This window comes from Acanthochromis polyacanthus, chromosome 3, assembly GCF_021347895.1.
Source record: "Acanthochromis polyacanthus isolate Apoly-LR-REF ecotype Palm Island chromosome 3, KAUST_Apoly_ChrSc, whole genome shotgun sequence".
Taxonomy (NCBI): Eukaryota; Metazoa; Chordata; class Actinopteri; family Pomacentridae; genus Acanthochromis; species Acanthochromis polyacanthus.
The window spans coordinates 41,712,662-41,784,750 of NC_067115.1; the positions used below are offsets into that span (position 1 = coordinate 41,712,662).

Consider the following 72,089-nt stretch of genomic DNA (forward strand, 5'->3'; position numbering starts at 1 on the left):
TTGAAAAATGGCCTAGACGCCATTTTGTTTCCAAAAATTTGAACATCAAATTCTAGAAAAAATCTGTGTCCTCAAACCAAAATAACATTTTTTTCGAACCACTACACCTTTATTAACACATTCCACACATTTCCCACAACTTTCCATACAAAACAAACCCATAAATACTGAGTTTACTCCACGAAAACGTCCATGTCACCCAAACTGGTTGTCAAACATTCTGCTACTTAGCAAACTTTAAATTCAACAACTTATTCTTTTATACTATTTATTATTTTCCTCTGAAATTGAGTCCAAAGTGTTTCTAGAGGTCAGACAAGGAGTCATGCTCTGCAGAAACATGACTTTTATTGTCTTATCTGTGTGCTGACTGTCCAGGTCCGTCAGGCCTCCAAACAGCAGCTGCTCTTCTGTCTGATCCGTTTGTCCAGCGGGTTGGTTTTCTTCTTCTTCTGTCAGTAATCCACTGAGTTTGTTCTTCAACAAGGTCCATTCCTCAGATGCTTTCCAACGTTTCAAATCTCCAGAGTTCAGCTTTCCGGGGCTCAGTTCCTCCTGCAGGTCAGCTCCAAGTCCAAGCGCAAAATGACAGTCTAGAAGAGACCCACATCACTCCACGGCGAGACGACAGATGAATCGCGCATGCGCAAAGTCGCTGCAGACTGTCTTGGCTTACAGAATGGGATATAAATGAAAATGTTTCTTCACTGTCACTAAAATAAATCCCTGCATTTAGCCTCTAGTTCAAAAACATATTTTGGATGTTTTATACTCACTTTTTGTCTCTCCCACAATGTTATTCCTCTCTTCTATAACATTGATTAGGAGTACATGCAAACTGACATCATTTAGCGACTTCTACGACAGCCAATAGCTACTTTTCTTACTGAGGAGTTGGCAACACTGGGGCAGTGTGGCCAGTGTGAAGACACGCTGATGGTGCTAAGTCCTGCTGATGTTGACCCTTTATAATAATGCCAAAATGAACGGGCAGTGGAACATCCCCTCACCAAGCCAAAGTAAAAAAGAAATACGAAATCTCTTTTAAGATGGAATGGCTGTCGGAGTTAGGGTTGCCACCCATCTCTTAAAATACGGAATCGTCCTTTTATTTGATAATTAATTGTTGCGTCCTGTATTGAGTCAATACGTGACGTTAATTGTTCCGTATTTTCATAAATGTCCGTCTGCCACACACTCATCAAAACTGTAAAATGAAAAAAATAAAACTCAGGAAATATTAAGGGCAGCCAGTTTCATCTTCATAGGACCTATGTAGTGAGGACATGATGCCAGGTCCAGCAGACAGACTGCTCTGCGTGTCCGGTCCTACCCGGTCCTGTTGCAGATTGCCTATTTATAGACGCTGCTGTCTACACTCAAAACGCCACCACGTCCAAAGAAGCAAAAATGTTTGCAAATGTTCAGACATGAGTGGGAAGACTGGAACCCCTGGCAATAGGTATAAGGCAAACTGTGTTTTCTGTTGCTCATGGACTGGCTGAAGTAAGGCAGCATCAGGAGACCAACATGTAAGAAACATGAGAACAGAGAGGAGCCAACCAGCAGGTCACAGTTTATCATCATATAATCATCTCCTGATGCTGAAGTAAGGTAGCATCAGGAGACCAACATGTAAGAAACATGGGAACAGAGAGAACCCAACCAGCAGGTCACTTTATCATCATCTAATCATCCCCTGAAGTCCATATGGTAAGGGACATCATGATATAATCAGCTAGATTTCCTACAATATATGGTTATGAATTTACCAGAGGATGCTTATAACCATGCTGATGTGGCTGTAGACTCTACAGTATTTTAGTGACTCAATAAATGCCTATGTTTTTTTTTAAATAGCTTTTTAGTTTTTAACAAGCATTTATTTAATAGCCTATATGTGATCAATAAATGATCTTTGCCTATCTAAAGAAAAATTCACTCAGAACTCTGATATGTTAATAGTACTACTACATAAATCTATAAATACATGCATACACACATAAATAAGTTAATACATTAACTGTGTTAAGATAAGATTTAGATTTAGATGAAAAAAATGTATGTAGAATTTCTTTGTACAGTATTCTACATTCGGTTGTTTATGTTTTTGCAGAATCCAGTATTGCACAGTTTGGTCATTACATTTTATTAGTCTGGTTTCACTGTTTAAAATGATACCACTTCTTTTCAGACAGAACCTGTGATCATAAAACAAGACAAAGTTTTTAGTTCTGTGTTAATAAAGTGCTTAAAACTTTAAGTATGGCTAGATGCTTTTGTCAAGATTAAATATACCACTCCTTGGGTGGTTGTGGCCCCAAGTTCAGTAAAGTTGGAAAGATATTCACAGATTCAGACTTCCAGCATCAATAACTCATTAGATATAGGTTGTCAAAACATAAACAATGCCTCTTTCTCATCATTGTAAGGCAGACAATGTGCTACAAGCCCAGTTTTATCAAAGTAACCGTCTACCAAGCTGCAGAAATAACATTGGTGTCTATGGAGGGAACAGTGACTGTCTGCAAATTGCAAAACTGCTGCAACTGCAAAGAGAAAGACAAATATTCAATAACCTCACTCTTATACATTATAGTGTCACCAAAATCACTGCAGCCTTCAACTGGCTCCTGTTGACAAAGTGTTTTTATGGAAATGTAAATGCTGTAATTTGGTTCTTTTAATAAACCGTGTAACCTGGATAGATGCGATGCTGGCATGACCACAGTGCACACGTTTAATGTTGCTCACAGGGGTCAAAGGGATCGCTCAGGGAGTTTGTGTGTTTGCTCAGACTCATGAAAAATAAGGGGAAACATTGAATACAAACAATAATGTAAATTAAAGCTGCAAGCAGCGATGGACGGGTCCTCGCATCCACGCTGGTCGTGAATCCACGCACGTCCACCAGGTGGCGCTGTGACTGAGAGTGTATGTCGGCCTCTGAATCGCATCTGGACCAGAGTCCAATCATACATTTAAAATTTCAGCCAGACTGTAGCATGTTCAGAGCAGTTATAGAGCATTTCCTGTCTATCCACCAGGTGGCGCTGTAACTCAGAGTGTATTTCACACAGTGGATGTGATGAGGGTTGGACTCTGATCACTCATGAAAAGTTTCAGGCTGATTTGATCATGTAGAGGCCAGTTATACAGCATTTACTGTCCCTCCATCAGGTGGCGCTGCGACTGAGAGTGTCTGTTGGCCTGTAGATGTGATCAGGATTGGATTGTGATCACACATGGAAAGTTTGAGGCAGATTGGAGCATGCAGAGGAGAGTTATACAGCAGTTGATGTTTCATGGCGAAGCATCAAAACGCTGATGGTCGCCATGGCCACGCCATTTGGCTTCTGGTTAAACTTTTGATAACTTTTCCAAACCAAGTCCTGCTGTGTGGACTGACAAAATTTCAGGTCTCCTGGAATTATCCCCTAGGAGGTATTAACTCTCAAAAATGAGAAAAATCATCAAAAATCTCACAATTAATCCAAGATGGCCGACTTCCTGTTGGGTTTAGGACATGGCTCCAAGAGGCTTTTTTGTGCGTCCTGATGTGCTCTATAAGCCTCCCAAATTTCATGGATGTAGGTGAAACGTGCTGGGGGGGCTGTTTGTTAAAAATACTGTAGGGGGCGCTATAGCATGTGCAGTGCCGAGATGCATACAGTGTTGTTCCTTGGGTCAATGGTGATGTGTGTGGTAATTTTTGTGAGCATTGGAGTATTCCTAACCTGTCAGAAAGGGCTTTGTTTTTCATGGCGATATTTGGTTGCTACGGCAACAGCGTTACATGAAATGTCCCACCCTTCACAGTGTGTGATTGTCAAGAGGTGAAGACTCGACTGACCAATTTCCAGCATGATATCACCAAGTTTGGGGCCATTGTACCTGAAAATATAAGGCCTTAAACTTACTATTACCAACAGGTGGCGCTATGACTTTTTCAAAATTTATGAGTGTGGATGTGTTCAGACTGGACCTGGTATCCAGCATGTGAAGTCTGAGGCAGATAGGATGTTGTTCAGCTGAGATATGAATCGTTAAATTTTCATGGCGAAACATCGAAATTGGTTTGGCCGCCACAGACACGCCCTTTGATGACAAGTCACCATTTTCACTGGGATGCATCATCAATGTGTTTAGGCTGTTGTCACTGCATTTGAAGTGAATATGATCAACCGGGTAACAATAGGGCATGAAAGTGTAAAAGATGTCTATTTCCTGAAACCACAAGGTGGCGCTATGACTGTCAATGAATATCCCTATGTGGATGACATCAGGACAGGACTGTCATCATACATGTAAAGTTTCAGGCAGATTGGAGCATGTTGAGAAGAATTAGACACCACTTCCTGTTTCATGGCGAAGGATCAGTTGTTTGAGGCTCCGCCATGGCCACACCTTTTGGCTTCTGGTTGAGTTTTTGATAACTTTTCATCAGAAAGGTCTGGTGCATGTACTGGCCAAATTTCAGTTCTCTCAGACTTATCCACTAGGAGCTATAAATTTTGACAAATGTACAGCAAATTCAAGATGGCCGACTTCCTGTTGGGTTTAGGGTGTGGCTGTGATTGACTTTTTGGTGTGTCCTGATGTGGTGCATATGCCCACCAAATATTGTAGCTGTAAATAAAACATTGTGGAAGTTGGCCTAATGACCACTGTTTCAATTTTGCAGGTGGCGCTATAGAGCCATTTTTTCACACATATGCGCAACTCCCATAAAATATCAAATTTTTCGCCAGTCCTGATGTGCACGCCAAATTTCACGCGTTTTGGTTCATGATAAGGCCGCCAAAAAGGCAAGTCATTTCCCGAGGAGCGATTAAGTTTGAAAAATTTACAGCAAATTGAAGGTGGCCGACTTCCTGTTGGGTTTAGGGCGTGGCTGTAATTGACTTTTTGGTGTGTCCAGATGTTCTGCATATGCCCACCAAATATTGTAGCTGTACATGAAACATTGTGGCAGTTGGCCTAATGACTACTTTTTCAAGTTTGCAGGTGGCGCTATAGAGCCATTTTGCCATGCACATGCGCAACTCCCATAAAATATCAAATTTTTCGCCAGTCCTGATGTGCATGCCAAATTTCACGCGTTTTGGAGTATGATAAGGCCGCCAAAAAGCCAATTTACTTTACGGGAGAAAAAAAAAAAAAAAAAAATAATAATAATAATAATAATAATAATAATAATAAACCCTAGGGTTTCAATAGGGTCCTTGGCACCGCTGGTGCCTTGGACAGTCGGTGCCCTGGCACCGCCTGTCCTTCGCACCCTCGGTGCTCGGACCCTAATTACTATTCAGAACCAAAATGACAAAAATGGTATAAAAACTTACTGATTCTTATACAGGTAATTTTTGATCCACTTCTGGAAGAGTGTGGGGTCCTTCAGCTCTTCCTTGTTGTAGGGGTCTCTGTCTTTATTGTGGGGGCTGCTGCTCAGTCAGTGAGATTTGCAGTTTGACTTGGCCAGCCAAGGAAAGGCCAAAGAGCTTTTTCTACCTGGCTAACCTTTTGGCTGCTTTCATTTTCCTGCTGACTGATGAAATGTCAGATGAGCTTTAGCTAAATGTGTGTGTACAGAAGATGCATGCTTAATACTGATTTAGTCAAACTAATGACAGCACTTCTGATATCTTGAATACATTTTTGCCTTTTTTAAATAACCTTACTGTTAACTTCTTCAGTTGCATGATCACCTCTTTACTCCTCATACGGACAGAAAATCTGAGTCACATGCGAGGCCTTTTTTGCATGAATTAAAGAAATATGTAGTAGGCAAGTGTCCAGTCACTTTTGAACTCTTACAAATAAATCTCTGTGGCTGTAAGGCTGCTATGAAGGCTGTATCTCCCAGGTAGTTCTATTTAATCTGTTCCCACTTCAAATTTAAGCTAAAATTGGCACACCTAATGTTGCTTGCATTGCTTTAATTCAGTCTGAATGTGGTGAAGCACACAGCCATGAGAACAAAAATATGTAGGCTGTACTTTATATCTGCATCTTTGTTGTTTTATGTTTGAACAAGTTAGCTTTTAAAACTTAATCTATACATTTTCGGCTTTTTATTTTGCTTGATAGAAGAAAACAGGGGGTAAAGAAAGACATGTTTTACTATAATCAAGTTAATAAGTATGAAAAAAGAAACATTCACACAAGCACCTGCAATTTCAAGAATGAAGAATTTAATGGAAGAGGTCCAACACAGGATGACTGGAAGAAGTTACAGTACAAGTTCATAGGTATATAAGAGTCATTAGGCTTTAGAAAAGCTTAAAAATGTCAAGAAGACAAAAAAGTGTGTCAAAATAGTGGCGTGATACAGCAACAAACTCAAACTGAGATGTCAACCATTTACTATAATTTATTTGAAAGATGTTGTGGAGGATTCAGTGTTCTTTAGGAGACTGGAAGTGCTCTTCAGCCTACAAAGACAAACAAAAGTTGAAATGTGTCCCTATTACACAAATATTAACATCATATAAAAGATTAAGATGATATAATAAGAGTAAAGATTCATGGTGCCGCCATCCCTGTTAGTTTTACCGGAGTACTGAAACACAGCCGGACAATGACTTGGTAGAATAGGTGAGACTCAGATTGCTGGTTTTTAGATTGTGTCACTATAGTCTGGTGCTTTATTTTAGCTCAATGAAGTTAGGTAAGTGCTGCAACCAGTGGATGAATGTTATTCTGGAAGCCTGATGAGAGGGTAATTATTTGTCCTCTGATTTCATTGCCTAGTCCAGAGATCAGTATTGGGGACACCAGTAGAGAAACTTAAACTAAGAACTCACATGTGGGTGATCCGTTCTAGCTGGTCCTTGAGGTCCTCCTGGACAAAGAAACAGAACCAAAAAGAATATAGATTAAAAACAACTCCGAAAACAAATGTTGTGCATTTTTTAGTGAAGAAATATTTACTGCTGCACTGTAAGACCTGAAAGCACTGGACAAGCATGTCAGTGGGTAGAATGCTGCTTACATATTGCTTTGATACTGTCGTCAAATTCTGAAGACGTAATTATTAAAAAACAAGACGACATGGTCATCAATATCCCCCGCCACATGTGATGTCTATGAGTCTATATCCAAAATAGTGATCAAGGGCCAAAACTCTGTTAAATATTATCGCACAGGTCTCATTTTCGAACTTGATCAAGGTGTCCATGGTGTGAAGCTACACTCTAAATTTCGTAATCCTAGCTGTAATAGTTTCCGAGAAAAGCTGTCCCCTTCATCTCGGATGGACGGACGGACGCACGGACGGACAGACGGACAGACGGACGGACGGACGGGCAGACGGAGGCCAAACCTATATCCCCCTTTTCCACTTCGTGGAGGCGGGGGATAAAAATAGTGTGTAATTCAGTCAGAAGAGTGTTCAAACTATCTTGACTGCCCTCTTGTGGCTGGTTGCAGTATAGCTCATAAATCTAATCGCCTCCAGTTTGCAGATCTCATATACAATGTTCCCAAATAAGACTTATTTCATATTAAAAATTTCTTAAATTGATTTTTGTTCATTTTTATGATCAGTTTGCCTTTCATTAGTTGTTCGATGCGATAAAAGACTGTATGCTGTCATGACTGATAGCTGCTTTAAAAAAAGTAGTTGTAAGTATGCTGAGAAACAATATGTACATTACACTTGTACGCATGAGATTGGGCAGCACATAAAGTGATATTAAATGCATAATAATATCATCAAAAACTAAAGATTTATAAAATTGTCCAAATAACTAAGAGCCTAATTTATTTATGATTTTCTAAATGCTGAAAATTCTGTTTGTGTGTGATGAAAATTTAACTACTATCTTACCAAAAGTAACATAAAAATATCCCGACAGCTGTGACGCAGCTCAGGACCCAACCACCAGGTAACAACTAATTTAACTGCAGTTTTGCTGTAGGTTTTATAAACTAAAAGAAATAACAAACTTTATCTCCTGTTAACCTTGAATCAAAGCCTGAATTACATTTACTATTGGTAAACCGCATTAATCTGAGCTGTTCTGTCATCTTTGCAGTAAAGTTTTAATTCCCCTGATGTTTCAGTTTGTAGCAGATGTAAAAGTGTAGTGCGAAGTAAAGGAGAAAGGTTTTGTTTAAGGGCAAATATTGGTGCTGAAATGCAAGAAAAGTTTTCCCTTTCCCTTTCACGTGTGTGTACTTATACATGAAGCAGGCATGTTCAGGTAATGTTTTCTGAAAGTGACTTTAGTGTTACGCACAAAACAAACTTATTTATAGAGGAAAAAAAAATCACATTTCATTAGAAGCTAGTGTTTTGCTGTCATGACAAGCCAGATTTTAGTGGAGCATTAACTAGCTAACTTATAGCCAAAGTTTTTTCTGGCACGAAAGCTACCTAAACAAAGTGGACAAGATAGCACTGTCAACTGCCAACACTCTTTAATGCAACAGACATTAAAGATTTTTGTATGACTTTCTATGAATTGGACTGTTCACCTTGTAAATATTCTGACTCTCATTTAAATACTACACAGAGCATAACAAAATAATAAATAACCCTGCCTACACAATGATATCAATAGCAAAATAATGACAAATCATTGAGAAGTGGGACACTGTATGAGTTTTATCAACTCATTTGGGGTATGAAGTGTCAAAAAGATTATGAAAATATGCCCATTACAATTTTAAAATGTTTGTTTTGTCTGACCAACGTCGCAAAACTAGTTCAATCCTATTAAGTGGACTATTCTACATAATTGAGAGGAACCAAGCCATCGGACGTCTGCAAGCTGGAGAGTCTGTCCGCTTCGGGGAAGGTCATCAGTGCTCTGTGTGGTGTTGTATCGACGCTGGAGACGGTAAATGGTGGTGATGTTGACATTAAAGTGACGGGCAATGTCTCGGACAGACTCTCCAGCTTGCAGACGTCCGATGGCTTGGTTCCTCTCAATTTGGTTTAAGCGTGGCATAGTTAAACAGCAAGTGAAATGCCTATGATCTTGAATGAAATTTATACCCACTGAAGGTGTCGATAAATCGTGCATATTCAATTGCATGTGCAAAGTGTGAATCATGTCCACATCATCAATGCATTGGTGTATTGCGACGATTCGTTTTCCGTTTTCGGTTTTCACACCAACCTTACAAAACGCACAGAAAATGTTAAGAACACACCATGCACCACAAAGTACCAAATGCATTTCTGTTTTGGGAAACCAATTTAATTTTTCATCGGGTAAAAGAAACTTGCGTTTCTTTTGCGTGAGTATATTAGTATTCTGCGGCTGCTTGAGTGCCTGGGGAAGATGGGTGGTATTCACGTTATGTCTCAGCCACCCCTAAACAGAGTGTAACAATGACTTAAATACAACAGAAGATTCTGCTGTTTGAGAAGCTGGTTTTTCTATTGACTAATGGATTCACATTTTCTGCTCTATTTAGGTTGTTTTGCCATAGTGTCAATGAGGTAGGCAGATCTCACCTTTGAGCATCAGACATGGAGCTGGAGGAATAGGAGGTAATGACTGGCACTGCAGTGGGACACTCATCTAGAAACAGGTGAAAAGCAGGAAGCAACAGAAATTGTCATTTAATGTTAAAATGTGCTTACTCAAAGAAGTCAGAAACTGCCTATTGCTCACTTCAAGTTAAACACCCCTTTGTTTTAAACCATCTCTGACTGTCATCAGAAACTGTGTAAATTCTTAAAGGAATTTAAACAGAATTGTCTTCAAGGAAATGCAGTAACATTCTCTCATGATTTCCCTGTTCTTAACTTAGGATAAATTTAAGCATGAGAGTAAAACGCTTCATTTCCTACTCTATTCAGATACCAACCTTCTTCTGTGGATGTGAGCTTTGTGTAGTAACAGAAAGAGAGATGACAGAGTGCAAAAATCCTTCTAGGCTCACTCTGAAAACTTACAGTAGATGTGCTCTTCCTTTATTTTATTTATCCTTTAACTGAAAGCATCAATCAAGCATCTGAGCTGATGGCTCCTAGCCACTACTTTTACAGTAACTCAACACCAATTACTGAAAGGTAGCAATACAATATAGTCCCTTCATTATACAACTAATCTTAGTCCTCTAGTTATTGTTTATCAACAGGATAGTCCACTCCATTCCCATCATCGATACGTCCATTTTAATCCTCACTATCAACAGGGCGTAGGGGAAGGGAGTCTATCCCAGGCTGGCTTAGGGTGAAGGCACTGGACCACTTGGACAGGTGCACCAGACTGTCACAGGCTACATATTACAGACAAACAAGTGACACTGTGCATTCACACCTACATACCCAATTTAAGAGCTAAAATTAACCTCAGCATATTTTTGCGGGACTATGGGCAGGAAGCCGGAAGTACCCAGAGAAAAACCCACAGCTATCGGCACAGGGAGAACATGCAACTCCATGCAGAAAGTTCCCAGGCCAAGATGCCAAACCAATCCAGGGAAGGTCTTCAGCTGCATGCAACCCGTGGCCTAACCACTACACCACTGTGCAGCCCCACACAGAAGTCATTTCCCTTTTTATCAGAAAAAAAAAGCAGATGTTGTTTTCAGTAAGAATCTGTGTAAAGAATACTTTCTGCTCCCGCAAATAAACATCTCACTCACTCTTCACCTTCATCCTAGACAGTTAGCACAGGTATGGAGTATGAAGACTGGCAGGTGTGCAAATGAGAATAGGAGTGGAATTACTTATGCCTGTAAGCTGTGTTCAACAGTGCCTGTGTGTTTTGCACTCATTGTAGAACTCTTTCAGATCCCCTGTTCTTTCACACTACACTGCCCTCTGTTTAAGCCTCTATAACCAAACACTGAGCTAGGTCAAATGGCTTCAAGTATTTGTCTTGACTGTCAGGGAACATTTGGGATTAACAGGTCCAGTAAACCGTAACATGAACAGTCGCAGCATATGCCCACCTGCTGCAGTTTACAGGCTGCTGTTTGCAGATATCAGAAGAAGTCTTATTAGCCAAAACAAAAACAGGAACAGATAAAGTTACTAGCAGGAGTTTTGCTCTATCTTTGGTGAGTATTATATCTACGATTACATTTTAGTCTTCTTGCAATTTGCAGAAAGTATTAAAATTTCTAAATTGCTCCAGAGTTCATAAAAAAAGAGAGGATCAACAATAGAGGACAAATACAACAGGAAAAAATACACACAGTGGACAAAATGTTGTACCCTCAGTTAAAGAAGGAAAAACCCACAAATTCTCACTGAAATCACTTGAAACTCACAAAAGTAACATAAATAAAAATTTATTGAAAATTAAATAATCAAAATCAGCCATCACTTTTGAATTGTTGATTAACATAATTATTTAAAAAAACAAACTAATGAAATAGGGCTGGACAAAAATGATGGTACCCATAACTTAATATTTTGTTGCACAACCTTTTGAGGCAATCACTGCAATTAAACGATTTCTGTATTTGTCAATGAGCGTTCTGCAAGCTGTCAACAGGTATTTTGGCCCACTCCTCATGAGCAAACAGCTCCAGTTGTCTCAGGTTTGATGGGTGTCTTCTCCAAATGGCATGTTTCAGCTCCTTCCACATATGTTCAATGGGATTCAGATCTGGGCTCATAGAAGGCCACTTTAGAATAGTCCAACGCTTTTCTCTCAGCCATTCTTGGGTGTTTTTGGCTGTGTGTTTTGGATCGTTGTCCTGTTGGAAGACCCATGACCTGCGACTGAGACCAAGCTTTCTGACACTAGGCAGCACATTTCTCTCCAGAATGCTTGATAGTCTTCAGATTTCATCGTACCTTGCCACTTTCAAGACACCCTGTGCCAGATGCAGCAAAGCAGCCCCAAAACATTACTGAGCCTCCTCCATGTTTCACCGTAGGGACAGTGTTCTTTTCTTCGTATGCTTGGTTTTTGAGTCTATGAACATAGAGTTGATGTTGCCTTACCAAAAAGCTCCAGTTTGGTCTCATCTGTCCAAAGGACATTCTCCCAGAAGCTTTGTGGCTTGTCAACATGCATTTTTGCAAATTCCAGTCCTGGCTTTTTTATGAGTTTTTTCAAGCAGTGTGTCCTCCTTGGTCGTCTCCCATGAAGTCCACTTTGGCCTCAAACAACGACGAATGGTGCGATCTGACACTGATGTACCTTGCCTTGGAGTTCACCTTTAATTTCTTTGGAGGTTGCTCTGGGCTCTTTGATACAATTCGAACGATCCGTCTCTTCAATTTGTCATCAATTTTCCTCTTGCGGCCACGTCCAGGGAGGTTGGCTACTGTCCCCGTGGGTCTTGAACTTCTGATAATATGAGCCACTGTTGTCAGCAGGAACTTCAAGCTGTTTAGAGATGTCTGTATAGCCTTTACCTTTAAGATGTTTGTCTATCATTTTTTTTCGGATGTCCTGGGACAATTCTCCCTTCGCTTTCTGTTGTCCATGTTCAGTGTGGTACACACCTTTTCACCAAACAGCAGGGTGACTACTTGTCTCCCTTTAAATAGGCAGACTGACTGATTATGAGTTTGGAAACACCTGTGATGTCAATTAAATGACACACCTGAGTTAATCATGTCACTCTGGTCAAATAGTTTTCAATCTTTATAGAGGTACCATCATTTTGTCCAGGCCTGTTTCATTAGAACTCCGCCACCGGCAGGTACCGGCAGGATGTCCTGCCGATGCCGGTCCCAAGCCCGGATAAAAGGAGGAGGGTTGGGGGGCTTAGCCCCCGTAAAACTTAATGACCCGTATGGCAGTTAAAAACATAAGGACCGTGACGCCGCCCGGTATGGCGCAGCCGGGGCCCCACCCTGGAGCCAGGCCTGGGGTTGGGGCTCGTATGCAAGCGCCTGGTGGTCGGGTCTCCGCCCACGGGACCCGGCCGGGCTTAGCCCGAAAGGACGACGTGGGTCCGCCCTCCTGTGGGCTCACCACTTCACAGAGGGTTCCGTAGGGTCGGGTGCAAAGTGGACAGGGCGGCGGTCGAGGCGGGGTGCCTCGGCGGCCCGGCCCGCGTTCACGACCACTTACTGTGGGGACGTGGAACGTCACCAAACTGGCGGGGAAGGAGCCTGAGCTGGTGCGGGAGGTTGAGCGCTACCGACTAGATATAGTCGGCCTCACCTCCACGCACGGCTTGGGCTCTGGAACCGCCCCTCTGGAAAGGGGTTGGGCGCTGCCATTATTCTGGAGTTCCCCGCGGGGTGAGGCGGCAGGCTGGGGTGGCACTGCTCATTGCCCCCCAGCTTAGTCGCCTCGTGTTGGAGTTCACCCCGGTGGACGAGAGGGTCGCGTCCCTACGCCTTCGGGTTGGGGACAGGCTCCTCACCGTAGTCGTGGCCTACGGCCCGAACACTAGTGGGGGTATGCGGCTTCTTGGAGTCCCTGGGAAAGGTGCTGGATAGTGCTCCGACCGGGGGACTCCATTGTCCTGCTGGGGGACTTCAACGCCACGTGGGCAACGACAGTGAGACCTGGAGGGGGGTGATTGGTAAGAACGGCCCCCCCGATCTGAACCCGAGTGGTGCTCAATTGTTGGACTTCTGTGCGAGTCACAGTTGTCCATCATGAACACCATGTTCGAGCACAGGGGTGTCCATAAGTGCACGTGGCACCAGGACACCCTACCTAGGCCGGAGGTCGATGATCGACTTTGTAGTCGTGTCTTCTGACCTCCGGTCGCGTGTCTCGGACACTCGGGTGAAGAGAGGGGCGGAGCTGGTCGACCGATCACTACCTGGTGGTGAGCTGGATCCGCCTACAGGGGAAGAAGCTGGTTAGACCTGGCAGGCCCAAGCGTATCGTGAGGGTCTGTTGGGAACGGCTGGCGGAACCCTCTGTTAGGAGTGACTTTAACTCCCACCTCCGGGAGAGCTTCTCACAGATCCCGAGGGAGGTGGGAGATATAGAGTCTGAGTGGACTTTGTTTCTCCTACTCCATTGTCCGATGCGGCCGCTCGGAGCTGTGGCCGCAAGGTCTCTGGTGCCTGCGTGGCGGCAATCCCCGAACCCGGTGGTGGACATCGGAGGTATAGGGATGCCGTCAAGCTGAAAGAAGGAAATCCTACGGGGCCATGTTGGCTGCAGGACTCCTGAGGCAACCTGAGGGGTACCGGCAGGGCTAAGCGTCGCTGGCAGCCCGGGCGGTCGCAGAGGCAAAAACTCGGGTCTGGGAGGAGTTCGGAGAGGCCATGGAGGAGGGCGTATCGGTCGGCTCAGAGAAAATTCTGGCAAACCGTCCGCGCCTCAGGAGGGGGAAGCAGTACCTCACCAGTACTGTTTACAGTGCGGGTGGGGAGCTGTTGACCTCGGACTGGGGACGTTGTTGACGGTGGAAGGAATACTCAGGATCTCCTCAATCCCGCCGTCACGTCTTCCGGAGAGGAAGCAGAGACTGATGATGCCGCGGGAGACTCGCCATCACCAGGCTGAAGTCCTGAGGTGGTTCACAAGCTACCCGGTGGCAGGCTCCGGGGGTGGATGAGATCCGTCCTGAGTATCTGAAGTCTCTGGATGTTGTGGGACTGTCCTGGTTGACACGTCTCTGCAGCATCGCGTGGCGTCGGGGACGGTACCTCTGGACTGGCAGACCGGGCGGTGGTCCCTCTGTATAAGAAGGGGACCGGAGGGTGTGTTCCAACTATAGGGGAATCACACTTCTCAGCCTCCCTGGTAAAGTCTATTCCAGGTACTGAGAGGAGAATCGGCCGATAGTCGAACCTCGGGATCCAGGAGGAGCAGTGTGGGTTTCGTCCTGGTCGCGGAACACTGGACCAGCTCTATTACCCTCCAGCAGATCCTCGAGGGTTCATGGGAGTTCGCCCAACCAGTCCACATGTGTTTGTGGACTTGGAGAAGGCGTTGACCGTGTCCCTCGGGGTGTCTTGTGGAGGGTTCTGGGGGAATATGGGGTTCGGGGCCCTTTGTTAAGGGCGGTCCGATCCCTGTATGACACAGTAGGAGTTTGGGTCCGTATAGCCGGCAGTAAGTCGGACCTGTTCCCGGTGCGCGTCGGTCTCCGCCAGGGCTGCCCTTTGTCTCCGGTTCTGTTCGTTATCTTTATGGACAGAATTTCTAGGCGCAGTCAGGGGCCGGAAGGAGTCCGGTTCGGGAACCACAGGATCTCGTCTCTGCTGTTTGCAGATGACGTTGTCCTGTTGGCTTCATCGAATCAGGACCTTCAGTGCGCACTGGGGCGGTTCGCAGCCGAGTGTGAAGCGGCCGGGATGGGGATCAGCTCCTCCAAATCCGAGGCCATGGTTCTCGACCGGAAAAAGGTACTTTGCCCCCTTCAGGTCGGTGGGGTGTCCCTCCCCCAAGTGGAGGAGTTCAGGTATCTCGGGGTCTTGTTCACGAGTGGGGGCGGATGGAGCGAGAGATTGACAGACGGATCGGTGCAGCGTCTGCAGTGATGCGGGCGTTGTATCGGACTGTTGTGGGGAAGAAGGAGCTGAGTCAGAAGGCAAAGCTCTCGATTTACCGGTCGATCTACGTTCCCACCCTCACCTATGGTCATGAAAACTGGATCATGACCGAAAGGACAAGATCGCGGATACAAGCGGCCGAAATGAGTTTCCTCCGCAGGGTGGCTGGGCGCTCCCTTAGAGATAGGGTGAGGAGCTCGGTCACCCGGGAGGAGCTCGGAGTAGACCCGCTGCTCCTCCGCATTGAGAGGAGCCAGCTTAGGTGGCTTGGGCATCTGTTTCGGATGCCCCCTGGACGCCTCCCTCGGGAGGTGTTCCAGGCACGTCCCACTGGGAGGAGACCCCGGGGAAGACCTAGGACACGCTGGAGGGACTATGTCTCTCGGCTGGCCTGGGAACGCCTCGGGATACCCCCAGACAGTTTGGAGGAGGTGTGCGTGGATCGGGAGGTCTGGACATCACTGCTGAGAGAGCTGCCCCCGCGACCCGACCTCGGATGAAGCGGAAGAAGATGGATGGATGGATGGATGTTTCATTAGTTTGTTTTTTTAAATAATTATGTTAATCAACAATTCAAAGTAATGGCTGTTTTTGATTATTTAATTTTCAATAAATTTTATTTATTGTTACTTTTGTGAGTTTCAAGTGATTTCAGTGAGAATTGTGGGTTTTTCCTTCTTTAACTGAGGGGTACCAACAATTTTGTCCACGTGTGTAAATGTCACAGCATGCACATCTGCCCTACCTGTGTGTTGCTGAGTTCTACTTTAGTTTCCAGCAATAAGACTCTACTCATCAAGTTTTCCCAGCTCTCTCTGGATATAGTGATGACTTGTCCTTCGTTCTGTCATAGAACATGGTAAATGCAAAATGCAGCAGTCATTGAAATATTGTCATTTCTTGTTTTCCTAAATTTACAATGTTTTGAATTCAGTACAGAAAAAAATACTAAATAAATCAGATGGAATATTAAAGAAATAGAGAATATCTTATCAACCTTGTCTGTGCTTCTTTGCCTCTCCAATTCCTCCAGGCGTTTCTCCAAAATACTGAGCCGGTCAAGCCCAGGCAGAAGACTCTGGATTTGAGCTTCCAATGCTGAGAGCCTTCCTTCCACCTCTGATGCCTAAAGCACAGACACACCAGTTGTATAACATTTTATATATAGGTATCTGTTCAACCTGGCCTGAAAAAGATGAGGGATGGATCCACTATATCCTCAGAACTTCTGGACAGTACATGATTCAATATAGCACTAAGCCTCATCTCTAAATATTACCAACGGTAGCAATAACAATAATAGTACTGATCAACTGCAACAAAGAAATAAGTCTCCACTGTGGAAAAAATCAAAAATGACCACAGCCCAACTTTGTTTACATCTTACTGGCTCCATTTTGTCCATTTTGGCAAATGTGTCTTAACTGTTTATACACTGAATACTACTAATAAATGTGTATGATTGGCTTTTACTTAATTATGAGTTATTAAATGCTTACGTGAATAAAGTCATTTTTGTCCTCCTCTACTCCTGGCAGCTCTGAGATGCCATTTCCGGGATATTTGGAGGAGGCTACTTCATTCTGAGAGCCACAGGTTACATTATGGGAGCAGAACGCCTCCACATAGGAGGAGACCGCGGGAAAAGCGGAAGGATTTTCTGTGTGATTCACAACAAATGGCCTCTTTGCCACCTGAAACATAAGAACACAATGGTATTCACCAAAAGAGAAATATGAATTCACATTTCAAAGCATTCACCTGTCTGACTCATCACATCTTCCCAGTAATATGATATATATGATCCTTAAAATTATGCCTTCAGGTAACAAACAGTCTATACTGAGTAAATAGCTGTACACCACTGACTGTATTATGTAGATGACTGACTGGAGTGCAATACTACATCATACTCTGAGTTTAGTGATGGTATACAACTTTGCACTTGACTTACAGTGTCTGCTGCATCGGTGACTGTTAAAAGAGCCTCTCCTCTGCCATCCTGATGTGATGCAGGACATCTGACTCTGTGCTACAAGACACACGCACGCACACACATAGTACAGTTTAGTTATTTCAGGTAAATGATCTACACTTTTCCTTAGTGGTACTCAAAGCACAATGTTTCCCATCGTGTGCACACGTCACTGGTTGCAGAGTTGTCATGCAAAGTGCTCAGGTCATCAGGGAACACTTCAGGTTTAATGTCATAAGATTTATTTTAGCTATAGTGCATGTAATTACTGCTAAAACCCACGTGCTAGCTATCAAATGGTCCTACATTCAGCTTGAAAATCTCTCGTAGAGTCTCCCCTTTAGAACCCCTGACAGATATTAATTTGTATTGGTAGACTTTGACAATGGCCACATACAGTCTATCATAATATGACCACAAGGCTATTCAGGCAAATGATACAAAGGTGTCCCCGTGGTTTTACTGCTTGATAAACATGGTCTGATGCTACTGGTCGTACCAGTAATACTTCTGCAAGCACATAACCTGAGCAAATCTCCTGAGTCTCCTTAGCAGAAGTTGCAACTTTTAAATCATATTCTTTCTTCTGGTTCTCCACAGGGACTTTCTAACTAGCGGTATCTCTTCAAATGACTGCTAATGCCTCGAGTCAGCATCTTAGACTTGAAAGTCATTATCTATGTCTCCATATCAATCTCCACAACAGATTATTGTCCTGGGACCAAGAAACCTTTTGATGGAATAAAACACACAAACAAAATAAATTCAGACATGATTCAGAAGGAGAAAATCGACACGTTGCAGTATCTGTCAACTGGCTGGTGGCTACACCCACTGAGAAAATTGAACAGTCTCCAAACAAAAGAAACTTTTGTAAGTATGATGCCACCACACAGCAGCACTTAAGCTCTCTAGAAACCTTTGGGACACCTTGTGTCTATTTAGGATGCACATAGACACATATGTAAATGAGAATAAGCCATTGAAAGGCTCTGTACCTTCTTTAGTTGGCTGTGTTTCTGTATTACCAAGTTAATGATATCACAGATGACAGAGATCTTCCTTTGAGAGAAACCCCATTGAAGGAACTGCTGCTTGGACAGTATGGGTTTATAGTGGAAGATATCTCGTAGTGCCTAGACAGACAAAAAAAAAATCACATTTACAGTTGAATGGATCCCTAGAGGCTGGTAGAAAAAGAAAAATGTGAATTTGTCAACATCCACACTTCAACCTAAAAGATAAATTTGACATCTGGAGGTGTTTGCAAATATGAGGAGGTGTGGGGAATAGAGTTAAGCAGTTGCCTGGGGAAGGTATGCTTCGATAAGTGCTTATGCAACATATGGCAACTACGAGAACCTCAGGCACACATGGCAGAAGGATTTAAATGTTAACATTGACAAGGACTCAGGCAAAGATCATTTCTTGCGGAGACTGGTTTACAAGAAAAGCTCAGATAAAATATACACACTGATACTATTTTACACCTGTCCATGTCCAGGAATTGGGTTTATTGGAAAATAATTTGTGTTAGAAATGTAAAAGGCATGAATCCTCCTTCATGCAATGTGGGCCTGCTCTCTGTTTCTGCCCTTGTAGAGAGATAATCAAACCAACAGAGGGATGGTTAGGTATACAGGTGCCTGAAGCAATTCAGCGTTGCCTCTGAGGGACAGATCATGTTTATTCAAGCTTTCTAGATCAGCATTTACTTTATCCTTAACAGACATTTTTCTCAGCTGGTATAGGCATACTCAAAACCAGAGAAGTCGAGTTAGACCTAAACACAGAAGCTTGGTTAAATTAATGACAGAGAATGTGCCATATGAGGTAATGATCGCAATATGTGTAAAAACAAAGAATCGCATTTGCTTGTCTGGAATTAGTTTTTGTCTTTCATAAAAGTAGAAAATATGTCATACCATATGCTGCATGCACCAGTGAAAACACAACACCGTAAATGAGTGTGTGTGTTACCTTGTATAGAGCATCTGTGAATCGGAGGTCAGTTTTGCCAGTCAGCTCTAGTCCAGCCACCATTAGCTCCTCAGCAAAAAGCGGAGAGAAGGACGTGAGGGTGAAGCTCACTATTGGTAGAAAAGCTGAAGGATCTCCTTTGGAAAGGCTGGTGGAGAAATAAACAGCAACATGCAAGACTGAAAAAAAACCCTGCGACTTAGGAAGCAATCTAACATAATGTGTACAGACCTTTTTTCCATAATAATTTAAGTAGGTTTAAATCATTACTGAACAAAGACAAATATTGCCCCTTCGATGTAGTAGCAGGTTTGATGTGAAATAAAACTTAATGTATGGAAGCACAGGAAGAACAATAAAAGCACTCAGAATGCAGTATTCCGCCAAGGCTGCTCAGTCTTTGCATCATTTCTGACAGATGAAATCTTTAATAAAAAATGACCTTGCACTGAGCACATGTGTGTGATATGGATGTGTATGTTATGTACGGATACTGAATCACATGACCTAAATATGCAACGGCCACCGTTCATTCAGTTCAATTCAATATACTTTATTGTCCCACTTGGGGAAATTTATCTTAAGCTGTGCCATCAAAGCCATCTTGACAACTACAAGCAGTATTGCACATATCCCAAAGGTCACGCATAACACAAACATACACCATAGTAAAAACACTATCTATCTATCTATATATATATATATATATATATATACACACAAGCACACATATATAAATAGATATATATATATAGATATAGATATATAGATATAGATATATATATAAAATAAAATAAAATATAAATAAATAAAACTGACCGGACTTGGAAACACCCCCACAATTTAATCAACTGTGCCTTGTATCATTTCCTACAGCTGAGTCACGGTCAATTTCTGGTAGGGTTATTCATTACTTTTTTCAAAAAATATTATTACTTTTTATTACTCCGTCATCTTCCTTGGCGGTAATTGACAGTAATAAATGTCTGTCAAAATAGTTACATTCTAGACTGTACAAGTTCCTCTCCTAGTGTTGATTAAACCCCCAAAAAGTTGTCTCTATTCATAAAAGTGACATTTAGACACTACAAACTACTCTTCTACACAATGGCAAGTTGCAATATTGCAGTAATTGTGGTACTGGGACAATAGCAATATCTTGTGGTCAAGAGGCAGCATTGCAACAGGCAGTCCACCCAAACCCATATCACGTTTCAGTCAGTTAATTACAGTTAAATCAGCTGAAATGCTCCACTCAAAAATAGGCAATTTTGATATGTAATTTAAGCATATTTTTTCATAAATTCTTCATCCCTTCTTTTGATGATGTTATGTTAACTTAAATTAGCTGCCTTACCTACATTCACTAGTCACAACTGCTACTAGGGAACAATGAGGATGTTTTAAAAAGTCTTGCTTTGTTCATACATTGTTAAGTTGTTTCACAATGTTACTATTGCAGTATAGTATATTTTAATGGGTCCAGTGTTTGTGTTCTCTTGCTTGGTATCGGTTTGTTCTGATGGAGGTCTCTTCCTGTTAAGATGGCGTTCTTCCTCTCTATTGCTACCAGTATGCTGCTTAGAGAGAATAATTGATTTGTCGGGTTTTCCATGTATATTTTGTAGGAGCTTTGCGACATGGAGCATTATCCTGCTGGAAGAAGCCATCAGAGGATGGTCCACTGTGGTCAGAAAGGGATGGCCATGGGGAGGAACAATATTCAGGTAGGCTGTGGAGTTTAAATGATGCTCAGTTGGTACTAAGGGGCCCAAAGTGTGCCAAAAAATATCCCGCACACCATTATACCACCACCAGCAGCCTAAAGTGCTGATACAAGGCAGGATGGATCTATGTTTTCATGTTGTTTAGGCCAAATTTTTACCCTATCATCTGAATGTTGCGGCTGAAATTGAGACTCATCAGACCAGGCAACATTGTGCCACCTATAGTCTCAATTTCCTGTTCTTGCTGACAGAAGTGGCAGCTGGTGTGGTCTTCTGCTGCTGTAAAACATCTTCTTCAAGGTTGAACGTGTCATGCATTCAGATATGGTATTCTGCATTCCTTGGTTGTAAAAAGTGGTTATTTGAGTGACTGTTACCTTTCGGTTTGAACTTCAGCAAATTGTCTTGACTAGTCTGGATGCTTGAACACATTGAGTTGCGGCCATGTGATGGGCTGATTAGCTATTTGTGTTAACAAACAAATGAACAGGCATACCTAATAAAGTGGCCGGTGAGAATATACATATATATGGGGTGTCCCAAAAAATGTATACACACTTTAAATAATTGTAAACTAGGTGTTTATTATAATTTGTTTAATTTTCAACATGTAAAAGAATTTACAAACATCATTCTATTGTTTTGTCACCGCCTGTTCTCAAACTGATGTCCGTTCTGGTCCAGACACTGCCGACAACGCGGAGTGATGGAATAGCACACATCATGAAACAATTCCCTTGGTATTAGCGTGCATTCACGTTCAATGGTTGCTCTCAATTCAGTGACTGTTGCAGGTCTCATTGTGTAGACTTTGTCTTTTAGGTATACCCATAAAAAGAAGTCTAGTGGTGTGAGGTCTGGGGAACGTAGAGGGTATTCAACAAAACCCTGTTGGGCAAGATCTCATCAAGGGAGGATCTAACATCGCAATGGTAGTGTGGAGGTGCCCCATCTTGCTGTAAATAAAACTCCTCTTCTTCAAAGTTTTCTCTAACGTTTGGCATGACAGACTGTTGCAGCAAGTGAGTGACAATTGAGTTATCAGCTGTATACATTTCTTTGAGACACCCTGTACATATGTATGTATGTATATATATAATTATTGGCATGTGTTAAAAACCTTGAAATAAATTCAATTTTTATTACAGAAGCATACTCTCACACTGAAAATTGTTGAAAATGTATTACAGGAGAAGATTAGGTGCCGTTTTGTTGGCAAAAGTTGCACAAAGTATTAACATTAGTCGTGCTAATAATTTTGGCACACGTAATTTGATGTAAAAGAATTATTCCTTAATGTGTGATTATTTTCCTGACTGAATAAATGCACTTGAATTAAAGGTTGGATTTTCCTCGTTTTTCATTGTGGTCCTATATTATTTAGAAAAGAAATTGAATTTATTAGAAGCTAAAGAATACATCTTAACCATGGGTGGCAATAATTATGGAGGGCGCTGTATATATGGATAATCACTCAGCTGGATGTATATAATTTATATTATTGCTAACTACAACCTACCACTTAAATTAACTAATATTAATTTTTAAACTTGTTAAGTTAATTCGTCTTCATTTTGTATTGGAAACGATTGTTGTTTTAAATGCACTGTGTCCTTGTGGCTTACCCATCGTAGTCAACATATCCAGGGTACTTAATCACACGAAGGAGAGCTTCGAGTTTCCGAAGACAGCCTTGGACATCACCCGCAGACAGCATTTGATCTGTAAACACTGAATATCAACATCTGCTCTCATTGGTACTGTACTATTCCCTCACGGCTATCCGCTCGGTTGTGCAAACACAAGTGAGATAGCCGCGAAACTGGCTACAATCCAAAACACTTCGCTAAAAAGGTCAATGCTATGTTATATATTAATAACAAATCACTCACCCTGTCACAGGTATGGCAATAACTCAAAAAAGTTTTATTTGTGGTTAACGCTAGCCGGTATTCCCCCAACGATGACTTTTCTATTTGCCGTGGCAAATTTTGTTTCTACCGGGTGACCAACAACACAAATAGTAATTGGCTGATATATCTAATACGTCAATGCGTGCCTTCGACGTAATGTAACGAGTTGACGCCAACGACGTAGCCTAAATACGCGCTGCTCTTTGTTTTTCTTTTAATGTTAGTAATCAATTTTTAGGGAAAAAACGTGCATTAGCATAAGAAATCAATACATTTTACAACTGATTGATGGAATAATCTAAGTTTCTACATTTTCTTTTCACTTCAGTAATGTGTACAGAGGGAAAGGGGGAGGGCCAACGGAGACGGGAGGAGGAGGCTGAAAACAGATGACTGTGTTAGTAACAGAGCACGGTATGGAAGAAACCTCCTGAACCAAAGGAGCAACTACCCTGTTTGTGTCTGCGCTTGGTTTAATGAAATGACATCAGGACACGTTTAATAGCAGAGAACCGGCATTTCCAGCTGTCCTTGTGTGCAGGTCAGGTTGTCAGAGGAATCACAAAGTCAGGTTGGTTGCTCGGGTGATGAAGCTGTGTCGTAGTTATTCAGAAATTCTGCACCATGCTTACAAAAGAAACAAGACATATATTCTTCTATATGACCAAAAATCCATCCAGTTTGGGTCGTCACTGCCTTCGTCAACTTAAACTAGCTTGGTAAGCTAACTCGGGGATTTGTAGCAACAGATGAGTGAAAGTCAACTGAACCTATGGCCTTCCAGTTTGAACGCTGCTAAGATATGTGTGTCCAATGGTGTTGTAGGGAAGGCGGGGCTACAGGTCAACCTACCTTGCTTTTGGTGGAACTTCCAACGTTGATGTTTACAACAGTGTAATGGATTTGTTTATGCAACACAGCTGACGTGAGGCAGGCTGACACGGGATAGCATTAAAAAGGCTGACCTCTGTGTTACTGCTTTGTTTACTGGCACAGACTTACAAGTCGACTTTCGGACGAAGCTCATCTTGAAGTTCTTTAGCACAGAGTTCTGTCAATTCTTTGAGTGCAGACTGCATTAATGTGTCAGCTTGGAGGTATGCATAATGTATGTCAGTGGTTAGCATAGAACACAGGTGAGCAAAAACTTTTTATTTTTTCAATACTTTGCTTGTTCACCTTTATTTTTGATGACAAACTAAATTCTCCACAGCATAGATGATATCAAATTTCAGAAGAGATGCTCTGCAATTCTTTATAAACAGTGTTATAGTCTATTTGCTGAACGAGTTGTGTTGCTCTCTCTCTCTTTCTCTCTCTTAAGTCTTTCCGAGGGGCCTGTTTTTTATTGTTCATAAGAAAGGTGTTTAAAAAAGGTGGTACAATTTTGAAAGACACTTGTGACACAGCACGAGTGTGCTCTCTTCTGTTGCATACTGTATAATCTCAAGCACAATCATCAGGTTTTCGGTTCCACTACACTGCTGTCTGCCATGTAACTGTAAAGACTGTCCAGTCTTGTTTAATACAGGAAAAGAGACATGATAAACTTTAACATTTCCCACATGTAATTTTCTTGCAAGGTGGACTTAAGTCATACAGATTCAGGGAAAAATCACAAATCTGTAGCCAGAACAAAAAATCTATATAAAGTATAACCATCATTAAGTTTTACATTTAATAATATAACACATCTAAAATATTTTGGTATGGTTGCCAGTAGCGGAAGATCATAGCAACAAGTGAATATCAGGGAATCGTGTGCTGAGTTATACAATTTGTCAGCACTATATACTTGTTTTACTGCACTACTGCTAATACACTGACAAGTGTGAACCAATTACTGTATGTAAACATACAGTATGAGCAGTACTTTTGGTGTGAAATATGCTTGAGAAAAAGATAACAGGTAGAGGCTACCTCTTAATTAGACTCTTATCTAGTCTAACTTATTATTGTGCATATGGTGCAGTGGATATGCAGCGTATTGCCACACTGAATATCATGTATGTGACTTTCTTAAACTGTGTCCTGCTGTGTACAGATGGGTCAGGTACTGTGGAGGCTGCCTCCCAGACAACAGCAGCAGCTACAGGAAGAGCTAGCCGACCACCTAGGAGGAGGAAGACGAGAGCAAGGTACCAAATGTATTAATATCACTTTTTGCGTTTTTAGATTTTGTCATTTGTTGGTCGCTACATTTCATTTCAGGTATGAGTTAATCAAAATCTAATATAGGCAACAAAAAGGGACAAAAATGGTTTGGGACTTCAGTTCTTATAAGTAATCTGTCAAGTGAAATCAACACCACTGGGGCCAGCTACAATCATTAACCACGCCTGACGTATGTCAGCGGGGTTGCTGCATTCGCTTCGGTATCTGGCTGGGTAAGTATGTATGTGGTTGGGTGGCGGTGTGGGTGTGTGTGTGTATGTCCGGTCAGATATCTCTGCAAGTGCTGAAGTCAGGATAATCAAACTTGGCACTGAAGATCAGTCTAAGGTCCACTGCTCAGTTGTGGAGTCAGAGGTCAGCAGATCAAGTAGAAAGGGATATATGTAGGATGATCAAAATTGAAAGCTGCATGTGTGACGGTAGGGGCTGCACAGTGGCAGCCAGTAGATGGCGTGGTTCTGCCATCTACTGAGGGCTTGTCTAGTTCTACTTGAATCTGTACGATTTTTTTTTCCTGTTCATGTTTGAGTGAATATTATGCACCTTTGATGTGAAAAAAATACATTTAAATGCTGGAGTAGTCTTCATCATGAAAGTGGGTTTCAGTTGTGAAAATCACTCTCAGTATGTACTTTGAACGTATCCAGTACAGGTTACCTGGACCTCAGTTTACTGCCAAAAGTGAGAATATTCAGATTGCTAAAGTGAGAAAAGAGCACTTTACGAGGAACACTAAACTTCCCAGTCACAGCAATAAAACCACTGAGAGGTGAAGCACTTGGGTCCTGACATTCATGTGGCTATTGCTTTAACTTGTTCTCAGCCACGTACGTCTCCAGGTCCCAGTGAAATGGACCATCTTAAGGGTTTGCAAAAACAGGCTTTATCCACATAGGCTCCACTCCACAACCCAGAGGAGCCAAAGTATCTGCAGCCAACATCCCTGTGCCAGATACCACATGACACCCCCAGAGATCCTTTGTGCAGGACCCTGTTGGTCAGAGCTGTTTTGAGAGCTTGGTTTTAATGTTGTGGCTGAGTGATGTATGCCAGTATTTGGCATGGGCTCACTTTGCTCAGTTTTTTGGTGTCATGAAATCCACAAGATGTTGAAAACATTCCAGGGATTCTGCTCTGACATGACTCATCACAGCATTTCTGCAGCTTGGTCAGGTGCACATTCATGCTGCCAGTGTCTGTTCTGCCACATTCCAAAGGTGTACTACTTATTCAGGTTTGGTGACCGGGAAAGCCAGTGGTGTCATGTTTATGAAACCAGCTTTAGACAACTTTTGCTCTGTGACATGGTGCGTTATCCAGCTGAAAGAAGCCATGAGAACGAGGTCAACTTTTACCATAAAATAATGTGCGTGGTTGATTTGAATTTGATTTGATTTGATTTATTTTGCACAACTATAACATACACAAAAATAAATAATAACAAATTATATGAAGTGCAGGGGGAGGCAAAAAGCCCAAAGGGCTTATTTGAAGTCTCCACCTATAGAATAGTAAAGTTACTTAATAATATATGAACATTTAAGATACAAAAATACCCAGGCAAACTGTGATATTCAAACCACAGTTGTCTGGTATTAAGGGATCCAAAGTGTGTCACCATTTCACCAGCACAGCAGCTGCCTGGACTGTTGACACAAGACATTTTGGCTCTATGGATTCATGCTGTTGATTCTGACTCATCATCTGCAGCCTCAGCTGAAGTGGAGATTCATCAGACCAAGCGAGGTTGTTGCATCTTCAGCTTCTGCTCACCACAACTGTAAAGAGTGGTTATCTAAATGTCCATTACTGTCTTTAAAATCACTTTTTTTCTTCTGATGTTTGAAGTTAGCATAGACTGAAGGTCCTGGCCTCAATCTGCCAGAGAACACATCTTGTACTGCTGCCACATCATTGACTGATTGAATAATTGTCGCATAGCTGTTAACATGACTGTGCAGTTCAGCAAGTGTTCCTAATAAAAGGCTTGGTTTAAACTTATTAAAATGTTCAGGTTTTACAATTTACAAATAGCCTAAAAGTGAATTCTCTACGTGGAGAATGTAAACACCAGTAAAACCATAATCTATGAAACATACAGTGCCCTCCATAGTTATTGGCACTCCTGGTTAAGATGTGTTGAAAGCCTTAAAATAAATTCAGTTTTTATTGCAGAAGCATACTCTCACACTGAAAATTGTACAAAAATGTATTATAGGAGAAGATTAGGCGCTGTTTTGTTGGCAAAAGGGGGTTGTACAAAGTATTAACATCAGGGGTGCTAATAATTGTGCCGCACATGATGTGATGTAAAAGAATTATTCCTCAATGTGTGATTTTTTTTTTTTTCCTGACTGAATAAATGCACTTTAATTAAAGGTTGGATTTTCCTCTATTTTTCATTGTGGTCCTATATTATTTAGGGGGAAAAAAATGAATTTACCAGAAGCTAAAGAACACATCTTCACCAGGGGTTCCAATAATTATGGAGTGCACTGTATGTCAACAACACTGTGAAAATAAGTAAGAGCACAAGATTATAATACATCTTTGCGATACATTTAATAATTAGTTGAATGATAGCAACTGTGCCTGGTCAGTCATTAGCCACAAACTTCCAACCTAATACCAAGCTAAATAATAGTAAAAGTGATATATAGTGAATGATAAAGAACTGGGGGAAAAAAAATTCATTTCCGTTTGCAGGGAGAGATGGCGGTCCCCAGAGAAGAGCTCCACAGCACTGCTATGGCCCCGACATCTACCATCTGCTGAGAACACGCAGGGGAGGTATGAACACACACTACACATGCATATCTACTGATCAATAATTGCAAATGGCATTTCTTACTTGCAAAATAATCATTCACTACTAACTGATTCACCCACAGGATAATGAACCTCAGCACAGATAGATTTTATGATCCAACATGCTGTGGTGGCTTTTTTGGGCTTGATTTCATTCTAGTGAGTTAAATGATTTTATGCCAGTTTGAACATTTGGATTTTGATGAACAGGTGCTACAGGGATCTGAGTCTCACAGAAACCAAAGTAGTGCAAGTAATAGATTTCCTTTTGCAGAGACTGATGCCCCAGATTATATTTCAACCTAGTTTGACACACTAAGTGGACAGCTGTAAGTGGCCAAAAATCACCTGTAGCTTGTGTTTTTTATCTGTCTATACACTGGATAGGAACTTAGGGGCATCCAGTGAAAAGCAGAGCTGTTTCACTGGTTGTTCAGTTTAGTAAATCAGTGAGGAGTTTTCTTCTGATCTTTCTCATTTCCATATTTTCTTCCTTCACAAGCAAGAACCCCATGGACTGGTAGCAAAGCAAGCCAAGCAAAGCTGTGGAACCCATTATGTAGTTTTAACAGACAAATCAATGCTCTCTGGAGCAGTGGTCCCCAACCACCGGGCCGTGTGGAGAGAGTAAAACCGATTTATTTTATATTCTATTTCAGACGGAGTCTACAGGGTGTTTTATTTTAAAAAATGAATAGATCGTCTTCCCATTGCTTCCATCTGTACTTTTTTCCCCACACTTGATGTTAAATGAACCTATCAATCTGCCAACATTAGTAACAAACAAACATCTCTCGAGACCTTTTTTTCAAGATGGAGAGACTTGATGCTGCCACAGAAGATAAAGTAAATGAATATTGAGCAATAATAAATCATTTTATTTGTTTAGTTCTCGATAAAAATAGATCATTATTACTCTGTCAAGGAATCCGGTGGAGTTATGTGGCGATGGGCCTGCATTTGTCTGTCTGTCTGTTAGCAGCATTACTCAAAAACAGACAAACGGATGCGTATGAAAGTTTCAGGGAAGGTCAGAAATGATACAAGGACCAAATGATTAGATGTTGACAGTGTTGCAGCTTATAGTCTGGATCCACAGATTTGTTAAGGATTTCCATATCATAGTGAGATAACAGCATGACGTCACTGTAACTATAACAGGTGAACACTACATCAGCTGCCTGCTGATGATCACGATTGCGATCCTGCTACAAATTGACTGTTGTGGACTTATCGGGACTTATCCGTCGGAAATGATACAAGGAACAATTGATTAAATTGTGGAGGTGTTTCCAAGTCCCATCAATTCCTGTCGCCCTCTACATATTTAGGGCACGCGATTTGACATCCGTACATAATGTACACATGCAAAAGACACGCCTGTGCTCAACGCAAGGTCTTTTTTTTTTTTTTTTTTTTTAAAGATTTCTTCCATTGGAAATGATGCAACAATTGTGCAGCCTCGGCGGAGTACTTCACTCTCTGAGGGCTTTTCTTGTTTGTTATGTGCGCAATGACCGGTCTGTAGAAAGTTGTCTTACTTGAATCCAGTCTGTGGTGTAAAACAATTGGAGATGCTGCTCTCGAGCACACACACAATGCGCATGGATGTCAGGATCTAGCTAGCTATTTGCTGTGGTCTTTGCAGCGAAGGAATTTGTCAACAGAGCAGTTATTCTTTTGAATATCTAGCTGTTTGAATTCAGGTCATTAATATTTGCTTTGTCAACATACAGATGATTTCTAATCTACAGCCCAGCTCTACATTGTTTGCTACTTCACAGCTGTGTCACCTCAAGCCAAGATATCAATGGCATGTTCCCCATGTGTCAGCATTTCTTTCCTCCTGCCGGGCAAGACTATGATGTTCTTCTGTCACATGTCTGTTGACCCTAGCATCAACACTGCCTTCCACCCAGTGTCTGCTGGGGACTGGGAGGCAATTCTTTCTCTTGCATACAAATTATGATGCCACTGAACCTTTGCCTACAATGAGCAGGTCTTTAGGATATATGTAGCAATCAAATACCTTTTTCTTCTCTTTGTGAGACTTTTATTTTTTTGCTGGAAGTTCTTCACAGTTTATACAAAGGCTTCTCTAATCTGCTCTTTGAAAGGTCTTTCCTTTTTACTAAGGAAAGCTCCCTGTTGTCAGTCATAAATGAATGATCAAGATTTGATGTAGTGCACTATGGGAAGTGGTGACTAGAGAAAGTGAGGAAGAAAGCAACAGAAGGCTTCAAAAGCAAAAGTACAATGTGCAGATTTTACACCTTGTCCCAAAAGTTAATTCTCCCCAAAATTACAGAGTTCAAAGGCTGAATTTGCAATATAATCAATTAATTCAATCACCAGTATTTCCCCCTTTCACTTTGATCTCGGCTTTCAGTCTTTCAGGCATTGATTGTATGAGGTTCTTGAGTGTGGAGGGTTCTGTCTTTCCCCACTCCTGCACAGCCCTAGATTTGAGTTGTTTCACGGTGGTTGGTGGTAGACTGGTAAAGATGCGACTGTTCAGGATTCCCCAACAGTTCTCCATTGGATTGAGGTCAGGGGAGTTTGGTGGCTATTCCTCCTTATGCAGAAAGCCAGGTAGAAGCTCAGAACACCGTTGCTGAGTCATATGAGCAGTGTGAACAGGGCCACCATCTTGCATAAATACCAATTCCGAATGTCTGTGAAACATTTTCCGTTCAGTCACAAGCCCTGATTTTTTTCCTCCTGGCCAAAACTGGAAGTAGTACCTTTTCTACAATGTTGTTGGTATAATATTGTGCATTACCAGTAGTACCTTGAGGCACAATGTGCAGCTCTGAGAAACCTGAAGCAGACCTAGCCCCCAAACAGTACTTTGAGCACTGAATTTCTCTTGCTCAGAAGATGGTGCTTTTTCACGATTATCTGTATAGGTACGGTCGTTTTGGCTGCTGAGTGTCAGAAATAACCAGAGAGGACATTCATCAGAGAAAATCCAGTTCTCCCAGTCCTTTGAAGTCAGAGTTATATACTTCTTTGTGAAATGTAGTCTCTTCTCCTTTTGCAGTTTGGTGAGTGGCGAGGTACATTGACTTTTGTAAGATTTCAGCCCCAATGTGTCTGTTAAATAGCGATGCACAGTGCTCTTAGAAACATCTTCTCTGACATTTTTCAGCCTCTGACTGAGTCACCGACATGACTGATGTCTTTTGCCCTCCGCCTTTCTCATCAGATCCTTGGCTCTTTTAGTTAGGCCAAATGGACTTCCTGAGTGAAGCAAGTCAAAGATCCTCGTTTGTTGTACCTTTTCCACCACTTCTGCACCCAGTGGATACTTCCGCCAAGGTCTTCTTCTACCTGCTGACAAGTTTTTCTTGCATTTCAAAGAGTAATGGCCTGTGCATGAATCTCAGGCTCTGAAAGAGTAGCTTTTCCACCCTTACTCTTGGCCATGATAGCAACGCTAACAAAATTTGGTCATGAGTGTAATGCATTTTGGTCAACCAACACATTTATACACTGGGACCTGACAGTTTGACGAGACCAACAACCAAACAGATGATCGATGAGGTGTAACCCATTTTGGTGACAAACAATCAAACACATTGTCCAGTGGGGAGAATGAACTTTTGGGGCACGGTGTAGTAATAAGACATCAGACATCGTATGGTATACTGAATTTAGGACTGCATCCTGTTTCAGTTTTGCTAATCAAAGCAATATACAAAATCAAAAGCTTTGATTTCTGTGTTTGTATCTCCCTCTTTTTGGTGGCTGTAGGTAAAGAACAACATGGTTTTATAGATTTGGAGATGCTGCCACCTGAATTAGGTATCACCATACTGTCGTACCTGAATGCTACTGATCTGTGCCTGGCCGGCTGTGTGTGGCAGGACCTGGGAAATGATGAATATTTATGGCAAGGGTAAGTTCTTTTGTTCTAGTGACCTTTTGGGATGATTAGAATCCATTTTATCATCATGAGTACACACTTAAGTTGTGTTGTGGTCTTTTTTAAAAAAATTTGCTTCGGTTCTATAACCAGTGTGTGTTAATCCATCAGATTGTGCAAGTCCACATGGGGACACTGCTCCATCTATAACAGAAGATTACCTGCTGGTTTCTCATATAGAAGACTGTACCTACAACTGGATGAAGGCAGCCTGACATTCAATGCTAACCCACAGGAGGTAACTCATGCTTACACATCCAAGATCTGCAGCCCTATAAGTGCAAACCATCTCAGAGTTTATGTAGTGTGTGTTGAATGAACAGTTTGGCTGATGATAACATAATAATAATAATAATAATAATAATAGTAATACATCAAATTTATATAGCGCTTTTTTGGTCACTCAAAGACACTTTACAAGATAGACATAAAACAAATAAATTAATTAATTAATTAAGCAAAAGCCAGATCAAACAAGTGGGATTTTAGAAGGGTTTTGAAGGTTGAAATTGAGTCAGAGTTCCTGATGGGTGATGGAAGTGAATTCCAGAGTTGGGGGGCAGCGGCTGCGAAGGCTTGGTCCCCCAAAGTCCGGTGCTTGGTACGGATGGGCGTCAGGAGGTTTGAGTGTGCAGAGCGAAGGTGACGGGAGGGTCGGTGTTGATGGAGGAGGTCAGAGAGGTAAGAAGAGGCCAGGTTATAGAGGGACTTGTACGTGAGGAGGAGGAGTTTGAAATGGATACGGTATTGAACCGGGAGCCAGTGAAGCTGTTTGAGGATGGGGGTGATGTGCTCCCTGGAGCGGGTGTGAGTAAGAAGGCGAGCAGCAGAATTCTGGATATATTGTAATTTTTGCAGTTGAGTGGAGGGAAGACCAAAGAGAAGGCTATTGCAGTAGTCAAGTCTGGAGGTAATGAAAGCATGAATGAGTATTTCAGCAGTGGTGAGGGAGAGTGAGGGGCGGAGACGTGCAATGTTGCGGAGGTGAAAGAAAAAATCATTTTGCTTCACCGGTCTTTTACCTCAACATCAAAGCATGTTTGTGTATGTCTGGACATGTTTAGAAATTATGATGTACATACACTCCATATACAGTTTACAACAGAAGTGATCACACCCCATTGCAATATCACTGAAAATTCAAGTGATTCAAAATTGAATCTCCTATAAATAATTGCATCATTTTGAAGCTGACAAGTCGACAATTTCTTCTCATGAAAAATCAAATAATATAGTTAGAGTGTGTTGAAAATACAGAGCCCACTGTAGAAATCTCATACAACAAAATTGAATACACCTGTGATCACTGAAACTCAGTTGAGTATACCTGTGATTTACAGTTGGCCTAATTGCATGGACAGTAATCAGTTTTGGACTCATGGACTACCACAGACTGACTATGACTGCTAGACAGCCACAGTGAAGCACAGCGGTGGGAGTGTAATGATACACGGCCACATGAGTGCAAAAAGTGTTGGGGGAGATGGCATTTATAGATGGCTGTAGATATATGAAAATATTGTCTGACATGTTGACTCAGTCTGTAGGAGTGAAACAAAGAGTATTTGAGCATGATAATGATTCAAAGCACACTGTTCCTAAGGAAGAACAAAGGGAAAAGTATACCCTGGCCGTGTATGTTGCCTGACTGGAATCAATTAAAACACCTTTTGGATGTTTTCAAAGGGGAAGGCGCAACACTGGTATCCTTGATGAGGAATAGGTCTGTCATCAAAAAATAAAGGTGTGTGTACTGAAAAAATAAAATATTTGAAACTTCACAAGTAAAGGTCCACTGACTTTTTTGCATTCAGTTCCTACTGTGGGGTCTGTAGTTTTATTGTCATAAATCTAAGAAAGATTAGTTTTTACTTTGACATAAGAGCAAATACTGTACTGTTCAACTCCACAGTAATGGAGTTACTGTAAGGTGATACATTTGATATTTAATTGGTATTGCACCGAGGTTTACTTACTTCTGTGGTATTCTATATGATTCCTTACCTTTTTGTGTATTTCTATCTCTGTCTGTCCCTCTGTGTGTGCGTGTGTATAGGGTATCAGTTATTTCATGTCTAAAGGTATACTGGTGGATCATCCGACTGAGCTGGCTAAGTTCATTTTCTACACCAGACGTCTCAACTGGAAGATGCTGAGGATTTACCTGGATGAAAGGTTTATAAATAAACACAAAGACACACAAATCGAATACCCATGGCAAATAAATGTTTAAATTTTTACTTTGGAAGACTTAAATCTGACCTTAACTTCTGCTGTGTAGTATAAGTCCTGTTGTAAGAGGTGAAATTACAGACATCACAGTTTATTTACTGCATTTACTGTATGATTACATACACACTTGGTGGCATATTTCAAATTCAGATTCTAGATGTCAAAATATTTCTTCTGTCATGCCATTTAGTCTGTGTTTGTTCATGTGTGTCTAGGCGGGATGTCTTGGACGAGTTGGTGACTCTCCATAACTTCAGTAACCAGTTCCTCCCGAACGCACTGCGGGATTTCTTCAGACACATCCACGCTCCAGAGGAGAGGGGAGAGTATCTGGAAACCCTCATCACCAAATTCAGCCATAGGTTTTGCACCTGTAACCCTGGCCTTGTCCGAGAGCTGGGTCTCAGTCCAGGTCAGTACTTCCAGATGCATATACACACTAAACTGAACATTGACAGCTTTTTGTGTGGGACCTAAAACTAACTGTTCTCCTAACTGCTAGTCATTTAAGTAAAGTTTAATTTATCTTTCCCAAAATCTCAAATCAAAAATTTGCTTTAGAGGGCTTTACAATATGTACAGCAAAACCACAGACAGATGCAAAAGATGTTTTTGGCACAAACCAGACCAAAGTAACATGCTTGACGCCATGTCTGCTCAGAGGTCATCGCTGCAAAGAGCAGCACAAGAGCAAATATTTTGGAGCAATTTGTATTTTGGAACTGCTACCTTCCTAACAAAGTCATCACAACTGCAACTGCCTTAGGAAAAAATGTCATTGTGATATTTTAGTTTTCTGCAATATATGTTGCAGTATGGAAAAAAAAGTAAGTATATTCTGGTTATAGCTTATCAGGTGTAAGATGCAGTCAGTGGCCAAAGCTTTGCAGCCAGGTCCACTAGTTCAGGGCAGCCATCCTCACCGCCATGCTAACACTTATATGATCATCCAAGAGAAACATAAACTAAACGTATCTGGAACACTTGAAGACTGAGAGAGCCTAACATGCCTAGCATTCCTTTTATGACAGCGAGATCTTCACGGCATTGTCATGTCATGCTAGGATACCATTTAAAAGTTCTCAGACTCACTTGGAAACAAGGTTCATAACTATCTACTATTTAGCTTTATGTCAGTGTCCCCAAACACTCAAATGTTTGTCATCATTTCTTGGCAGATGATGCCTCTTGAGAATAGGTGAGAGGAAAACCAAAAAATGGAAAAGAAAGAAACCAGAACTTAACATTGATGTCAGTGGTTTCAGCTGCGTGTTGGACAGTCACACATCTGTCATCCATGACCATGTGGTGATGATGACCCACAACCCCTCAGGTCATCGTTAATGCTCTTCCTGCACTGCTTGAAATCAGCATCCTTCTTTATGGTTGAACAGCAAGGAGAGTCCGCACCAAGGGCCTCGAGGGTCATTCCCTTTTTGTACAGACACTAGATCACAGCTCTGCCTTCTTGTATATTTTTTGGTTTCCCTCTCACCTACTGATTTTCAAAAGGTATCACCTGCAAAGAAATGATGACAGACATTAAGTTTTTGTGAGTCATTATGTCAGGCTTTATAGTGAACAGTGAACAGTGCACCCCTTGTGACCAAGTGAGGCCAACAACTTTTTTTAAGTACCTTCTGAGCTCATCAGGTCTGTTATCATTCTGCTGCTGCTGTCAATAAAGAAAAAGTAGATTAAACAAATACCGAGAGATTCTGAAATCCATGGACATTGGTCACAGATTCTGCCTTTCGCTCCAATTATAAAGTAATAATATTATTACTTACAAAACTTTTATGCATTAAATTCTTAAATAATGATAATAAAGTTTTTGTTGTCTGTTTTTCTTGCATTTCCATCCTGCAGTTCCTTGTTTATAATTGGCTAAAACATGCACGGATGCAAACTATCTGTGGTGAGCTAAAATGATCTAGTTATGACCATAAGACCTGAGGGTGGTGCTAAAGGGAAGCTCACGGATTATCTCAACCAAAGAAATATGCTTTATCCTGTGGAGAACATAAATATGTTCAGTGAATCATGGGATAGTGTGATGAGATTTTAATGTGTGCAGATTGATTTTTTAATGGTCATAATGATGATACAAGTAATATTCAGAACCATCTTCTGTGGACTAATCTGTCCTGCTCCATCAACATTCTTAAACCCTGCAGCTAAAACGACTCAAATTCTAGTAACAGCAGAAGAGATACTCCACTTCACAACCATTTTCACAGCCGCAAAATGAGGGCAAACCCGTCAGAGCTTAGTTTTCAACTTATCCCTGGCTTCAGCATTGTCAGTGGGCCGTGTATGTAGCAGCTGAGGGTTTTGTTCATGTCAGCAGACCATAGAGAAACCAATCCCTCACTCTGTTACTGTTAACTCCTTGGACCTACTGGTATGATTAGCAGTAGTAGCAGGATTAGTGTAATGGTTCTGAGCCCGAGGCGGTAGAGGGATGAATGGCTGCTTTTCTGAGTCGGCCTCTCAAATTCACTGCTCATCTATCCCCTCTGGAAAGTACTTTGCTCATCAGTGGAAAACAGTTTTAAGCTTATTTGTTGTGAAGTACACATTTCTGTATCTTTCTTATTGTATTTAGATATGATTTGCACTGAAGATGTACAAGTCTTTGTTTCAGTACGCTAGTTTCTCTGGTCACAGTTTGCCGTCTTCTCTTTGCAGATGCTGTGTACGTGCTGTGCTACAGTCTGATCCTACTGTCCATTGACCTCACCAGCCCACACGTGAAAAACAAAATGTCAAAGAGGGAGTTTATCAGGAACACTCGCAGAGCAGCACATAATGTTTCGGATGACTTCGTAGGCCACCTCTATGATAACATATACCTGATTGGCCACGTGGCTGCATAGCTCCACCGACCAGCTGTCCGTACTGCACTGAAGAATAGGAATTGGTGATTGAGTTCCTACACATGTCTGGAAATCATGGAACACTGCAAAAAATGGATTTGAACAATTTCCACATCCTACAAGGAAAATAACAAGTAAATCTTTCTGGAAAGATTAGAAAAACTAATAAAATTTGCCACTCCACTGTGAGAAAGACTGTGCTACCAAATATTAGTAATGTTATTTGAGTTTAATCAAAGGTGTGAAACATCTGGAATGTCTTTCAAACCAAGTCACTGCGAAAAGAAAAGACAAGCTCTGATACTGCACTGATGAATAGGGACTACTGACCGGTGAAGGGAGGAGGAGTGCTGCCCTCAGCCTGATTTTGATGACAGGACAGTTGTGCTGGTTTCCTGTTGGCCAGGAGCCGGTTTTCGTACATCAGCAGGACAAAGCCTGGCCCATTCCTGTTGGCAGTGACATGGAACAGTAAAATGATGCTAACAGAAGTTCACTCTCTAATGTCATGATATAATGATGCAACATTCAAGATCTTCTTTAAATCAAATTAACCTGATACATTATCTGGTGGTAATAAGTGACCTGGTTGTCTGTGGCTCAGGTCAGTTTGGGAGTGAATGGAGGAACGCAACATTGGGCTTCATGCAAGACAAGTTTTGTATCCATCCATCATCTATATACCACTTTATCCTCTGTAGAGTCGCGGGGGGCTGGAGTCTCTCCCACCTGACGTAGGGTGAGGACAGGTCACCAGTCTGTCACAGGGCTACATATAGAGGCAGTCAAAAGAAAACACATTCACATTCACACCTAAGGACAACTTAGCCTTACCAATTAACTTCAGCATGTTTTTAGAATGTGGGAGGAAGCCAGAGTACCTGGAGAAAACCCTCACATGCACAGGGAGAACATGCAAACTCCACGCAGAAAGATCCCATATGAAGATTTAAACCCTAATTATTTTATTTAGTTTTTTGTTTTTTTGCTCTTTTGGTCATTTTCATAAATTGGACATTTCAGCCAGATTGCCACCTGTTCACAAGTGAGGTAGTAGTAATGGGATTCGATTATTTTCATGGCCACAGTGTTGCCATGTGGGGCTGCCTGTCTGCTTCACAGTAGAAGAATTTCATACTACGTTTCTATCAGGACTGAAACAAAAACATAACAAACTGCCTATTTTGAATAACCACTGAACTATGTAAATTCCTTTTAGTCAGACTGATTTTTTTGGTATGAATAGTTCGTGCATGAAGCCCACTGTCTTGATTGGCATACTTTGAAATTATTTAACACAAATGTAAATCCTGAAACCTGCTTAGATTCAAAATGGAATGTTTTATTACTAGATGGACACTCAACAAAGTGTTCTGGATCGTACCTAAATTTAATACGTTCTTCCTTTGACCACGCTAAACATCTTCATCAAGTTGAATGAAATTCTTACTAGTTTTACTGACAGACAAACAAATACACTTAGAACTTTGGCAGAGGTTAAAAAAAAATCCAAAGGTTGTATGGTTAAAGCCAAGTGAAAAATGCATGTACAATTTGCAGTTAGTTAAATGGAGTTAAAAATGAATGTGTGAAGAGTTTCCTCTGTGTGACCTTAGGGGGGTGTATCATAATGATTGACAACAGTGACAGAGATGGACCTGACTGGAAATCTGCCATAATTTGCCAGAAAATGACTCAAAGACAGAAAATGTTAAGTGAAGAAATGAATGTAAAGCAATGGAAGGACAAAACTGTGGATGACAGTGTGGTGTATGAGGTTCATGAAGTTCTTGTGTTTTGTTAATAATATTGCCATTTGTCATGTTTTTGCACAGTACACACACATTTACCCCATTTGCTACGTATTTAGTTTTAGTTCCTGTGGTAATAGGCTTCCACTCCGCTCCACTGTTGCTGCCATGACATAATAGCATCTGTCATTTTTTGATTTGATGTGACTTTTTACAACAACTAATACCTGCTGGAGATGCCGTTTGTCTAAGGTAGTGTCATCTTTCCAAAAATGAATGAGAAGACATAATTGTGCATTTTAGACACCCAACCTCAAGCTTCATTCAGGTTTACCTTTATGCTAACAGAGCACAGCTTGGAAAAATTAGCAGTTATTCTAGCAGTGTGCTTAGCAGTGTGGTACAGTAATTGGTGACATATGCAAAATTTACAATGAAGCATTTGTCAATTTAATGTCAGTATATGAGCTGTTTTCAATGGAGTTTTGAATGATTGGAAGCCTATTACACCTGGATGACAACACTACAGTAGAGACAATGTGTTATTAGACTGGCAAATACATACAGAATATATTGCAGCAGTAGAAGTTTGTAAAAGCCAATCTGGAGAAATGGAAGTCTAAAATATAGTCTTAAATCAGAATGTTTTGATGACGTCCAACATTCAAGTACACAGCTGTTGGATTTTAAAAGTAAACCAGTCTAGCAATAATGCCCATCAGACTTGAGTGAAGCATGACAGTAACTCTGCTAGTAGCTTCTACCAACGAGTGCCAGCAGCTAGCATGTAGCCGCAGCTAACAGTGAAGTATCACAGTGCCCACTGAATGTAACCATAGAAAGACAAGGTGACACAAGCAGTTTTCCATTTATACTTATTTTTGTGTTACAGTGTGTTGTAATACAACCAACATATATTTATTGTTTTTACTGTTTTCTGTCCAGATAAATCTCTTAATTAGGTTGTAAATCTGACCACATTTGAAGTCATTTAATTGAAGATTTATTACTGTTGATTTAGAATTAGGATTTTAATGTTTACCTTGAATTATAAACTAAATCCACTTTCTGTAGTGTGATTTTATTTTATTTCCTTTCTGGTTACTAGAAGTCTATAACAGACAAAATGCACTAAGAAATCATATTAAATCTGGCCTTGATTTTACTGACATGTTTCAACCCTTTCTAATTCTACAGCTTGATATTTGAAGACAGAAATAGAGACTCACTTAAAAACAAATCACACAATGCTCATTTTCTTTTAACTGCTACATTTCTAAGATATTTAGTTGAGTGAAATATGTGGCTATGTTTCATTCCTGTAGCGATCATCCTCACTAGTCACATTGCTGTTTGGTGCCCACATTTTCTATTGAAACAGGTGCAAGGTTGGTACGGTTAGATTCAGGTTACCTTTGCATAATCAGACGAGTCTCCACAATGCTTTGTCAGTGCTAGAGAATGGTCATTATCATTCTGATCTATGGGGAGGAACTACTCTGGCTTGCTTGTAATCTCTTTAAAGCAATCACAATCATCACGCCAAGCCCAGGATACAGTGATGGTGCCGATCCAAAGTAGCTGCAGAACAACGTGCACCCAAGGAGAGGAGCACTGTAGATGAAGGGATTTTGAAAATGGTAATGGAAGACTTGTACAAGAAGTTCACATCAAGTAAATCAGACTAGATTTAGGTTGGGGCAAGAGGAGGGAAAGGTAAGGTTATTAAATGATCTTCAGGTTAAGGTTCGGAAAGGTTAGGTCTAGACCAGAGGAGCATTATGTTTGCCATAAGGCTGGATGAATCTCCATTAAATAAATCCAAGTTAATGCAATGCACTTTGAGATGATGGCAACACATCTGTGTGTGTGTTGGCACTTAGTTTTGATGCTGAAGTTTAGAGGGGATAGGGAATGCATAACGTGAATGAAGGTCTTCGGGAAATAGAAACGTGTGTGTGTGTGTGTGTGTGTGTGTGTGTGCTGCGCGTGTGTGTGTCTAAGAGTGTACATGTTTGAGATCAAACAGGCAAGAGAGTAAATCCTCTCCAGACACAATATGACCTTTGACATTTGACCTGTGTGTGTGTGTGTGTGTGTGTGTGTGTGTGTGTGTGTGTGTGTGTGTGTGTGTGTGTGTGTGTGTGTGTGTGTGTGTGTGTGTGTGTGTGTGAGAATGGTCTATCCCTGGGTGGTGTTTGTTTTATGTACTGCAAATGAGAAGAGAGCAGAGGGCAGAGATACGTGACCTACCCATGCACACATGTATACACACAAACTGCTGTGCATGCCAACAGAATGGATTTGCTGAAGGCAAGGAAAGGAATAGTGTTTGAAATACATTCTTATATGTTACCGTTAAAAAGTTTTAGAACCCCCCAATTTTTCCAGTTTTTTGTTGAAATTCAAAAACTTCAAGTCCAATTGAAATTGAAATGATACACAGGGAAGTAGTAAACTGCCAGAGGTTTAAAAAAGGTAAGGTTACACAAAACTAAAAAACATAATGTACATTGCACAGTGTACAATGAGACATTAACGTGCAGAATTTCCAGTTAAAAAAAAAAAAGGAAAATTGTGTGTTCTAAAACGTTTGACTGGTAGTGTATGTATTATGTAGTGGTATGTGTTATTGGGGGCAAAAAGCCGCCATGCAACCCACCAGCTCGCTCTCAGCTGCTGCTGATGTTGACCCAAGTTTAGTCTCAGGAGGAGGATGATGATGATGATGATGATGAAGGTCATGGTGTTTATTTAGTCCATCTCAGACCTGTAGGCCCTGGTCGTCGTCCTCTGGTGGCGTCCTGGTCCAGAGAGCCTCACTTAAGGCTGATGGAGATGATGGATGGCCTCCTGAGCCCCAGAGCCTCTGCACTTCATCAGCAGGAGCAGCCCCTGCTGCTGACACTGCAACACTCCTTCTCTCTCTCTCTCTCTCTCTCTCTCTCTCTCTCTCGCTCTCTCTCTCTCTCTCTCTCATTACATTGACAAACATGAATTTCCTGAAGACTTATTCGACTTTACCCATAGCTACTACTTGCCTACCCTTAAATCCAATCTAAACCTGAATTTAGAATGTATTCAACATAAATTTATATTATTTAGCTTTCATGAGCTTGTTCTTTTATCTGTTGAGGAAGACAAATCCTCATAATATGACTATGTAAATACTTGTTGGTCCCCACAACATGAGTAATACCCCTACAGACACACACTCCCACCAACACCCCATTGACGCTACAGGTACTGCTGCTATTGTTACTACGGTTACGAACAACACACCCATTACCTAGTACTGCTGCTCTTAGTATTAACACATACATAAACAGCTTTATTATTGCGACATATTATGTTTGTTTATGCACAAAGACAGTGGGAATTGCTATTTTGATGTAATGATAAGAAAAACTGAGAACCTCTAAACTCTTTATTGATGTAGCACAGTTTTCACAAATTGTTACACACATTTCTCATCACTCACATTACCCTTTCAAAGTGTGTAATACAACACAACACAACAGCCGTCACTGTACGTTCTGAGTCACTGTTCAGTGCTTCAATACAAAATACATTCACATGTTTAAAATTCATTGTGTGTCATTCAAAGTGTCCAAAAAAATCACTAAATGACTCCAAATTTGACACATTCTGCTACATCTACATCCGAAAACAAATAAAAATAGGGAAGACCAATCAGTGATTATTTCAATTTTAGCAGAGCTATTCTGCAAAAGGGCAAAATGAGTTCATATTTTTCTTTTCTTTCCTTTCTTTTTTCTTTTCTTTTCATCAAACAAGGATCCAGGCAGACACGGGAGGATTCCACAGTCACTCGGTCGTCAGCCCCACAGAGGACTTATTTTCCTCACGGAGGTGGAAAGCTTCAGACCACCTTGGACACAGTGAAGCTGGATGCCTGGACTTTTGTGCTGAAAACTGCAGGGAAAAGAATGCAAAAGGTATGATATGACTAAAAAGACAGAGATGACTACCATTATTTTGCATGTATTTGTCCTGTCCATGTAAATGTAGAGAATCTGTACAATCAGTTTTGTATCACGTTTCTGGGGTTGCTGTAGTTTTGGGAAATAAAGACAACTGAAGCACATTACAGCTGTTCTGATTTATTTTTCCAACAAATACTGTAAAATAGCACAATTCCAGTCGTGAAGAGGAGCTTTATCAGTTGTAAAACAGATTGTAATGGGTTCTGGTTGCTTTCGTGCATTTTTAGTGAAGGGGTAACTGTTGTGGGAAACTGCATGTCAGTAAAGAGAACAGTTTTTAAAGGGAACTTGGTACAAAATGAATTTTAAAAAAATTATTGAAATTAAATGACAAAAATGAAGGGCATCGGTAAAAGGTCGACATAAATTTTATAAAGAAACAATAGACACCAGAACAAACCAGTTGCCTTACTTCCCAAGACCCGAGCTTTGGTTGGGCTTGTATTTTAGATTTATTCTAATTAAACGGGGATAAGGAGTAACCAATAAATACAACAACTGGATAATATCTAATATCTGATTATTACATTTATGATATTTAAATTATATTAATGTTATATTAGTATTGTTATTATTATTACTGTTGTTATTTTCATTGTTAGAATTATGATTTTTACTATTTTATTATTAGAATTGTTTGAGCAATACAGTCTTTTTGGAAAAAAAATTCTGTCCACGTATGTGGATGTCAGGTCTTAGGAGGTTAATAGTGGAACTGGAAATAACTAACTTAATGACTGGAGTTGTATTTTATGGGATTCTGTTATATTATACTATATTTTATTGTATTGTATTGTATTGTATTGTATTATGTTTTATTATAAAGTAAATTAACATTTTAAAGGAAAATGTTTCCGTGTTCAGAGCCCTTTGGAAGCAGACATTTTGGATACGGCACCCTGACGAGTATAAAATTCACAACAGGAAGTTTCTGCTTGACAAATTGATGTAGTCACGGAGAATGAAAAGCTGTAAAAATAAAATAAAATTAAAAAAATAAAGAAAAAGAGGGAGAGAAAAATAAAAGAAGAAAATCTTTTGATTGGAATTTCTGTTCCAGGGATTCGTTTTTGAATTGGTTTCCAGTCATTCAAAGTGAAAGTTTTACTAAATCAGTCTTTGCAGTGTAGCTTAAGGTGCCGTAACCGTGGCGCTGGATCAGATGTCACATTTTGGTAAATGGATGTTGTGATGCCTCCAGCAGCTGCTGAAAGTGGTCCAGTAAAATGCACTTTCTAAAGGAAAAGCCACAGCCACATGAAGGAGAGATGGAGGATCAATAAAAGCCCAAATGAAAAACAGAGGATTAAGACTGAGAACAACGGAGAGGATATTAACCCATATCCTATGACACAAGGGAGAGAGAAAGGGAGAGGCTAATGCAATTTTTAAAAAAAAACGAGAAAACAGAGGATTAAAGAGAGAGTGGAAGAAAGAAAATGTGAAAGAAACGTAGGATTAACTGATATTACACTGCTGCCCGCTGAGAGCTAGAAATGACTGGTGTCTATTTATATGAACAGAAAAGCTGGCAGATGTTCACCGTGTTTTAAAAGATGAAGAAAACAAATCTATTTAAGTCAGGCAAAAAAAAACTGTGCACAATTCTGGGAATCTGCTAATGTTTCTGATATATAGCCTAAGGAAGTATTTAAGATTAGCATTTTTGTCAGTATAGAAATCATTTAAAAGCATGCAGTACAGCTCTGAAAACAGACTATTACGTAGTCATAGGTACCGACTAAAACAGGCAACACAGCAGCAGCACACATGCACCGCTCTGAGGACACAGAGGGGATTAATGCTAATGAAAACATGCACACTGTATGCATTCAATAACATTTACAACACACAATATGATCACAGAGATGTGAAAGCAAAATCAAAGCAATACTGCACTAAAACACAGAAAAACATCAAGACAGCACGGCAAGTTTAAGTCTGCTTATTTATTTACTCACAACTTTAGTTTTATACACTTCTATGCATTGTGTCATTTGGTTAATAAGGATGAGCGAAATAAGGGTTTCATTATACAGTGTAACTGACAATAAAGTCTTCCTCTTGAAAACACCTCTGGAATCTGGAATCAAAATAAGAAAATTTAGTACATGGAGGTTTAGTGTGAAGATCATGACAAGTCAAAAGAGACAGAAGAGCTGTTTAAAAAATGAGGACATTACAAAGAACTCCCTCCATAGAAGTCATAAGCAAATCAACCCAACTTGGTTTTAGTCCTTTAACTATCCAAACCCCTAGAATCACTGGTGGGTTTGAAAGAAAAATTTAGATTTGCTTGTTTCATCTCCAAGGTGTTCCATGGACTCGCCCCCTCCCCCATATCTGACTTTCTTAAAAGAAGGCCTCACAGCGTCTCAGGACCAGGTCCTCCTTTAGAGGGGACTGTGAGGTCCCACAAAGAAAGACAAAACACTCCTCCTGTGAAGGCCAGTAAGATCTGGAACAATCTTCCACTCTCCATGAGGGAGCGTCCCACGCTAGCAACCTTCAACACTCACCACTAACAGTGGCTGATAGTGAACCAGTCTGGAGACCACTGACCTCTACCTTCTAAGTGTATTTTCTGTGAAATCCTTTTATTGTGACCTATTGTCCTGTTTCACTGTTATATTTTTTTTGTTACCTGCCTATTGACTGCTCATGTAAATTAGCATTGTTGCTATAATCAGGCATATTTATGTCTATTTCTGTCTAAATAGAGGTTAATTAATGTGCACTGTCCCTATCAAATAAATCAATAATAAATAATCTACGTTTATTGTCAGAACAATCTCATTTAAAGCAAAAGAAATAACATTTCTGTCGTCATGAGCTACAAAATAAACACAGCATTAGCCAACCTCAGACAGCTGTACCTGTGTTGCAGGTTTGTCTTGAGCATTTACCTTAATTGCCAATTGTAGAAATGTTCATGTATGGGGCACAACTGACGGCCCTTACTTATGCCCTTAGTTATGCTGCTATGGTCCTATGCTTCTGAGGGATCTCTCTTGATGCACTGAGCCTTTCTCTGACTCCCTTTGTTTTTACTATATATACTGTTGTTGCATTGCATTCACTTTGTTTCCCTCTGTGTCATTTCTCTGAGTGTTCCTGGTCCCGGAGCTGGATGCTTCTGATCTGTGGTTGCTAACCCATCAGCTGGCTGAAGGATTAGTCTCCATCATGTCCACTGTGGGATGCTGCTGCTGACTTTTCCAGTATATTTAATGCCAGAGCCTTGGACCATAACAGTAAACTCACTTTCAATGTTGGCTTGTACTTTGTATGTACCATTTACATTACTCTTATCATCCTTGTATTCAAATGTGTGTTATCTGTTTCCTTGTCCCCGACTCCCTCTACCTCTTTTGTCCCTCTCAATCTGCCGGCCAGCGACAGAGGGCTCCCCCCATATGAGCCGGGTTCTGCTCAAGGTTTCTTCCCTTTAAAAGGGAGTTTTTCTTGCCACTGTCGCCTTAGGGCTTGCTCTCGAGGTTCAGGTTTATGGGTTCAGTGAAGCATCTTGAGACAACTTCAACTGTAATTGGTGCTACTATATGAATAAAATTGAATTGAAAAGATAGTAACAGGCCCATAGTGTCACTTTTATGTGGTCAGATAGTTTGAAGTCACTGCTATGCAAATGAAGAAAATAAGCTTTACTGACAAAATGACTAGCATGTTTAAATAAAGATTTCTCATACTGCCAACTGATAAAAGCTTTCTGACACTGAGTTGGACTAAAACATCTCATATATTATAATTGTAAAACTGTCCTTTTTTTGCATTCTCAAGTCAAACTCACAATGAAATAGCATAAATTCCAGTATAAAATTCCAGGTTGGGTTAGAAGGCTTTAAACACACCTCTGGCTTCTAAACTGCTGTTTCTGTCACTGCTAGCTAAATCACAGCTAAGGCCCTCGAAACAGAGCCATCAAGACCACAGAAACCACCTCCTCCAAACACAGGAGGATTTACACCATTTCTGCTTTCTGTCTGTCGGCCTGCTGCTCTTGTTTCTCTCTCAGTCATCATGCAGCCCTGCTGTCAGCCGTCTGCAGGGCAGAGCTTTTACGGCACATGCTGTCTAATAAATTTGATTTTATTATGGGATCATTTTAGATTTCTTATATTATACTGTCATAATGATCCGTGACAGTGTTAGGAGAGATGTTAAATATGATTCTCACAGCTGTATATGTCCATCCATCCATTCTCTATACACCGCTTTATCCTCACTAGGGTCGTGGGGGGTGCTGGAGTCTATCCCAGCTGACTCGAGCGAAGGCAGGGGACACCCTGGACAGGTCACCAGTCTGTCGCAGGGCTACATATACAGACACACAATCACTCTGACATTCACACCTACGGGCAATTTAGAGTAATCAATTACCCTCAGCATATTTTTGGACTGTGCGAGGAAGCTGGAGTGCCCGGAGAAAACCCACGCATGCACAGAGAGAACATGCAAACTCCATGCAGAAAGATCCCAGGCCCACCCCGGGATTTGAACCGGGGATCTTCTTGCTGCAAGACGAAGTGTTAACCACTACTCCACTGTGCAGCCCCATATCCTAATTTGAAATTCGAAACCAAAAGTCACACATGATTAGTTTAAGGACAATCTGATGCTTCATATTTTTGCAGCTTATCGATGTAAGTTGTGTTTTTTTTTTTTTTTTTGGTAAATTTGAAAAAAAAAAAAAAAAAACATACAAAATATTCCTGACAGTCATTTAGCTGCTAGGTATCTTTAAGTTTGGCTTTGTAATTTGGTGACAGGAGGATAGCCTCATGGACATCTTACAACAATTCAATCATTTTACAGTTTAGAAATAGATGCACAAGTTTCAGCTGCACCCTGGGGTGGCCATGGTTCAGGTGCTATAGCAGGATGTCCGCTTTTCTCTCCATGTGCCACAGTGTCCTTGGAGAGGCAAACACCTTACACAGCAGCGCTGCTACTATTTGTGTGTGTGAATAGATTAGAAAGACATTGTAATGTGGTTTGCAGGACCTCGCTAAGGTAAGGGGCTATTGGGTATATAACACATTCTTGTGTTATGTTTCTTTCTGCCATCTACTTTTGTGGTTTTCGTGACTGTCTTTCCTCCAATGGTAATGTAAATGACTAAAAAAATAAATAAAATGAAATATAATCAACTATTCAAAAAATCACAGACAAAACTCTCTGAAATCTATTTTCAAATGCTGTGATATAGTTTCAGTAATTAAAAGGACAAAGTGCTCAGTGTGGGCACAAAAACATTTATCTGGCTGATAAAATATATTACTAAGTGTATTTTATATTTTATATTTTTTAATTTAAATATACTACTATGTCTAGTACATATAACATCTTCCTATTAAGACTTTCTTTCTTTCTTTCTTTCTTTCTGTCTTTCTGAAATTTCCACCTTAAACAAAGCCCCAGACTCAGTTAGCTGCTGAACTGTGCGGCCAAACCTCAGTCTGTACAGATCAAAGACACTTGGGAACATTTTCAGAGAGAATAAGCCTTTGGTTTCAGTTACCATGACAGAATGAGACCTGAAAATTTCCACCGAGATTGTTCTTCCACCTGAATGGTCCCACCTACTCCAAACTTTAACTAGAGAGCTAAATAACAGACTTCTAAAGTGAGCGAGTGATACTGATGTTATTAAACCAGAAGTAGCCCAGTTTCTCGTGAAAACAAAAAAATAATTTAACATTTTACAAATGCAAAAACTGCTTTGTTGTGTGTCAAATCGTTTTTATATTTTAGTTTTTTTAAACAGGTAATTTCTACAGAGGAATTCTGTATTTTTCTTTACTAAATGTACTTCTTGTTGCTTGTGTTAGTAGTTTTTCATTGGATGGTATTTTAATGATGATGATGTTTAAATGATTAAATACATGTTCCAGTACTCAGCTTGTCAATGCTAGTGTATATTAATATGGAACACAACTATAATTACGTAATCTAGCCCCAGTTGATTAATTAGTACAACCCTGTTTAGTTGTTTAGTGTTTTGGTTGTAGCAGCGGTGATCCGGTCCCTCTTTTTACCGATAAAATAATTAACATGAAAACATATTTCCTTTTTGTTTACAGCACAGCTAAAGAGTCAAGTATGAAATTAGAACATCATTATAGTTAATTTAATGACTGATAATAAATTATGATGGATAGACTTAATTACTCAGTTTTAGATTTCAGAATTTCATGCAATATGAACAAAGTCAAAAGCCTAGACTTAGACTCTTATTTCCTGTTGGTCTGATTTTATTCTCTATTGGACCCATTAGTATGTCTAATAACAAGAAAGAAAATAACACAAAAAATACTATTCCTTCAATCATCCTCAAATGGGCATGGTTTTCAAAATAATCCAAATAACCAAGTTTAATTCTTGAGAGAATGTAACATTAAATTGAAAAGTTTTGGTGAGTTGCCCTCCAACACACTGTCAGAGAAATGTTTTCTGCACAGAGGATAGACTAAATAAGGGCTAGAGTCACCTATGTGGGGAAAATCTACAGTATGATTTAATTGAACTGATGGTTGGGATTTTAACTTAACTATCCAGGCTCATAGAACAATTCATGATCCAGAAGGCCTCTTTGAAACTATTTACTCCTTTCTTCATGCTCCTGTTCATATCTCATAATTGTTATCGTAAAATCTAATGTTTTCTATGTTTCCTGTTAGTCAATTACAAATCAATCTGCATTTTCTAAATACGCAGACCTTTGGAGATTAACGGAAAGGTAAAGTTTTTCCTTTCCTATAAGTTGTGGTGAGTCTCTGTGCCACACAACCCTACCGTCATTCTCCAAGATACAACTCTGAGGGGCGTTACGGGTTTAGACGTCCTCCTCAAAGAAACGCCTGGACTGAAGTTGACCAGGATGTCTTCTCAAAAGCAACAGTTTTAGAATATAGCATGAGGCATGATGAGTGCATTTGAGAGTCTGAGTCTACATGTGAAGGCTGGTAGATAATCAGTGTTGCCACAATCAGCTGTGCAAGTACACTACCGTTCGAAGATCGGGGTCATTTAGACATGTCCTTATTTATGAAATTAAATGAATCAGAAATTCAGTCTAGACATTGTTAATGTGGTAAATGACTATTGTAGCTGGAAACGGCTGATTTTTAATGGAATATCTCCATAGGGGTACAGAGGAACATTTCCAGCAACCATCACTCCTGTGTTCTAATGCTACATTGTGTTAGCTAATGCTGTTGAAAGGCTCATTGATGATTAGAAAACCCCTGTGCAGTTATGTTAGCACATGGATAAAAGTGCGAATTTTCATGGGTGACCCAAAACTTTTGAACAGAAGTGTATATATATGGATACCATAAGATATCAACTGTATAGTTCTTAGGATATTCTATGTCTTAAGAATTTATTCTTAAGATTTTCAACTGCAACTCTACCAAATCTGATAGAAGAAAACTGAAGCAAAGCAATGCTGCATCCAACATTAGAAAACATGTTGTGTGAAGGTATCAATAACAGTTACAGCCTCGTCCTGGTCCAGGGAGCTCCAGGGTGGAAACAGTTCATTATTATTATCACATGCTTCATTGACAGCTTAATGAACACATTGTCAGTAGGTGCAGCAAGCTCAAGGCTTTAAAAGGATTCTTGTAAATGGAAAGATGAAAAGACTAAATCTATGAAAGTTGTCTATAAAATAATACAAAGCTATAAAGAGTCTGTTTATGCGTCTTCTCGCTCTGGGTTTACAAGTGTTTTAGTCCTGATTTAAAAAAAAGTTTAATCTAAAAGACAGGGTGAAATGTCCAAGCAAGAAAGTAAAACTGCCTCATGTTAAAAAGTTAAAAGGGCAAAGCAAATAACAAATAAAAAAGGTATGGACAGTATTCACAGTGGGACCACAACTTCAAAGTTTTAGTTTCTGCCAGTTCTGACTCCCGATCAAGAAACGATCTACCAACCCTGATGGAAAGGTCTGTGACACGCATGTGACTACACATGACTAAAGCAAGAGGAATGAACTAAACGCCTTCAATGCACAGACAATGATGTATCTTCTTTCCTTTATGTCTAATATGTTTTAAATGAGAGGAAAGAAATGGTGAAGCAGTGAAAAAGAACAGCTACGAGAAGAGAAAGACAAGGCATTCAGTTAGAAAAACATCTAGTCAGAAAACTTTTTTTTGCCTCCAACATAGTCTGCTTTGGGAACAGGAGAGCTGCAGGAATTGCAGGAGCAGATTAATTAGGGAAAACACTTTTAAGCCTTTTGCTAAAGTGAAAATTTTAACAACGCAATAGAACGTCCATCCATCCATTCTCTATACACCGCTTTATCCTCACTAGGGTCGCGGGGGGCGCCATAGCCCATCCCAGCTGACTCGGGCGAAGGCAACGCAATAGAACAGTGGAATAAAAAACTGCAGTTTTCTCCTTATGACGTGGTGGAATAAAAGTGAAATACAACTGCAGAAACAGATATACATATACAAATTTAGCAAATCTCCACAAATTAGTTGTCTTAGAAGCATAAAAACGACCGGAGTTTGCTGAGATGGATGTGCATTTCATTCAGACACAACATGAATCAACATTTTAAAGCGCCAGGATAAGTGTATCTAATGACCCCAGACTCTGAGTTGAACCATGCACATGCAGCAAAGCACTATCATCAAACAAGCAGCCAGGTCGTTTTCCTCACTTCCTTTCCTTCAAATAAGCAATAAGTCAATGCTACAAATGACTGATCTTAACTGTCTAACAAGACTATCAGCATATGTGTTCCAGAAACTGAACGAGCGTTCGCTGTTTTAAAAAATGAAGCATTTTATTATGTGATATAATGAAGTTTCAGTGTATAACTAAAACTATAGCTGTATAGTATATATATATATATACATATATATGAAGAGTTCATTTGCAAAAACAGATAACTCCATTTTGATAAATTTTCAGAAAACTTTTTTTTATTTTTTACTTGAGATAATATCAATCAAACTGAAGTTGAGTGGATTTGACTCAGTCGAAAAATGCATGACAAAATTGAGAAAAAATAAATTATTAGTGTTGTTATGATTATTTTCTCAAGTAAACAATAAAAAAAAATGAGTTTTCTGAAAATGGAGTTACCTGTTTTTGCAAATGAACTCTTCATATATGTGTGTGTGTGTGTGTGTGTGTGTGTGTGTGTGTGTGTGTGTGTGTGTGTGTGTGTGTGTGTGTGTGTGTGTGTGTGTGTGTGTGTGTGTGTGTGTGGGAAAGCTTGTGGTCACTTACAAATATCCTTATTTTTGAAAGAAGAATTTCTTTTCAATGAAGAAATGCATCATCATAATGAGAAATACAGTCTAGACATTGGTAAATGACTATTTTAGCTGATTTTTAATGAAATATCTCCATAGGGGTACAGAGGAACATTTCCAGCAACCATCACTCCTGTGTTCTAATGCTACATTGTGTTAGCTAATGGTGTTGAAAGGCTACTTGATGATTAGAAAGCACATCAGTGAAAGTATATATATCCATTCATTATCCATTCTCTATACACTGCTTACTCCTCATTAGGGTCAAGAGCGGCTGCAGACTATCCCAGCTGACTTAGGGTGCAGGGAGGGGACACTCTGGACAAGTCGCCAGTCTATCTGAAATCATACAGTGTCTATACTGACAATGACTATATCGTCAAATATGTAATCAATTGATAAAATCATAGACAAATTGATCATGCTTAAAATTGACCAAAAAAAGTACATTTTAATGAATGTTGCTGGATTACTTTTTTGTCTACAATGACTTAGTCCCTCAAAATGACACATACTGACCTTTAGGGGGTGCTAGATGGTTACTGAATTCTAGCTGATTGCTAAGGTGTGACTAGGTAATCAGGGGGTACATCACTGATTAATATTAATGTAGATTTTTTTGAATATTGATTTTGAAGTGGAACTGGATTTATGTACATCACCATTGTATTAATATGGAGCATAGTCTACAAGAAGTAATAAATGTATACCCTGTGCAAATCTGAATGGTGTGTGACCTTGCTGAGATGTGTTTTGGTAATGCCTGACCTGGGTGACGTATGATGCCTTTATTAATTAATTATTTTTTTAATGATAGGGTTGTCTGATAGCTGTGTTTTCTGATGTAAATAATTTTCCAAAGTTTAACTAGTATTTTCAGAGCATTCCACACATCCTATTAAGCAACACTAACACTGTGGGATGATTTATGAAGTAAACTGTATCCCAGAATTATACAAGCAGACCATAGTGTTGCTGAAACAACACTCAACGTGCAGAAGAGCAAAACCTCTCTAACCAGACCATCAGTATTTTTTCATGTTTTGCTTGAGAGCCTTCTGAGCAGCTGCTGTCCAGGCTTTCTGCTCTCAGCTGAAGACTATGCTGCCCGTGTCTCAGCTCTTGTCAGATGTTGTGCAACACTCAGCAGCAGCTGGCAGAGCCACGCAGCCCTAGCAGAGACGCTCTCAATGATGATTTATTAGTTCAGAAGAAACCCAAGGACACGATCACTGTTAGATCACGTTTTCTCTCTGTCTCCATGTGTCTGTCTACTGGTAGATTTACTGCTGCTAGTGCAGCTCCAGGACAGCACAGAGCTGCAAGCTTATGTTTTCATCACAGACAGGAAGGAAGGAGGAAATTGAACGAGGTGAGTACTGAGCATTATGTGAATGAAAAAACGTCCTTTTATCGGTGAAGAGGCTGAGACATAGAAACGCAGTGGAAGAATGAGACAGTAGCTGAGGATGAGAGATCTTTGAATAAAAAAACATTTTCCCATCTTAATTATACCGCATGCTCAAACCAAACCACCAGTTCAAAGACGTAAACAGAGGAATCACACCGCAGGACTACAGGTCAACATGTGTGCTTTGCACTGCAAATCCAGAGGTGCAAAGTCTAAAATACACTGAAACAGACAGCAAAAAGAACTGCAACAGAAACACACAAATGCAACACAAAGGCTCCAAGCCAGAGGGAGTGCTAAGTGGGATAAGCTGAATAAGTCTTACGTTCCACATGGGAGAAGCTTTTCTGGCAGATATGCTCCAAACTGTTCCTTTCCATTACAGAAATAGTGAGTTGTGACATTGGTGCACTTAAAAGCTGATGTGACTGCTACGTCTCAGCAGTAAAGGTAAAAACAGAATGTTTTCCTGACAGAGGCGATCATTTATTGTGTGTGAGCGTGAATGCACCGGGGAACATGTCAAAGAAATCTCAGAGATGGATAACAACATATATTATGTGCAAAATTTGAATTTTGGCCTCAGGGTGGAGCTAAAAGAAGGACGAAGGAGTGTCCCAAATGAAAGGGCTCGCCCTTTGTGAAGCATGGATGTGCTCTGTAACTCCATGACAATCTACTTTGACTTTGATTGCAGAACATGTAGCCTAATGGTAGTGTTTCTGGGAGTCATCAGGATCACCACTATTCATCCCCAGGAATATTCATATTCAGTTTTTAGACAGACTAAGAAAATATTTGGGTTTGCCAGGTTTCATAATGGGCTTGTAACAGCACTAGATAACAGCATGGATGAGGCTGGCAGTTCTGTCAGGCTGTACATAAACATGGGTTCAGTCCTGCTGTTGGCGAGGACCTTTCTGCTTTGGAGCGCTTGTGTATTTGAGCGTTGGTGCATGGAGGCTCCACAACATTAAGTGTCATCCCAAACCAATTAACAGAGTGGAAGTGGGTTGTCAAACCAGCCAACAGCAAATCTGCACTGATACACACAAAATGTGACATTGTGTTGTGTTTGTCACTGAAGACTCTCCATACAAATGTCCGTTCAATGTCCTGCTCAGCCCGACTGGCCAGAGGCAGACGTACGTATGAGCCGAGTTCTGTTCAAGGTTTCTTCCTGTTGAAAGGGAGCTTTTTTCTTGCTCTGGGAGTTCAGGCATATGGGTTCTTTAAAGCGTCTAGGGACAATCTGAATTGTAATTGGTGCTACTCTCTCGAGTGTGGAAAGTGTGGTTGTATATTCACAGGGACTGGTGCAAAAACCAAGCAGCTTAGAATCAGAGAATTTATTGTCATTGCACACTTTAGTATACAACGAAATTACATTTGAGCTGCCCTGCCAATGGCAGCTCCGGCTGCTGCGCTGTAAGCGCGCCACCTGTATGTACGAAAGGGCAGAAGAGCTTATTGGAGTTTAGAGCAAGGAGATGTTTACAAGGAAAAGGGAGTACGACTTTTTTCCCCTTACATGTTTCCACTAAAGTAAAACAAATTTGTCCTGGAGATTGCCACTCTATTTGTAGCCTGTACCTTAATGAAGGGTGACTACAAACACAGTCACACTCTGTGACAGAGTGAGAATGGGCCAGTCTGAGAAAGGCCCTTTGTGATAGCTCATAGGTGGACTAGCAACGTGTGTTCTACCTGAGTCCAGCTGCCTGCGGTGCTCTAGTGGGTGCAGCGAGTACAGCTAACAGATGAATGGAGGTCTGTCAGAATCCTAACAGCTCCTAAAGACAGTGCCGACAATCAGAAGGTGTAATGTTCATCACTCAGCAAATAGATTGTAGAGGTCAAGCTGATGGAAATGTGGTAATTATTTTGTAATAAACCAAATATGAGCAAATTCACACTTCTGGGATCACATTAGTAATTACAATTCACACTGTGGACACCATGCATATCTGTAATAAATTTCATAACGATCCATCCCATGATGTGACGACGTTTTACCAAATACCAAAAATCAGTTATCATTAAAATAACTGGAACATTCACACACACCCCTAGTTCATCTAGTAGGGTAAAGACTGATGGGTTAGAACTGCTGCCTCACACACACACACAGGACATATTTAGAATACAAAGATTTATTCAGTCCACATCAGCTGGAGCGTGTTGGTATCATTTCTTCTCATCTACCTAAACATACACTGCACGTAGGGCATTCGGTGACTCACAGACATATTTTTTAAACAAACAAGGTTTGCAGTTAACTGCTGTCTTAAAGCGAGATGGAGAAACGGTCATGCGTGTGTGTCAGCTCCAGCCATCTGCTAAGCAGCTGTGGAATGATGTCTCACTCTGTCACTCTGCTGCTCTCTCACTCTCTCGCTGACCCCTCCCTGACAGAGGAAGAGGTGAGCTGAGCTAAGTGGTGCAGAGATGCTTTATGGTTACAAAAAAAATAAAAAAATAAAACTTCCAAGGTCAGCTTAGCTCACTGACAACTTACTAACTTCACTTGTGTCAACTACACACACTTGAGGGTTAGACGGATGCGTTGTGCTCAGTAGCTCTGTGTTTGGAGTTCTGTGTACATTTCCTAACACTGCTCTGCATCGTTGTACTGCCATCATGACTTTGATTCATGCTATGACTTTTAGAATTCAGCAAGTGTGCGCTACCACAGAATTACGGTATTAATAGGTATTCATGGGATGGCATGTTGCATGAAGAGTAAATTTGTAAAATTTTAAGTCAAGTAACCTACCCATCTTGTTTGTTGAGGATTGACAAAATTAGGCACAACCCCCTCTAATCCCTCATATCGTGTCATCTCATTATTTAAATAATCTGGAACTTTACTCCCTTCACTCCCCCTTGTCTCATCACTGTCACTTTCAACTGCAGCAGGAAACTGTGTTCAGGGTGAAAGCATTAAAACCCCTCTGTGTACCCGCTCAGCACCAAATAACAGACACACCACTGTGCTCACAAAGGCAGTTAGCAGCTAGAGAGGCCGATATTTCCCTCTAGAGGAACTGAAGGCTAAAACAGAGCTACACGGAGAGTGAATGTGGGACAGACATTTCTCCAGTTGGTACAGGTCAGAAAAACACAACTTAAATAATTTATGTTTTTGCTGGAACTTTTTAATTACTTCACAATTTGATAATAGGTCACCAAATCTTTTGGATATTATGTTATTAGAAATGTATACACGCTGTAGGTGAAACAATACATACTGGACTACATCAGCAGCAAAAATAAGGCACTGAAGTGACAATATTTAAATGAAATTATTGCAGAAAATTGTATTTTTTCCTCCTGTGTAAAATAAGATCAGGTACTAATAAAACTGATGCCATAATGCTCCTTTTTTCCAGTGTGTGATTGGGTGGATGTATGGCAATAGGCACAGTGCAGCTATAGCCACTTATATGAGCAACAGGAAAGTGCTTTTGTTGACACAAGGAAACATTTTGTGGATTTAATCTTAGTCAGGTTGTGTGTTTATGTTGATTTGTGCAATTGTATTTTGTAATACCCCAAGTCTCAATAACTGTGTAAAATCTCAATGTTCATATCTTCTCTTCTGTCCTGTTTCATATTCTCACAGCAGGATATTTGGAACACTGACAATATGACCATCAATACATTTACAACATAGTGTCTGTCCCAAGTTATGGCAGGACAAACCCTAGTAACCATGAAAACATATTTTATTTCACTGTGAGTTGTTATTGTCAGATAAGTTTTCATGCAGGGATATTTAGTTTCTTGTCCACACATTACACAGACTTTGTTTGTGAACTTTTTTCTCTCACCAGCACCTGCACATCTCCTCCAAGACTATTTAAAGGGTCCCATACCCAAATTGTTGTTGAGTCAAATTATGAAAACAAATATTTTCAAGGCACACCTTCACATATGTAAATGGAAATGTGGATGTAATCTCACTCTGCACTCCCTGTGATCTTAATGTGGAACAGGAGCTGAGCATAGGAAGAAAGAGGAATGGCCCTACTTTTCCCATAGCACAACATCTCACAGTTTACACTACCGTTCAGAAGTTTAGGGCCACCCAGACTATTTCACGTTTTCCATGAAAATTCGCACTTTTATCCATGTGCTAACATAACTGCACAAAGGTTTTCTAATCATCAATGAGCCTTTCAACACCATTAGCTAACACAATGTAGCATTAGAACACAGGAGTGATGGTTGCTGGAAATGTTCCTCTGTACCCCTATGGAGATATTCCATTAAAAATCAGCCGTTTCCAGCTACAATAGTCATTTACCACATTAACAATGTCTAGACTGTAATCTAATGTTATCTTCATTGCAAAAAAAAAAAAAGCTTTATTTTTTCAAAAATAAGGACATTTCTAAGTGAGCCTACACTTTTGAATGGTAATGTGCATTTATTTCACTGCCATGAACAACAAGTATCATGTCTGGCTACTCCCTGTTTGCTGCTCTTTGCAAAATTTCAATGTGTCCCATCTCCAGCCCAGAGTTGTAGAAAGTCAGTCACCTCACTGTGTGGCAAACTGAAAAGAACAGCTGACTGAGAGGGTTTCACCAGCGCTGAAAAGCGTGACATAGTTTCCACAGAAAAGTTATTAGAATCTTCCCATGAAGCAACCTTGGAGCAAAGTTTTTCCACTGCACTCCTCTCTTTGCCTTCACATTATTTTATCTGATCTGAAGTGTCTTTCTAGTTGTCTTTACACAGCAAAGTACAGCTTGTGATCTAAGTTTCACACAGTCTTATCTCAGATGAATGCTTCTGCATGTCACATTTTTACCATTTACAGATGACTGCATTTTTTTTGTCACATTAATGGATGTTAGTGAGCCATTCATTACATATCACTCACACCTCACACAATGTTGTCATCTCAAATGCTCCAAGCAACGGTCATTTTTTCATTACTTTAACTTCAACTACTGGTGTGTCAAAAATCAGTTCTTATGAGTGTTTGCATTGAGTTTTCTAAACATTTTTCTACTTCTTTCCTTACTTTAAACATCACATAATGCAATTCATTGTTTTGTCTGAAACAGTTAAATGTCCAAAATGAATATAGCAGCAGCTTACTTGTGCTTCTTCTGAGACTCAAATGCAAATTTGATCCTGCAGAAACAATCATTTCAAACACAAACTGGAGCTAAGGCTTGGCCGTGTCTCACTAAGACCTTACTCTTGACTCCGATGCCTGCATGGTGGCCATTTTAAACTTTATGATCAGCGTGCACACTAACCGGGCTTCCAACAAACCAGAACACGCCTGTTCTTCCCTGCAGCTGTCCAGGCCTACTCTGATTCCTGTCAGGGACCGATCTTCACGAGATACTGCTTACACATGATCTGTTGTCATGGCAATGCTAGTGTTGAGTCTCAGTCATCATGCTGCGTTAGAATCTGTTGAATATTTTCATGTGATTGAAATCTGATGTTGTAATTTAAATTATAGCTTCTAAGGATATACTGGTCAAACTTTTTTTCATGTCATGCCTGAAAATGCCTCAAAATTAACAAGCTGTCGCAGTAACAACAGAAACTTTTCTTGCAAACTGGGTGAATAATTAACTGGCTTGTTTATTGGAATACTGTGTGGAAAGCCAAAGCTCTTTTTTATTTTCTCAACAAAGCAGCAGGAAGCACCAAAATCGAGGCAAAGCTTTAGGTCAGAATCATGAGCACAGCATTCCTCCTCCTCCTGTTCAGCTTCTTCTTCTACTTCTATAAAATGGGTGGCCACTCATGCTGCACTGCGTTAATACCTGCTTTCTCTTTGTATCTTCATCGTGTTGACATTTGAAAAAAAAAACATTTTTGTCTTACGTCATCATTGCTGAATAATTACAGGCATATTCTTAAATTGTTAATCTGTCATCATGCAGTTTTTATATATTTTTTTAATCTATATTCTGTTGAACACCAGACATAGCTCTGAATCGGCAGTCCTTAGTTTTCAGTGATAAATTGCATTTTTTTGAATAGAGGACACTTCAGTCACTGAGCTGTTAAAAGCATTTGATGAAGCAGATCTTGGAATCCAGAAATCAGACTAGTCAGTGTGGGTTGTCTGACAGTTCTTTTATTCAGTCTGACAGTTATCTGTCACACAGAGAACCACATGTACACCCTGACAGCACCACTTCTGCTTTATTTACAGCAGAGGATCCAATCCAGTTCACGGGATGCAAAGTGTAAAAATTACAGACAACATAATTGCAAATTTTAAATTTGTCCTCTGTACTGCCACAGCTTTTATGTGTTTTTGCATTTTACACATTTCTAAGGCAGGGGATAACTGAACCGTCTTCTTTAGTAGTGACAGTTCAGGAGGTCGAGATTACTACACAGATGTGGAACTGAATGGAAACTTAGAATTTCTAGATCTCCACAAGTAATTCTGATCATAAAGTAAAATACTACACTGTTCAGTTCCAGATCCCTGTGACTAAATGTTTGGTTCCTTTGTAGGCACACTGTGATCTGTAAGTTGAAATTTCACTGACTAGTCTTTAGACATTTCAGATTGTTCAGAATGTTTTGTAGAAATGTAATTCATTAAATGTGAACATTTTCAGAATGTACTTCTTTTTTGCAGTACAACAAAAAGACGTATTTTAAGTTGTCATAATTTATATCTTATTATTCTGTGATTTTACTGGTCTGGATCACTTGAGATCAAATTGAACTGAATGTGACTCTGAACTAAAATGAGTTTGACACCTCTGGTTTGCAGCATTAAATGGTTTCCTTAAGATAAGCTTTTGGACCATTTATTCAGTATTCAAAGAAACTCTTTTAGCTAATACTAATGTCCACTTTAATGCGGATAACTGTGATTCATTGCAAATGCAGTTCCGCTCACAGCTTCATCTCCTTTTACATTGTCCAAATAGATTTGTGTGACTCCGGCTTCTTTCCGGCCCTTGCTCAGGGCAGACTGTACATACAGGTGCCTCCTCAGTGCTGACATTCTTCAGATACTGTATCATGGAGCTCTGAGATTCATTACAAAGCATTGTTCCCTGTTCATCCAAGTCAGCTGGTCCTTTTTAACCTCCGCTAGATTCAAGTGTTGGATTACATAGAAATCCTTTTGGAGTTCCAACCACTTTATTTATGTAAGTACAAATGAAACTTTCACTTGGAAATGCATAAATAGCTCCACTCTTTGCTCCATTTTATCACCAGCACTGAATTAAGTGAAAGAACTTTTGCTTCATCTTCAGCTTCTTGGTTGTTTGTCAGCATTTATGTAAGAACCTCTTGAATCTTGTTGGTTCTAATTCATTCACTGAATCTAAAGTTAGAGTTACTTGGAGCTTTTAATGGCAATGAGGCTTTCGGGCTCATTTAAAAGGTAGGATTTTCTCCGTGAATGGGAACTGTCTGTGTGTACACTGTGCGCAGTCACACTAATTCAGTAAACCACTCATATGCATTGTGCCTGGCTGCATAAAGTCCAGTGTTTATGCTGCTGGATAGAAATGCTTCGTTGGACCAGTAGTTCTGTATTAGGCAGCCGATGTAACAACTTAACTATTCTCAGATGGCATTCTTTGGGCTTTCTGGGATGTAACGTGGATCTGTGAGCTCCTTGACCGTTTCAGAAGCCTTACTTTACTCCTACAGGTTCTCTGCTCAGTGCTTCTTCACAACAGCTCCAGGTGAACACACACGCACGCACGCACACACACGCGCGCACACACGCGCACGCACACGCACATTGCGGAGGTGATGGATCATGTGTTTACGTCCAATTCCTGATCTGCTCTTTGAGAATAATTTGCTCTCAGTCCGCGCGCCACCGCGTGTCGTTCGTGCCTTACCTGCACGGACACGCTCGTGCGAGCACGCGTGTCTATATGTGTAGGTTATTTTCAGAGTTTCATTTGTAATGGGCTTCAACTATCGGCTCCCATTCATCATTTTTACAATCATCAGCAGCAGGTAACCCCCTCCCTGACACACACACACACACACACACACACACACACACACACACACACACACACACACACACACACACACTAAAGGTCAGCCACTTAACCCGCTTTAATCACAGGCGCCATTAACATCATCACGGCATTATGTGGAAATCAACACCGAGACATAAACTTGCTGTCACTTTCATATTTCAAACCAAAAAGCTCTAATTATGGAGCAGCCTCAAGTTATCACCAGCGGGCAATTAAAGCTGTGAAAAATCCTTCGTCAGAACACAAAACACACAATTACTCCCTCCGATATACTACACAAACCCTTATATATATACATAGACGTTTTGTTCTGAAATTCGATTTGAAAACGCAATTTTGTTGGTAATTTATTGTTCTGAACATTTTACCAGGTAATTACATATTAGGCAGCTATTTGTTACATTTTTAATTCCGAAAATAAAAGTAAATTAAAGCAAAACAAAATATTTTAGGTGGAAAAAGTTGATTCTTCATTATTTTCTGTGTCTTCGCATACAGAGATGTTCCAGAAGCCTTTAAATCACTGATTTAGATGGTAGTGTTCCTCTTCTAAACGGCTGTCTTATTGGACTAAACAACTGAGCATAGCTTTTCAAGAATTTTGTCCAAGGTGTAATCGGATAAATGTGGGTTTGAATCATTTCGGAAGCAGATTATGTCAGTGACACCTTTTCAGCAAATCATCGGAGGCCCAATTCTATTTTTACTCAAATGATTATTATTGACAGCATTCAGGCATTTTAATATGCAATATATATGAAATATGTAATGTATAGGATTATGGGGCGGTATTTATTTTATTTTTACTTAATTTCGTTTTAATTGTAGGGTGTAGTGTTAATGTTGAAGAACACTACTGAAAGTCAACAACCAGAAGAGTAAAAATTAAAAAGATTGTATTCAACATTTAAAAAGTAATTTGCACAAAAATAAATGAATAAATTAAAAAAAAATCTATGTAAAATGTATCTTAAAAGAGCATTTTCTATTTCAGTGGCAGACGTATTGAACAAACATTGACTTAAAAAAGAGGTTACCCCTCACATTGTGATTTGATTGTCTGACCCACAGAAAACCTACCCGGGAATTAGTCTGATTCTTAGATCATGTGAGCATTTACAACCCCATCTTCATCCATCCATCCTCTATTCACCGCTTTATCCTCACTAGGGTCGCGGGGGTGCTGGAGCCTATCCCAGCTGACTCAGGTGAAGGCAGAGGACACCCTGGACAGGTCACCAGTCTGTCACAGGGCTACATACACAGACAAACAATCACACTCACATTCACACCTACGGGCAATTTAGAGTAACCAATTAACCTCAGCATATTTTTGGACTATGGGAAGAAGCCGGAGTACCCGGAGAAAACCCACGCATGCACAGGGAGAACATGCAAACTCCATGCAGAAAGATCCCAGGCCCAGGCAACCCCATCATCTAAATAATACAAATAAATAAACAGCATTGAATGACATGGTGTGCACAAATACTGACTAGTACGCGCGCGCCCGCCCGCGTGTGTGTGTGGGGCGAAAGTATAGCCTATATAATATTTTCGGATCTATTCTTCAGCATTGTTTGCTTAATGCTTTTCCTTACAAAACAGTGAACATGTAACACTAAATCCAAACAGACCAAATGACCACATATTCGCTGAACAAATATAATCAGAATCAGTGCATCAGTGGATGGAAAAGAGATTTACAGGATCTAGCAGCTACGTCAAAATACATCAAAACCAAAACTTGCATTTAATTCACCGCATCTGTTTCTTTCTGTCTGTGCATTCAGGATGAAAGGCAGAGGATTTGTCAGCTACGTGTCCTCCTGGCCTACAGATCCTGGTTTCTGATTGCAGTCAGGCCACATCGTCATTCAAACGTGAGAACAGCAATATATCACATCCATGCGTCATAAAATGACTGTAACGTGAATTTCATCCGGAAGGTTATAGCCAAATAACTATATATTTTTACTTCTCTTCATATAAATTACATAAATGAACATTTCGCGGCATTGTCGATTTTATATTGTTTATAAACGGCTTTACAGCGTTTTATGTCACATTTATGCAGGCCAAAGAATTATCATTGCAGTAAGTCTGGAGATTATTATTATTATTATTATTATTGTTATTATTATTATTATTATTATTATTATTATTAACAACACATTTCCTTCACAGAGATTCTCTTAGTTTTCTGCCAAACCCAAAATGCGTACATTCCAAAACAGAATTCTTTCAAACAAACGCAGATTTGTTTAGTGCAGCAGAAGCCTTCACGGCCTTTCTGTCTTCCAGGCACCTCTCCAGTCCTCCCCGTGCCGTGGCCTCCTCAGGACCCGCTGGGAGCTGCCTCTGCCCCGGCTGGAGGATCCGTCCTGCCGCTCCCTGCGCCTCCTCTCAGCGCACTCTCCGGTGCAGTGCGCGTTCCCGAGCCGCGCGTTTAAAACCTTAATCGGAGCTATTTAGTTATTAAGCCACTTTTAGCTGTTATTCATCACGCACACTCCGCCGCCCCCTCCTCTCAGGCTGAAAACGGTGTGGAACTGAATGAATCGGAAGCTTAATAGTGCGTCCGAGTCATTAGAGAACATTAGCGCAGCGGGCTGCTGCTGGCGGGAGCAGCAGATATGATACAGCCGTGAAATGCGGGTGAATCCACCCTGACAGCACCCACTAATACCTTTGTAGTTCTGCTCAAAATAAACAGATTTTCAACTAAAAAGAAGAGCTGTGTAAAAATAAAGCAGGGCTGGTTGGTAATATTAAAGTGCACGAAGCGTTTTTAAAAGTCGGTTCAGTGAAATGTTGTCATTTTGTACTTCTGGATAAAAATTTTAAAAAGCCCAATTAAGATAAAATATCCGCATCAACGCAGACGTGTTTATTTCCATTTTCAAACTGTGGTACTGTTGTCATCGCGGGGCTGCACAGTGGTGAGGTGGTTTGCACCTTTGCCCTGCAGCTAGAGGATCCCCGGTTCGCGTCCCCGCCTTCCCGGATCCTTCTGCACGGAGTTTGCATGCGTGGGTTTTCTCCTGCTTCTTCCCACAGTCCAAAAACACGCTGAGGTTAATAAGTGATTGTCTGTAGGTGTGAATGTGAGTGATTGTTTGTCTCTGTGTAGTGCTGTGATAGACTGGTGACCTGTCCAGGTGTCCTCTGCCTTCACCCTCAGTCCCTAAGGGATAGGCTCCAGCCCCCCATGATCCTAATGAGGATTAAGCAGTATAGATAATGGATAAATGTTTCCATCTATTTCTTCTGCAGTAACATTTGCACCTAACACGGTGGACTAAGAGGCGGCTGTGTGGCTGGATGGAGACCTACCTTCAGTCCTGTCCGGGTGTCAGACTGGAGCCAGAGCAGAGCAGAGCAGCAGAGGACTGTGCAGAGCAGCGTGGAACAAGACTGACAGGCCACGGACACACACTCCACTTTTCAACCACAAAACACAGGCACCAAGGACGACTTTCTTTGCAGATAAATCAAGGAGTGAGTGTACACAAACACACAGGAGTCCAAGTTATGCTGCAGACTCACTGGAGCATGGATGGTAGTGTTTGTACTCTGTGACAAACTTGTGTCTCCAATTTTGTTGATTTTAAGAATAAACTCTCCTCTACAAGTCATTTTCCAATTCTACACACATAAAACACTTGACATGATGGCAAGAATAGTTCAAATAATGCTAGTTTGATTTGTTTCTAAAATGGAGATGCAAGGTTTACAGCTGACAGCAGTACTACATGAAGTGGTATTTAAATGACCCTACAGGCACCTACGGCTTCTGACTGAATCTTTGAGTTCTACTTCATATAGTTCTGCCGCTTCATTATACTATCACAAAAAAATAGTTAACAGTATTAATATGAAACTAAATCTGAACAAATTTCAAACTTTTGTGAGAAATTTTTGCAAATGTAACATAAGCAGGTTGAAATATAAAAACATCTATTCTCTGATCATTTGCAGGTTTCTCATGGCCACTACTGACATGAATCTATTCTGATGACACTGTAGGTTTTAATCTTTGCTCTTAGAATTTTAATTCACTTAATTCAAACTGTGTTGCTCTAATTTACTTGGTGTCGAATTACTTTTGAAAAATCTTAACATCGTTTTATTTTTGAAAACAGAAAAGGATAATTCACATTTTGTTTCTCATACAGATATAAACCCCGTATATATACAATTTATACAACATTTAATTGAAAAGAAAAGTGACTTTTAATATAAAAAAAAGTGCTTCTCGTTGCCTTCAGAACATTTTGATGAGCTTTCAGGAGACCGTCAGAAGATGTCAAAAATGCATCAAGAAGCAAATTTGAAACAAGTCGGTTTTCCTCGGTTCCATTTCACATGCAAAGTTGTGACAAGGGCACTGCTAATCGTGTCTGATTTAGGAGGCTGAGAGGCACAGTTAAATGGAAATGCAGCATATTTAATGGCACAGCTCACATCCATCCCAACACTCAGTGCCCACTTTAGTAGGTACACCTGTATAATACCTAATACACCTAATATATGAAACTGTGTAGCTGCACCTATGTTCCACTGGGTTCTTTTGTGTTGTTGGGAATAACAGTGAGCATGAATATTGTCATTTATAGTTGATTCTCCTTAGAACAAGTTGGAAATATGGATCTCACATATTGAATTTTATTTTCTGGTGAGTGCTGCTATGGGAAGGTTTAAGCCTCTGCCCCGTCTTGTTATCTGCTCTAGTCTTTGTACTTTGTGTGTGTGTCGACTTCTTCCCTCACTTTCCCTCTGCTTCCATGTGTGGCTGTATCAGCATTCATGTGTGTGTGTGTGTGTGTGTGTGTGTGTGTGTGTGTGTGTGTGTGTGTGTGTGTGTGTGTGTGTGTGTGTGTGTGTGTGTGTGTGTGTGTGTAAATGTGATCAGGAATTCATTAGTTGAGAGGAAGCTCTATGCTGCAGTCTGTTTTCTGTCAGTCTGTCGCACGCTGATTTTTTTTCCCAAGGCCAAGAGGATATCCCTTACACGCACACACACGCACGCACACACGCACACACACACACACACACACACACACACACACACACACACACACACACACACACACGTCTTTTTAACTGCAAACCCACAGACCTTAGCCAAGTAGAGTTTCCTTAAAATCATATGTTGTTAGTCACAGAGCAAAAATGTTAAATGTAAACTCAAATATTACGGTATCGACATACTTGCTAACAGCACACCTCTGTACTCTCCATACTGTGTTATTTATTATATGCTACTAGCCTAATAACTGATTAAAGACTCCTCTGCACTGTGTAATTACAACTATTTCAGACACCAATCCCATGATCAGATTACTATTATTTCTATTTTGTAAAGCCCCTATTTTAGTTTTTCATTGCATCTTAAATGGCAGATGCTGTGATTACATGTGCTGGTAGAATATTAAAAGGCACTGAGACTTGGCTAAGGCAAATGTTTGCAGAGAAGAGGAAGGGGTGAAGGCAGACAGATTTCGGTTACTGTTGGTTTAATGTGAGCAGCCATCAGATGCAGTAGGTTAGTGTGTATTATCTGCTCTGACCAGCAGGGGACAGAATACACTCCCTTTAATGTTCACTAGATGATGTTTGCCCACTGACTACAAGAATACTGCTTCTTGTACAGCTTAATGCAGTCGCTGCTCCTGTGGCCTCCATTAGCAGTACTAGAGCTAGTCTGAATGGGAGAGCTATGAAGTTAACTCGTGTGTCAAAAATACACAATTTATGAAATTACAGAACTACGCTAAAGTCTTAGTTCACTGTTGGGTGTATTGTGTTATCGGAGTTATGTTATGACCACACAGAAAAATCCAGTGATCTGGAAAAAAACACTTTTTATTAGGTGGTAAATACTAAGTGTGACCTCGCTTTGCACTTAATATGTCTTGAAGTCTTTTGGAAAGAAAATCTTTGGTGAAAAAAGGTCGTCATTTTACACTAGATCACTCTCAAAGCAAATCAGCAAACAAACTGGATACTCAAGATGTGGCAATTATGCTGTTATAAACTAATTTCAAGAGTCTGGAGAGAAAGCTGTCAGCGTCTGATCAGATGTTTCTTACAGGTTCTCATTTGAGAGACAGGAGGAGAATTTGCTCCACATCTGGCAGCTTCATCTGGATGTTAATCTGATCCATCGACAGTCCAGAGAAGCTTGATGAGGAAGGATCTCTGAGGAAAGGTAGCAGCCAAGAAACCAGCTTTCCAAAGGGTGACATGGTTAAAAGACTGAAATGTGCAAAATCTCAAAGACTGGAGTGAAGATCAATGGAAAAAGTCAGATGAAGCGATGGATCGATATTTCAGATGTTCTGGTCCATTGCAAAGGGAGGTCACACAAAATACTGATCGTAGCCCATAGAAGCCCATAGAACCTATTTTCATCAACATTTTTCTGTGCTTTTAATAATGTGTACTTATTTCCTGTATTTTCTTGTTATGTCTCAATAAAAAGCTGGTAAATGCATATATATGCTCACTAAAACCTTGCTAAAACAACAAATCTAAAAGGGGCCTAATGCTATAACAGAGTATCAGAGAATTTCCTATTGAGTGAAATGTAGAATAAACACTGCAGTACTATTTATTATTAGTCAAGTAGTAGCCATGAAAGCAAACTACAATACTAAGTGTTTTTGACCAATGTTTTAATTAAGAATTATCTAAATGCATGAGGGACACAATCATAAACCTCTTTACCTACAGAGGAGAAGAAGTTTACTCACAAAGTCCAATAATAACATCACAAGTACTTAATTGATAATCAGTGCAGATCTTTGTGTGACAGCTCACCTGAAGTAACAAAAAGTACACTCTGACATTTACTGTTAGGTCCTCACTGAATCTGTCTCTATGTCAGGGACAATCTATAATTCAGAGTAATTATTAAAGTTACAGCTGTTCTGTCCCATGAATGTGTGCAGCTGTCTCTCTTTAAAGACGTTCATATGGATCCTGTTACTGTCTAATGCTGCAGGTATTTAATAAACTCTATCTATCTATCTATCTATCTATCTATCTATCTATCTATCTATCTACAGCATTTTGAAAAAATGCTTCAATTAGATAAAAGAATGAAAAATCACTTCATATACATAATTGGACATTTTTTTAAAGTTTCTAAACCATAATGCATATTGTCACAATTGAACCGCACAGAAGACAAGCTAGGATCCCATCACCATGTATATTTTGAAGTGTATTTGTAGTCAGTTTAAGTCACTGTTAACTCCATTTTTAGTATTGCTGGTGAACTGAAATCAAGATGGCTTCCTTTGGTTTTATACTGCTGAGAGTCAGTGAGTGGCAGCCATACAGAGCAGAGGTCTAAAGATATGATTGTGGATGACTATGGGTGCACTTACATGGCTGCGTTGTGACACATGAGAATCAAATGTGAGCTTTGTTTGGTACATAAATGGCTACTACAATTGCCTTGGGTTTTTTAAAAAGTTATTCTGGGGGGCATTTTTATCCTTTATCAGAGGACAGCGGAAAGAAAGACAGGAAACGTGTAGAGAAGAGTGGATGAAATGGCCAAGGGTCACACTCAAACCCATGGCTGCGACATCGGAGACCATGTTCGTGGGTCGCTAGCTCAACCTGTTGAGCTACCCAGGCATCTGCTTTGGGTTTTTGACCTCTGCAAATCAGTCAGAGCCTTGAACTGGACCATTGTTACTAAATTCTGTATTAAATGTGGCAACCACAGCGTGTTGAACATTGGTGTCATTTTTTGGCCCCAAAATAAACTTTCGGGCCCACGTAGGATATGCCACCAAATCAGTTCTCCATCATCCTAAAAATAAAACTACAGTGTTCATTTTGTTATCAACTTGTTATCAACAACAGAGGCCTCATGAAATGACACTGCAGTTCCTGTAAACCTCAGCTCTCAGCACTTCTGAGACATGAGGAAAATAAATGGAACTTTAGAGGGGTATTGTAACATGTCGTACAGACAACCACCCCCTCGTGTGTTGTAAGGAGTTATCCCTGGCCCAAAATGGTGAACAATACCCAACTGAGCTGAAAGTAATGTCAGTTCTTTCTGTCCACACAAAATCAATAAAACCTGAAGCATTTTATCGAGGGGCTGAAGTCTGATCAAACAGAAGTTTTATGTCAGGGCCTCTGACTTCAAAATATTTCAGAAGGTCTGTGTTAATGAAACTGCTTACTACTAAAGTTAACATTAAATACATCTTAAAGAAACAGAGAACGATGTAAAAGTCCAAGAATTATGTTTCTGTTTGAAGTAGTCTAGAAATACAAGCAAAAACACATGACTGAGGCCACCATAGTGGTTTTATAACCTAACACACACACGCACGCGCACGCGCACGCACGCACACACACACACACACACACACACACACACACACACACACACACACACACAGAATGCTAAGAGGCAGGCTAGTAGCTGGTTTTATGGGCTACGTACCTGAACTGGTCACACAATAAATCCTGTAGTATAAACGTGTATTCCATTTTCAGCTGGAGACACTAAATGCAGTATCACTTCAGACTCAACAAAGAAAGTCACACCAGATCTGTTCTTCCTGCACAGATATTTATGATCAGAAAAACCTCAGTGGATAAATATGTGTCTTCTCCTTAGCTCTACTAATGTTTACTCCCTGTCAATCAATGAACTGACATACTTAAATTATTAAGAAGCACAGTGCTAACAAAGAAAACATTTCTTGTTAAAGTTCAAAGAGTTACTAGATTGTGAGTGAATCAGCTTACATCCTGGACAAACCTGGCAACCATTTGCAGTAGAAGTAATAAAAGAAACGGGAGCTGAATTTATGTAATGACTACAACAATTTGGTCTGGTGAGAAAATGTCTCAGTCTGCACACTCTGCTGTGGTGTGCCTGTGATCTGAAAGAAAACACATGAACCACAGAATTTTGGGCTAACAAATGCAAATCATGTGGTTAAGTTTGCTCAACAGGACATAACAGCAAGAATTTCAGCCTGATCAGTCAAAAGCGGTTTAAACTACAGTCTATTACATTTGACCCAGTACGCCCACCACTTGCAGGGCAGGAAGTCGGGGTCGGGTGCTATGCTCACCGGGCAGTAGGCAGGAGCGGGCGCCTGGGCGTGCTGCCCCCTGGTGGCGTAGACTAGCTCTGGGGACGTTCCCTCACTGGCGGGGAAGGAACCTGAGCTGGTGCGGGAGGTGGAGTGATACCGGCTAGATATGGTTGGGCTCACCTCCACCCACAGCAAGAGTTCTGGAACCAGAATCCTGGAGAGGGGTTGGACTCTCTCCTACTCCGGAGTTGCCCAAAGTGAGAGGGGCCAGGCGGGTGTGGGGATACTCACAATACCCCGGCTGAGCGCCGCCTTGTTGGAGTTCTCCCCGGAGAACGAGAGCGTCGCCTATCTGCGACTTCGTGTCGCAGAGGGGAAAACTTTGACTGTTGTCTGTGCTTATGCGCCGAACAGCAGTTCAGATTATTCGGCCTTCTTGGAGTCTCTGGGTGGTGTCCTGGAAGGGGTACCACCCGGGGATTCCATAGTTCTCCGGGGAGACTTCAACGCTCACATGGGCAACAATGGAGAAACCTGGAGGAGGGTGATTAGGAGGAACGCCCTGCCCGATCTGAACCCGAGTGGTGTTTTGTTATTGGACTTCTGTGCTAGTCATGGATTGTCCATAACAAACACCATGTTTGAGCATAAGGTTGCTCATAAGTGTACTTGGTACCAGAGCACCTTAGGCCAAAGGTCGATGATCGACTTTATAGTCGTATTGTCAGACCTACTGCTGTATGTCTTGGACACTCGGGTGAAGAGAGGTGCAGAGCTGTCAACTGATCACCACCTGCTAGTGAGTTGGATCCAATGGCGGGGAAGACTGCCAGACAGACCTGGTAAACCTAAACGTGTAGTGCGGGTGAACTGGGAACGTCTGGCGGAGGACCTTATCCGTAGGGTTTTTAACTCCCACCTCCGGAAGGGTTTCTCCTGCATCCCGGGGGAGGTTGGGGACATGGATACTGAGTGGTCCATGTTCAAAGCCTCCATTGCAGAAGCAGCTGCTAGGAGGTGTGGTCTGAAGGTCACTGGTGCCTGTCGCGGCGGCAATCCAAAGACCTGCTGGTGGACACCAGTGGTGAGGGAGGCCGTCAGGCTGAAAAAGGAGGCTTTTCGGGCCTGGTTGGCTCGAGGGTCTCCTGAAGCAGCTGACAGGTACTGGCTGGCCAAAAGGGCGGCAGCTGTGGCAGTTGTGGAAGCTAAAACTCGGGTGTGGGAGGAATTTGGGGAGGCCATGGAGAAGGACTCGGGGAAGTTCTGGCAAACCATTCGACGCCTCAGGAAGGGGAGGCAGGGCTTTGCTCAGGCTGTGTCGGGGTGGAGAACTGTTGACCCATACTGGGGATATCGTCGAGCGATGGAAAGAGCACTTCGAGGAACTCCTGAACCCGGTAAACACGTCCTCTATGGAGGAGGCAGGGCCTGAAGGGTCGCCGAGGTAGTTAAGAAGCTCCTCGGTGGCAAGGCGCCAGGTGTGGACGAGATTGGCCCTGAGATGCTGAAGGCTCT

The 72,089-nt window shown here is 40.8% G+C and overlaps 2 protein-coding genes across 4 annotated transcripts; one reads left to right on the forward strand and one right to left on the reverse strand.

Moving 5' to 3' along the window:
• Positions 1-6,172: 6,172 nt before the first annotated feature.
• cep44 (centrosomal protein 44) lies at positions 6,173-23,191 on the reverse strand. Its single transcript, XM_051945998.1, has 12 exons — positions 22,969-23,191; positions 22,702-22,798; positions 19,350-19,497; positions 18,368-18,505; positions 17,349-17,426; positions 16,894-17,088; positions 16,392-16,520; positions 16,140-16,238; positions 9,470-9,536; positions 6,995-7,008; positions 6,807-6,844; positions 6,173-6,434 (listed from the first exon to the last, which is right to left on the reverse strand). The coding sequence occupies exons 2-12, from the start codon at positions 22,791-22,793 to the stop codon at positions 6,374-6,376; spliced, it is 1,059 nt and encodes a 352-aa protein (XP_051801958.1). The 5' UTR covers positions 22,794-22,798; positions 22,969-23,191; the 3' UTR covers positions 6,173-6,373.
• A 132-nt stretch (positions 23,192-23,323) lies between these two features.
• fbxo8 (F-box protein 8) lies at positions 23,324-39,927 on the forward strand. 3 transcript variants are annotated; one of them, XM_022218724.2, is made up of 8 exons: positions 23,324-23,403; positions 25,034-25,127; positions 27,871-27,954; positions 31,729-31,873; positions 32,012-32,138; positions 33,957-34,075; positions 34,348-34,544; positions 36,824-39,927. In XM_022218724.2, the coding sequence occupies exons 2-8, from the start codon at positions 25,034-25,036 to the stop codon at positions 37,009-37,011; spliced, it is 954 nt and encodes a 317-aa protein (XP_022074416.2). In that variant the 5' UTR covers positions 23,324-23,403; the 3' UTR covers positions 37,012-39,927. The 3 variants fall into 3 exon arrangements, with proteins under 3 accessions (XP_022074416.2, XP_022074413.2, XP_022074415.2); XM_022218721.2 differs by having other exon boundaries at positions 23,364-23,560; XM_022218723.2 differs by lacking the exon at positions 23,324-23,403 and adding an exon at positions 23,724-24,125.
• Positions 39,928-72,089: the final 32,162 nt, after the last annotated feature.

Excerpts from the sequence above, each read along its gene's own strand:
- cep44 (XM_051945998.1), bottom strand. The coding sequence starts at position 22,793 with ATGCTGTCTGCGGGTGATGTCCAAGGCTGTCTTCGGAAACTCGAAGCT. Across the intron at positions 16,521-16,893 it reads ACAAAAATGACTTTATTCAC|GCATCAGAGGTGGAAGGAAG; the intron begins GTAAGCATTTAA and ends TCTGTGCTTTAG. Across the intron at positions 6,435-6,806 it reads CTAGAACGGATCACCCACAT|GCTGAAGAGCACTTCCAGTC; the intron begins GTGAGTTCTTAG and ends TTGTCTTTGTAG.
- fbxo8 (XM_022218724.2), top strand. The coding sequence starts at position 25,034 with ATGGGTCAGGTACTGTGGAGGCTGCCTCCCAGACAACAGCAGCAGCTA. Across the intron at positions 25,128-27,870 it reads AGGAGGAAGACGAGAGCAAG|GGAGAGATGGCGGTCCCCAG; the intron begins GTACCAAATGTA and ends TTCCGTTTGCAG. Across the intron at positions 27,955-31,728 it reads GCTGAGAACACGCAGGGGAG|GTAAAGAACAACATGGTTTT; the intron begins GTATGAACACAC and ends TGGTGGCTGTAG.